The sequence below is a fragment of the Neomonachus schauinslandi genome, chromosome 4 (genome assembly GCF_002201575.2).
Source record: "Neomonachus schauinslandi chromosome 4, ASM220157v2, whole genome shotgun sequence".
NCBI classification, from domain to species: domain Eukaryota; kingdom Metazoa; phylum Chordata; class Mammalia; order Carnivora; family Phocidae; genus Neomonachus; species Neomonachus schauinslandi.
This window is the reverse complement of record NC_058406.1, coordinates 114380592-114452680: the sequence shown is the minus strand read 5'-3', so window position 1 is coordinate 114452680 and position 72089 is coordinate 114380592. Positions and strand designations below refer to the sequence as shown.

At 37.9% G+C, this 72089-nt stretch overlaps 2 protein-coding genes and 1 non-coding gene across 3 annotated transcripts; all 3 read left to right on the top strand.

The window, feature by feature from the left end:
• Window positions 1-6758: 6758 nt before the first annotated feature.
• On the top strand, window positions 6759-7885 carry MOS (MOS proto-oncogene, serine/threonine kinase). Its single transcript, XM_021688342.1, has one exon. It carries the CDS (start codon window positions 6839-6841, stop codon window positions 7883-7885), a length of 1047 nt encoding a protein of 348 aa, XP_021544017.1. The 5' UTR covers window positions 6759-6838.
• A 37460-nt stretch (window positions 7886-45345) lies between these two features.
• RPS20 (ribosomal protein S20) lies at window positions 45346-46728 on the top strand. The gene is made up of 4 exons (XM_021688198.1): window positions 45346-45502; window positions 45712-45811; window positions 46113-46186; window positions 46509-46728. Exons 1-4 carry the CDS (start codon window positions 45500-45502, stop codon window positions 46689-46691), a joined length of 360 nt encoding a protein of 119 aa, XP_021543873.1. The 5' UTR covers window positions 45346-45499; the 3' UTR covers window positions 46692-46728.
• LOC123324793 lies at window positions 45980-46046 on the top strand. The gene has a single exon (XR_006540058.1). It is a non-coding gene; the product is annotated as a small nucleolar RNA U54 (small nucleolar RNA).
• Window positions 46729-72089: the final 25361 nt, after the last annotated feature.

Here is a 72089-nt window from a genome sequence, read left to right as displayed (position 1 = left end):
ACTAACTCAGAGAATCACCTGGATTTGATACATTGTAAATTTGGGTATAATGTGGTATTATTAAATTGGTAGAAAAATGTTACCTATTAGATAAGGGAGCTAAAAAAGAATAATAAATTTTAAAGGTTTTATTATCATCTCATATTTACTAAATTAAATATTAATGGGATGTATGAAAATATGTAGGTTCTAATATTGCCAGAAATTAAACAGAAGACAGAATTAGGCTGCCCAACCAGAACTTGTGCATATGAATCAGATGCATCCATTACATTTGGTCATTTCATAAAGACCAGCCAGTAGCTAAATGAAACTTTCATACAGAATTTGGGAAATTCATTTGCTTGATTCGCCCTTTACTTCTCATCTCTTAAGGTAGGCTGATAATTGGTTTCTACCATCCTCCAGGATTTGAATATCACATAAGAAGAAAATGTCTTGGCTGAAAGCCACCACCTTCTAAGAAAATTGCTGATAACCTCACAGAACTGAAAACAAACTAAATCATACTAATCACATATGATATATGTATGTGATACATGTAATTACAAAGACTCAGAATGAATTATTATGAATGACTCTACCAGAAAATAATTGGGCTACACATCCTTAGTGGCATTAAGTATAAGGATAAAAATAACTGCAAAAAAAATCTTAAACTTTATTTGATAATTTTATAAGACAACATTAGTAATTGTATTAATTTTGTTTGGAATCAGGATTTTAAGCATAAGAGAAAGGGTAAGGAAATTATCAACATGTTTTATTTTTTTAAAGATTATTTATTTATTTATTTATTGGAGAGAGAGAGAGAGTGCACAAGCAGGAGGGAGGGGGAGAAGCAGGCTCCCCGCTGAGCAGGGAGCCCGATGTGGGGCTTGATCCCAGGATATAATGTTAGAACTTAATTAGAAATATCAATATGAACCCATGCTTTAAAAAAAAAAAGTATATGTTTCCCAATTCTGTCAGCTAAAATGAGCTGGGAAGAATGGCCTAAGAGAATGAACCTAATGTGTAAAATTCACTATTATGATTTCTATTCCCATCTTTCCAGGATACCCTGGAGAAATGGCTGATTCCATGTCTGGGGTAGGGTAGGTTATAAGCCTGGGGCAATTTGTTGTACCAGTAGACAAGAAATAATGCAGATTAATGGGATTGTGTCAAAAGAACACAAGTGTTGTAACTCCCAGGGGTGCATCAATTTGAGCAATAAAAGACAATGAATGTTGCAGGTGGTTAGATTACCCTGAATCTCTGAAAAGCCATGAGTCCATAATGATATACAAGAGAAAAATTAGCATAAAGCTGAATAAGGTGGTGAACTGAATAGCCTGTATTACTTTTGAATCCTTTATTCAAATATGATGTTATTTTGATTCATTTACTTTATCAGTGAAAAATATAGAATTTAGTAAATATTAAATACATAATTAAAAAGTGTTTTCTGGCTTAAGGGAGGGTGCCAGTAAAATGATCCCATAAGCTGTGACTGCAAATTGGACAAAGACATTCAAGATCACCAAATTTCAATCAGATACCATTTCAAATATCCATAGCATTTTATGGTCTTTCTTAAGAATATAGAAAAATTGCAAGATACCATTAAACTCAATGATTTTTAAAACCAGTTTGAAAGGCATTTGCAAAGGTCTTAAAATCCTGTTAAGTTAAAAGGTAGAGAAGTTAGAAATTAAACATTACAGAAGTAAAAATATAATTATGTATTTTATAGAGTCAAAATACAAAATCCAAGTAATCGGCCCAGATAAGTGCCACCAACTTCTGCGAATGGACAGAAGCAGCAGGTAGTGTGTGCAGATTTCCACCCAAGGACATGATCCATGTGATCCATAGCATTACTGTCTGGCAAGCAGGAACCTGTGTGTATTTCAGATTTTATACACTTGTAACATATAAGAGAATTTGGCCTATTAGAGTGATGGCCTGTGTCTCTAATTTAAAATGTGTAATTCAATAATTTGTTTAGGTTGGTCATGTTAAATTAAGATATAACCATGTACAGTATTCAAACTACTATAAAAAAAAAAAACTTTGAGGGGCACCTGGGTGGCTCAGACGGTTAAGCGTCTGCCTCTGGCTCAGGTCATGATCCCAGGGTCCTGGGATCAAGCCCCTCATTGGGCTCCCTGCTCAGCAGGAAGTCTGCTTCTCTCTCTGCCCCTCACCCCACTCGTGCTAATAAATAAATAAATAATATTTTTTTAAAACCCTTGAGATTCATCACATTCACTGTTTAATTCACTAAATATGTAAGTATTTAATACAAGGATAGATTAGGGAGAACTTAGTGACAGCTTAGCACATACTAAATAAAGCCCATGAACTTTTACCACTGGCCCAAGTTATGAGAGGCTGTATCATAGTCAAATAACCCCTACGTGTTCCTTTATTTTCATTTGTATTCTTATACTGTTTTAAGAAAGCAATTTTACAAACAAAAAATATATACTACTACTGGCCCAAGTTGTGTATATTAATGGAAATATACATAAATATAAAATTAACTAATTCTCTCCAACATCTGAGTTTGGCCAACACACAGGATGGTACTAACCAAGCAATGAATGATGCCCAGTGCAAATGAAGATCCTTTAATCTTTGTGTTAACGAAAAGCCAAATACTAATAGTAAAAATCTGGAGGTCACACCAAATTTTCATAGAGAAATGAGGTACAGACCCACATATTTCAGCAAAAATAAAATATCCAACCAAAAATATTTTAGAAAAGTGGCAGTTTGTTTTGACTTGCCTTCATCACCAGAACTAAATACCTCATCTTATTCTATGGGGTGTGCTGTTTGACTGACATTGAATAGAATTAAATATAAGCAACCTCTCCCAAGTGCTCTACATCCTTACAAATTTTGGATCGATTTAATTTTCCATAAAATAAATCCGTAATAGTAAAAAAATTGCTTGTGCTGATATTAATCGAAGTTCTACCTCAGATCAAATTTTGACAGAATCCTTGTCATATGAAGAAGTAATAAAAAAAAGTATATCCTTCCCCCCCCCAATGCAAGGGAAAGCAATATATATGCGTGCTGGGTAATGGTACTATTCATTAATAATATTATGTTATTTCTCTGAATTTTGCGATGATTTGTGTTGTCAGCTTTCCAAAATGTGTAATTTGTTGCGATTTCTCATCTTAAAATATTCACTTCCATATCTAATTTTTAAATCTTTTTCTTAAAAGGGGTCCCTCTATTTGTATAAGCTGTAAGCCCCACAAAACCTGGATCCGCCTCTGACCATATTATTTTAGAAAAACCAAAATAGCTCTCGATGCTTCTGTACTGACACGGAAACAAGTCCATGATACACTGCTAAGCATAACATTCAAACTTGAGAATAATATCAATAGATTATCCCACTTAAGTAAAAAAAAAAAAGTTTTTCAAGTTTGACTGTATTTTTAGCAAAGCACATGTCTTCACTTACTAGTTTTTTAGTTGGAAAAAAAAAGCAAAAATGAATTTTCGACCTTAATTCATGCTTGTAAACAGCAATACAACACTGCAACGACTCCAATACGCCTATTCCTTCACATTTTAGCGTTCTGAAATTGGGTTGTAACCTGAGATCGCTGGGAAGCCGTGGTCACTCGGCGCGCATGCGCAGATTTGGACGTGGCCGTTCCGACGTGGTCGTCATCCGCGGGGTTGTGTGCGTTGTCAGTACGACCTTGAGTTTAACGGCCTTTTAAAAATGTCTCCCAGAAGATTACGTGCTGATTCTGAATTGAAATGAAAATGAAATTCTGTGTACGCAAAAGGGCAGGGAAAGCCAGCAGCGGGGCGCACACTTGATCCTGGGCAGCGAGCCGCCTCGGGCGTGACGGCCTGGTCCACGTGCTTCTCGGCACCCCAGAGACCGCCGGGCCCGCGGCCGACGCAGCCGCGCTGCGGTGCCTGAGGGGCTGCGCACTGAGTTCAGGGCCAGGGCGGCCTCGGGACCGTACGTCGTGCAGGGGAGGCGCCGACGTCGTCGTTCCCGCTGCCTGCACGCGAGCCGCGCGGGTAGAGCGCCCTCCCGAGTCCTGGGCCGGGGAGGGGAGGCGCTGCCCGGGAGCTGGAGCGCCCGGCCTGGACACCGGCGCAGACGCCCTTTAGGAAGGGAAACCTTGCGCGAGCGGCGAGATTCTCTATCGCAATCGGTGCTCCTCAGTCTCTCCGATTGAAATCGAATTCAGTGTGCTTTCCATTCCGCTGTCCGCTGTCACAGCTTGTGATAAATATTCTGTTGTTTGTCTGACACCGAAGTAGCTCTTAACAGAAATGCTGCCAATCAGAGCAGAAAATGTAAAGCCTTTAAGAATTTGAGAGCCTTTTGCTCCTTAGCGGGTGCACCCAGTCTCTTTCCTTTGTTTCATTTGCACCGTGTTATCAACAAATGTTATTCTTTGCCTTTATTTGGGATGACAAGGTTATTGCATTTGATCAGATTAGTGTTAACCCTCGGCATTTTTAGTATATAACAATAAGGCAATATGCTCTTACATCTTTAACCTCAAATAAAATTTAAGCTGGAAAAAACAGTCAAACTTTAGATTGGTTTAGCTTGTAATGAACTACCTCAGCCCTGGAAGGGTACATTTTAAACCAATACCAACAAATCTGTTTCTTACTGGTGTGAATCCATATGCACTTTTTAAAATGAGTTTCATAAATAATAATTAGCAATTAGGTATTATTTATCAGGTCCTGATCTAAGTATTTGGAATTCTGTCAATCCTGACAGCAGTCCTGAGGTAGACAGATTTTCCTCATCTTGCAGATGAGGAAACTGGAGGGACAGTAAGAAACCCAGGCCATCTGGCCCTAGAGGTTGTTTTAAAATAGTTATTCAATGAAATATTCTAGAGCAGACTGGAGATGATGGATATAATGAACTTGGGGCCTGTGAATGTAAAGTACCACATTTTCATTAATACCTTATATCTTATATAAGAAATAAAATCAACCTTTGGAAAATGAATTGTCTATGCTCTTATCTTAAAAATAAAGATGATATGATAACAAGTCACATCATTTTGCCAAGAAGTTTATGGCACTCTATTATTTGACTAATACTCATTCACAGCACTCCTAATATAAAACAGTTTCAGAGATCTAAATTATAATGCTAACTATGTGACGACTATTAAATTTTGCAGCATAGACTTATGGTCGAATATAATTTTATTACTTTCTTATTTTACTCTCTTCACTGCCATCCTTTTATATTTTGAGTTTGATTCAACTGCCTTTCTACTAAAATGCTTTATAATGTATATTTTTTAGACTTTTGTTGTTAATTTGTACAGGTCTCCCCAACTTTTATTCCAAAATTTAAAAAGCATAATAATTATTATCCTAATTTCTTAAGTGAAAAAACTGAGGCTCAAACAGGTTAAATATTACACACAATATCACATACTAAGGCAGATAGGTAGTATAGACCAGAAATCCTATCCTAGGGCTCAACAGACTTCAAATGGTTTATGTAAATGGCTTGTGTTTATTCACATATCTTCTTAGAACCAATATATCTCAGAAGCATAGACCTATCATCATAAAAATGTTGTTAAACATCACTTATGTGCTCTAAGTACAATTAAGTCAGAACAGAACTTTACCATTCGATTTTTTAAAGATGTAGATCCTAACACTTTCCTATGTTTTTTTTAATCAACAGGTTAATAGTATTGGTCTTTTCCCCAAAGATATGGGATGAAAATCAGTGGGAGGTCGGGGAGTTCGTTGTTATAAAAACTAGAAAGGAGGAACTCAGGGCTGGAAAGGAAGACCCTGATTTAATTTCAACATCTGGTTTTCCACATTATATATAGGCAGTGGTGATTCTGTGCCATTTTTATGCAGATATTTCCTCTCCTAGGATTCTCTCATCTTTGTTATTATTTGAAACTCTGATCTAGCTCTGAATCCGAATCTGTTCTTTTTTTCTCCCCCAACTCTGTTTCAAAACTTCTGTAATTCCTTTGCTGTGAAGTCTAGAATCTCTCCTGCGAGTGAGCTTACTGGGTGGGCCAAACTGCCATGGAACAGGATTGTTAGGAAGTCGATATGTTGCTAAGAAGTCTTGCTAATTTACTATATAAGCTGAATAGAGTGTCAGAGAATTTTCCTTTCCCCTGATGAACTTAGGAGGTGCATGTTTTGGCCTGTATCAGTGATTGTGTTTGGATCGATTACTTTAAAGTTACAGTTTTTTATCCATATATGAAAGTTACACCTAATTATCCCCGTAATCAGTTAAACAAATGTCAGCTGTTCGTATTTCAACTCTTTCTGCCAATAACTGCTGGAAGTGATTTAATGCAGCTGGAGAATAACACTGACAATCATTATAGCCTGCAAAGTGTGAAATAATTTCATTGCACTATTGTGTCTCTTTAGTCTGAGGACTGATCATGTTCAGCGGATGACACTTGGGAAAAAAAGCCGGTTTTATTATAATGAAGGAAATCATGGAAAAGGGGGGGGTGTGAGTCCACGGGCAGCTCAGTACTGTTTATCTGGCGAACTCTTCTCAGCGGAGAGCTTGTTTTTATAAGAAGTCACTTTAAGTGTTAAAGGGAAATATTTTCATCTAAACAGGAGGGTTGTGCTTCATTCAGATCTTTCCCCCCATCTGATAAAAACCCTTGCTGAGTAACAGCACAGATGTGGCTCATTTGGGGGAAATGAAGGAAGAGGAGAAAAACGCTGGGTGGAGCAAAGGAGTAATGATCGATGCTTCCCCTTTTCACCGGCCCTTTTTCTTTTCACTTACCTGAGCCACTCTGGGGTCCACTTTGAAGGCGCGATGCCCTCGCCTCTTCCCCGGCGCAGTTACCTCCCCAGCGAGTTTTCTCCCTCGTCGGACTCGCGGCCCTGCAGCAGCCCTTCCGAGCTCCTAAGCAAGGCAGGAAAGCTCTCCCTGGGTGGCACTCCTCCCAGGGCACCACGGCTACCACGCCGGCTGGCCTGGTGCTCCATCGACTGGGAACAGGTGTGCTTCCTGCAGAGGCTGGGAGCTGGTGGGTTTGGCTCGGTGTACAAGGCCACTTACCACGGTGTTCCGGTGGCCATAAAGCTAGTGAACAAGTGCACCAAGAATCGACTGGCGTCCCAGCGCAGTTTCTGGGCTGAGCTCAACATCGCCAGGCTTCGCCACGATAACATCGTGCGGGTGGTGGCTGCCAGCGCGCGCACGCCTGCGGGCTTTAACAGCCTAGGCACCATAATCATGGAGTTTGGTGGCAATGTCACCTTACACCAAGCCATATACGGTGCCGCCAGCTGCCCCGAGGAGGATGTGCAGCCTCACTGCTGTCCCGGAGAGCAATTAAGTCTGGAAAAGTGTCTCAAGTATTCCCTAGATATTGTGAATGGCCTGCTTTTCCTTCACTCGCAAAACATTGTACACTTGGACCTGAAGCCGGCTAACATTCTGATCAGTGAGCAGGATGTCTGCAAAATCGGTGACTTCGGTTGCTCGGAGAAGCTGGAAGATCAGCTGTGCTTCCAGACCCCTCCTTACCCCCTAGGGGGCACCTACACCCACCGAGCCCCAGAGCTCCTGAAAGGGGAGACCCTAACGCCCAAAGCTGACATCTACTCCTTTGCCATCACTCTCTGGCAAATGGCTACCAAGGAGGCGCCTTACTCAGGGGAGCGGCAGTATGTGCTCTACGCCGTGGTGGCCTATAATCTCCGGCCGGCTCTGTCAGCAGCTGTCTTCACTGACTCCATCTCTGGGAAGAGACTTGAGAAGATCATCCAATGCTGCTGGAGGGCCAGGGCTTTGCAGCGGCCAAGTGCAGAACTCCTCCTGGTTGACCTTAACTCTTTAAGAGCTGAATTTGACTGACTCTTAACCTGTATCGACATAAGCTTTGTCTTTATTTCTATTCGCTTTTAAATTAGTGACCATGTAGAGAAAAAAACATATTTGCAGGACGGATTTTTAGAAAATAAAGTTACTTAAAACTCCTTTTGGTCTCAAATGCTTCTTCTAAGACAAGTAGCATAGCTACAAATCTAGTAGTCAGCTTAATATTGTTAGTAACTAAACTTAGTCCCTCACAGAGTTGTATATATATATATATATCTTTCGCTGCAAGTGTGCTTACTGCAACAGTACTGCACTTGTTCCAATTTGTTATTGATGAAGCCAGCTTGTCCAAGACAGAACTGAATTGTAAAATGCCAAAATGTTCTATAAATTCAAATAATATGCTCCACACCCACCACCTAAATGTAAACTATTAACAGTTTACTTGCTCCCAAACCACACAAGTGAAAATTTTTTGAAAAATATTAATTTTTTTTTCTGCTCCTCTGCCCAAAACTTCTTGTTTGTAATGACCTTCATATGTAAAATTCACCAACTGAGGCAAATTTATTTTGAAAGGAATAAGATCTTAGATGATTTCTTGTGATATTTTGAACTTGTACATGCCATGAATAGAAAAATTGTGCTAATATGCTTCTAAACTGGGTCTCTTTTTCTTATTATTTGGATTCAGAAGGGGATGACAAAGCAAAGACTTCTGATATGTGAGGGAAAAAAAATGACAACCCTGAGGAAGAGTAAAATTTAACATTTGGATGGAGGAGACCAGAGGAGTAAAACCAGACTGCCCATTCTAGGATTCAAGACAATGGCTGCTGGTACATAAGATTTAAAAGAGTGAGGTGACTGGATTTTGTTATTAGGACCACTGTGACTTCCATTTAGCAACAGTAGTTTCTGTGACTTGTGGAGGGCAAGGCCATTGCCAATGGACCAGACAGTTATGGCGAGGACTTGATGTAGAAGCTGTACTTGGGCTGTTGAGGAAAAAGGGGGGAGCAGAAACTTTCAAAAGGGATAAGATACATATGTTCTTGGGTTTGGGGTTTGGTTTAGTTGTCTTGGGATGAAGGAAGTGAGTTTATGTGTGAGTGAAGCAAGAAGAGACAAAGATAACTGACAAAATTTAAGAAGTTATAAAAGAAATTAAAAGTAGTACCTAGGAAAAGAGACTATAGCTTTGCAGAGAAAGAGCATCTCTTCCCAGATGTGAGCAAAGGAAGGTGGGACAACTGCCATGGAAGATAAGTTTCTACATAAGAAAAAGAGACACTGGGGAGGTTCACATCTGTGGACTTCTATTTTTCCTGTTAAGAGTGATTGAGAGTAGGAGGTCTACAAGGAGATCGTGGTTTGGAACTGTTCTTGAGGGAAGCAAAAGGGAGCTGTCCATGACTACATAAAATATTGGTTCAGTTCTGCTAGCTCTGTCCGTGTAGCTTAGAGAACAAACCACCCATATACCAATGACTAATTTCCTCCTCTGTTCATTGTAGCAACAGGAGTTCATGTTGGAAAGTTTAAGATACAATGGCTCACAAACAAAATTATGACAAATCCGTTTGTTCCACCATGTGTGCTAAAACGAGATTCTAATTATGCTGAATACCTCATTAACAGACTGTCAGTGAGCTACATGAGGATCCTCTATGAAAAGCATTAAGGTCCAGAATTCACTTCCGGAATGAACATGGCCACAGCTTAGATTCAAATATCTTCCCTTCTCCTGGAAACCAAAGTGGGAGGTACCTTGTAAATTCCATAATCAGTGACACCAGGAGACATAGAAAATGTACAGACTCTGAAAGGTATGCAGTGATGCCGGATGACTGGACGGAGCCTGTAGGAAAAGAGTGCACCGAGCAGCGGAGGATAGCTCAGGGGAGGATCTGTCAGTGGCAGATCTCAGAAAGTCTTGGCAAACATAGATGTCCTGAAGAACAGATACACACTGAAGTGCAAATGTTGAGGAAAAAACTCCTGAGGACCAGGATGAGGTCAAACTGAGCTGAGCTTACAGGAGTTGATAGAGAAAGAAGGAACAGAGTGTTGAGGAGGGTCTAGCCACGGCAGAGCTCAGAAAGTAGAAGCAACTGAGCCCTTTCTGGAGGTGCCTGAGTGGCTCAGTTGGTTAAGCATCTGTCTTCAGCTTCGGTCATGATCCCAGGGTCCTGGGATCGAGCCCCGCATGGAACCCCATCCCAGGGTCCTGGGATCGAGCCCTGCATCAGGCTTCCTGCTCAGCGGGGAGTCTGCTTCTCCCTCTCCTCCCCACTGGTTCTCTCTCTCTCACTATCTCTGTCACTCTCACTCAAAGAAAGAAATAAAATCTTTTTAAAAAAAAAAGCCCCTTCTGCACATGAGAGAGTCATTCTGGGGGTGGGGCCAGGCAATGTAAGACAGGCACAGAAGCCTCCTAAGCCTGGTTTGCTTGGAGAGAGAAAAAGGTGTGGTTGCCTGAAGAAACCCATAGAAATGCCATGCTTGAAGGAAACAAATACAGTCTGTGGGGTCAGAGAGAAAGGAAGTCTTTGAGCTGTGGGAAGACTGCTCTGACAGGAGGTAGAGTAAGCATGTGGACTTCTTCATCTGTAATAGTTAACAGTCAAAGGAAGTACAAAGATAAGTATTAAAGATATTCTATTGACTTAAATTGGGGCAGAGGAGGACAGAGGGAAAGGGATATAAGCTGTCAGTGTTATTACTGTTCATAGAAGTAAGCTCATATATATCATCTAGAATTAAGGAAATTATATACAGTTAAATAATTGAACAAAGATACAACAAACATCCTTCCTCAAAATCAGAACTATTGAAACAAAACAAAAAGGCAAAAGAACCAAGCACAGAATGCAAGACAACAACATAAACTACAGAAACAAAATAACATAAAATGTGAGAGTTAAGATCAAACTCATCTGTCATTATCAATAAATGTAAGTGGCTTAATTCACCTATTAAAGAAAATCTTTGTGCTGTAAGATATAGTTCTTTTTTAAAAGCACAGACAAGGGCGCCTGGGTGGCTCAGTTGGTTAAGCGACTGCCTTCGGCTCAGGTCATGATCCTGGAGTCCCGGGATCGAGTCCCGCATCAGGCTCCCTGCTCGGCGGGGAGCCTGCTTCTCCCTCTGGCCCTCCCCCCTCTCATGTGCTCTCTGTCTCTCTCATTCTCTCTGTCTCAAATAAATAAATAAAATCTTTAAAAAAAAAAATAAAAGCACAGACAAAAATATACCAACTAAATGCAAGCCAAAAATAGGAGCCACAATTTTATAAGAGAAAATGGAATTGAAGCCAAAGAAGGATATTGGGCAATGTCAAAGAATACAATTCACACTAAAGAAACAAAAGTTAGAAATAACTGTGAACCAAACATTATAGTAACAGTTTTCATAGACCAGAAATAACAAGCAGTATAAGAACAAATTGAAACATTATCCATAAAAGACTGACAGATTAGATGGGCACAAAAAAAAGATATGATGTAGAAGACATTGAAAATTAATAGAATACATTTGGTTGTAACATAGACATTCAAGACCATAAAAAATAAATATAGCTTCTTTTCAAGTACCTGTGGAAAACTGATTCATACCATGAAGAAAACCTTAAATTCCAAAACCTAAAAATAGTAAAGACAAATAAAATTGAAATTTTAACAAAATTTTCAAAGCACCTTTTTCTAGAAATTTTAATACTCTTAAGTAACTGTGCATTTAAAAGAAAAGCTAGTCAAAATTGCAGGAACTCCAGAGAGCAACAATAATGAAAACACATAAATTAGAGCCAAAGGAAAACAATGAAGTCAAAGAAAATTTGTAGTCTCAAGTAGTTATAACACCTACAAGAATATATAATATTTTAGAAAACTACAATTTACCAAATCTGGCACCAGTGAAGATAGAAAATCTAAACAGGCCAATTTCTACAGAGTAGAGAAGGTTGTCCAATCCTTCCCCTCCCCACCCCATAAGGCATAAGACTCAAAGTCCACTGACTTCTAGCAAACCTTAAGGACCAGGTAATCTTGGTGCAACTTAAATTAGAAGAAAACTTCCAAATTCTTTTTGAGAATAACACACTGAAGCCTCATAAAGATTGCTTTAAAAAGAAACTACAGACCAACCTCATTTATAACTATCAGTGTAAAGGTTCTAAATAAAACATTAGCAAACAGAATCCAACAGTTAAATTTTTTTTTAAGATTTTATTTATTTATTTGACAGAGAGAGAGAGACAGCTAGAGAGGGAACACAAGCAGGGGGAGTGGGAGAGGGAGAAGCAGGCTCCCAGCCAAGCAGGGAACCCGATGCAGGGCTCAATCCCAGGACCCTGAGACCATGACCTGAGCCAAAGACAGACGCTTAACGACTGAGTCACCCAGGCGCCCCATCAACAGTTATAAAAATCATGCACATATACATGATTAACAAACATGCATGATAAATAAACATGGATTTATTCCAAGATGCAAGGATGGTTCAATATTTAAAAATCTATTAATTCAGTGGGGGGAGGAGCAAGATGGCGGAGGCGTAGGAGACCTAAATTTCGTCTGGTCCCAGGAATTCAGCTAGATAGCTATCAAACCATTCTGAACACCTACAAACTCAACAAGAGATTGAAGAAAAGAATAGCAGCAACTCTCTGAACAGAAAAGCGACCACTTTCTGGAAGGCAGGATGTGCGGAGAAGTGAATCTGAGGCGATATTTGGGAAGAGAGAGGGGGGGGGGGGGGCCTCTGTCAGCCGCTACTGGCAAGTGATAGAGCAGCAGAGCACAAAATCGGAACTTTTAGAAGTCGGCTCTGCTGAGGGCCATCACTCCAGTGGCTAAGTGGGGGGTGGAACCCTCACTGGGACAGTATGGTCTCAGGACCCCCGGGGTCACAGAAAGACCAGGGGTGCCTGAGTGCGGCAGAGCTCCCAGGTATCGGAGCAGGGAAGCCGGCTGCAGAGACGGAGCCAAGAAGCAGGCTCTCAGCTCGGGGTTGCCATAAACCGTGATCCGCGGTACAGTCAGGCCACTGCTCTTCCAGCAGGGACCCAACAAGCAGCAGATCAGGGGAGACTCCCCTGCCGACTCTGGGAGGAGCAGCACAAGAGTGCACCACAGGAAATCTGCTGGGTTTGGAGACTCCGCACAGGGTCAGATGCTAGAGATAGAAATGCTCGGTCACAGGCTGGGTGAGCATGGAGTGTGGCTGGAGACCGGGGAGGTGGGCGTGATTGACTGCTTTTCTCTGGGGGCTTGCTGAGGAGTGGGGCCCTGAGTTCTGGGCTCCTCCACCTTATTTTTGGTATATATATATAAGTTGTTCTCTCTTTAAAATTTTGGGATACAGTTTCTTCTAACAGACCAAAATATATCTTAAATCTCTAGTGTATGGCTTTGTTCTAGTCTCCTGCCTGATCACATTCTCTCCTTTTTTTTTTTTTAATTCCTCTTCTTTCTTTTTTCAACCAACTTCTTATCAATTCATTTTATAAAATCTTTTATAATTTTCATCTTTACAGTCATATTCCATCCCTTCATCGTATTTACCCTTACTTTGTACATATATAAGTTTTTCTTTCTTTAAAATTTTGGGAGGCACTTTCTTCTAACAGACCAAAATATGCCCAAAATCTAGTGTGTGGCATTGATATGCACCAGCCTGATCATATTTGATCATATTCTTTTTTTTTTCTTTTCCTTTTCCTTTTTTTTTTTCTTTCCCTTTCTTTTACCCTGGTTTCAGGTCTCTTCTGACTTGTTTAGCGTATATTTTTCTGGGGTCATTGTTACCCTGTTAGCATTTTGTTCTTTCATTCATCTATTCTCCTCTGGACAAAATGACAACCGGAAAAAATCACCTCAAAAAAAAGAAGAAAAGGCAGTACCAACTGCCAGGGACCTAACCAATACGGATATTAGTAAGATGTCAGAACTAGAGTTCAGAATGACGATTATAAAGATACTAGCTGGGCTTGAAAAAAGCATGGAAGATATTAGAGAAACCCTTTCTGGAGAAATAAAAGAATAAAATCTAACCAAGGCAAAATCAAAAAGGCTATTAATGAGGTGCAATCAAAAATGGAGGCTCTAACTGCTAGGATAAATGAGGCAGAAGAGAGAATCAGTGATAGAGAAGACCAAATGATGGAAAATAAAGAAGCTGAGAAAAAGAGAGATAAACAACTACTGGATCACGAGGGCAGAATTCGAGAGATAAGCGATACCATAAGACGAAACAACATTAGAATAATTGGGATCCCAGAAGAAGAAGAAAGAGAGAGAGGGGCAGATGGTATATTGGAGCAAATTATAGCAGAGAACTTCCCTAATTTGGGGAAGGAAACAGGCATCAAAATCCAGGAGGCACAGAGAACCCCTCTCAAAATCAATAAAAATAGGTCAACACCCCAACATCTAATAGTAAAACTTAAGAGTCTCAGAGACAAAGAGAAAATCCTGAAAGCAGTTCAGGACAAGAGATCTGTAACCTACAATGGTAGAAACATTAGATTGGCAACAGACCTATCCACAGAGACCTGGCAGGCCAGAAAGGACTGGCATGAATCTTCAGAGCACTAAATGAGAAAAATATGCAGCCAAGAATACTATATCCAGCTAGGCTGTCATTGAAATTAGAAGGAGAGATAAAAAGCTTCCAGGACAAACAAAAACTAAAGGAATTTGCAAACACGAAACCAGCCCTACAAGAAATATTGAAAGGGGTCCTCTAAGCGAAGAGAGAGCATAAAAGTAACATAGACCAGAAAGAAAAAGAGACAATATACAGTAACAGTCACGTTACAGGCAATACAATGGCACTAAATTCATATCTTTCAATAGTTACCCTGAATGTAAATGGGCTAAATGCCCCAATCAAAAGACAGAGGCTATCAGACTGGATAAAAAAAACAAGACCCATCGATATGTTGTCTGCAAGAGACTCATTTTAGACCCAAAGACACCTCCAGATTGAAAGTGAGAGGGTGGAAAACCATTTACCATGCTAATGGACACCAAAAGAAAGCTGGAGTGACAATCCTTTATCAGACAAATTAGATTTTAAATTAAAGACTAATAAGAGATGAGGAAGGACACTATATGATACTTAAAGGGTCTATCCAACAAGAAGATCTAACAATTGTAAATACCTATGCCCCTAACATGGGAGCAGCCAATTATATAAGCCAATTAATAATAAAAGCAAAGAAACACATCAACAACAATACAATAATAGTGGGGGACTTTAACACTCTCCTCACTGAAATGGACAGATTATCTAAGCAAAAGATCAACAAGGAAATAAAGACTTTAAATGACACACTGGACCAAATGGACTTCACAGACATATTCAGAACATTCCATACCAAAGCAACAGAATACACATTCTTCTTTAGTGCCCATGGAACATTCTCCAGAATAGATCACATCCTAGGTCACAAATCAGGTCTCAACTGGTACCAAAAGATTGGGATCATTCCCTGCATATTTTCAGACCACAATGCTTTGAAACTAGAACTCAATCACAAGAGAAAAGTCGGAAAGAACTCAAATACATGGAGGCTAAAGAGCATCCTACTGAAGAATGAATGGGTCAACCAGGAAATTAAAGAAGAATTAAAAAAACACATGGAAACCAACGAAAATGAAAACTCAACTATTCAAAATCTTTGGGATGCAGCAAAGGCAGTCCTAAGAGGAAAGTATATAGCAATACAAGCCTTTCTCAAGAAACAAGAAAGGTCTCAAATACACAACCTAACCCTACACCTAAAGGAGCTGAAGAAAGAACAGCAAATAAAGCCTACACCCAGCAGGAGAAGAGAAATAATAAAGATCAGAGCAGAAATCAATGAAATAGAAACCAAAAAAACAGTAGAACAGATCAATGAAACTAGGAGCTGGCTCTTTAAAAGCATAATAAGATTGATAAACCCCTGGCCAGACTTATCAAAAAGAAAAGAGAAAGAACCCAAATAAATAAAATCATGAATGAAAGAGGAGAGATCACAACCAACACCAAATAAATACAAACAATTATAAGGACATATTATGAACAACTATATGCCAGCAAATTAGACAATCTGAAAGAAAGGGATGCATTCCTAGAGATGTATAAACTACCAAAACTGAACCAGAAAGAAATAGAAAACCTGAAAAGACCTATAATCACTAAGGAAATTGAAGCAGTAATCAAAAATCTCCCAACAAACAAGAGCCCAGGGCCAGATGGCTTCCCAGGGGAATTCTACCAAACATTTAAAGAAGAATTAATGCCTATTCTTCTAAAACTGTTCCAAAAAATAGAAATGGAAGGAAAACTTCCAAACTCGTTTTATGAGGCCACAATTACCTTGATCCCAAAATCAGACAAAGACCCCATCAAAAAGGAGAATTACAGACCAATATCCCTGATGAACATGGATGCAAATATTGTCACCAAAATACTAGCCAATAGGATCCAACAGTACATTAAAAGAATTATTCACCACGACCAAGTGGGATTTATTCCTGGGCTGCAAGTTTGGTTCAACATCTGCAAATCAATCAACGTGATACAATACATTAATAAAAGAAAGAGCAGGAACCATATGATCCTCTCAATCGATGCAGAAAAAGCATTTGACAAAGTACAGCATCTTTTCTTGATCAAAACTCTTCAGAGTAGGGACGCCTGGGTGGCTCAGTGGATTAAGTGGCTGCCTTCGGCCTGGGTCATGATTCCAGGGTCCTTGGATTGAGTCCCACATCGGGCTCCTTGCTCAGCAGGGAGCCTGCTTCTCCCTCTCTCTACCTCTGCTTGTGCTCTCTCTGTCATATAAATAAAATCTTAAAAAAAAAAAAAAACTCTTCAGAGTATAGGGATAGAGGGTACATACCTCAATATCATAAAAGCCATCTATGAAAAACCTACAGCAAATATCATTCTCCATGGGGAAAAACTGAGAGCTTTCCCCCTAAGGTCAGGAACATGGCAGGGATGTCCACTATCACCACTGCTATTCAACATAGTACTAGAAATCCTAGCCACAGAAATCAGACAAAAAAAGAAATAGAAGGCATCTGAATCGGCAAAGAAGAAGTCAAACTCTCACTCTTTGCAGATGATATGATACTTTATGTGGAAAACCCAAAAGACTCCACCCCAAAATTGCTAGAACTCATACAGGAATTCAGTAAAGTGGCAGGATATAAAATCAATGCACAGAAATCAGTGGCATTCCTATACACCAACACCAAGACAGAAGAGAGAGAAATTAAGGAGTCGATCCCATTTACAATTGCACCCAAAACCATAAGATACCTAGGAATAAATCTAACCAAAGAGACAAAGGATCTGTACTCAGAAAACTATAAAATACTCATGAAAGAAATGGAGGAAGACACAAAGAAATGGAAAAACGTTCCATGTTCATGGATTGGAAGAACAAATATTGTGAAGATGTCAATGCTACCTAGAGCAATCTACACATTCAATGCAAGTCCCATCAAAAGACCATCCACTTTTTTCAAAGAAATGGAACAAATAATCCTAAAATTTGTATGGAACCAGAAAAGACCCCGAACAGCCAGAGGAATGTTGAAAAAGAAAAGCAAAGCTGGTGGCATCACAATTCTGGACTTCAAGCTCTATTACAAAGCTGTCCTCATCAAGACAGTATGGTACTGGCACAAAAACGGACACATAGATCGATGGAACAGGATAGAGAGCCCAGAAATGGACCCTCAACTCTATGGTCAACTCATCTTTGACAAAGCAGGAAAGAATGTCCAATGGAAAAAAAACAGTCTCTTCAACAAATGGTGTTGGGAAAATTGGACAGCCACAGGCAGAAGAATGAAACTGGACCATTTCCTTAGACCACACACAAAAATAGACTCAAGATGGTTGAAAGACCTCAATGTGAGACAGGAGTCCATCAAAATCCTAAAGGAGAACACAGGCAGCAACCTCTTCGACCTCAGCCACAGCAACTTCTTCCTAGAAACCTCGCCAAAGGCAAGGGAAGCAAGGGCAAAAATGAACTATTAGAACTTCATCAAGATAAAAAGCTTTTGCACAGCAAAAGAAACAGTCCACAAAACCAAAAGTCAACCGACAGAATGGGAGAAGATATTTGTAAATGACATATCAGATAAAGGGCTAGTATCCAAAATCTATAAAGAATGTCTTAAGCTCAACACCCAAAGAACAAATGATCCAATCAAGAAATGGGCAGAAGACATGAACAGACATTTTTCCAAAGAAGACATCCAAATGGCCAACAGACACATGAAAAAGTGCTCAACATCGCTCGGCATCAGGGAAATCCAAATCAAATCCTCAATGAGAGACCACCTCACACCAGTCAGAATGGCTAAAATTAACAAGTCAGAAAACAACAGATGTTGGCGGAGATGTGGAGAAAGGGGAACCCTCCTACACTGTTGGTGGGAATGCAAGCTGGTGCAGCCACTCTGGAAAACAGTATGGAGGTTCCTCAAAAAGTTGAAAATAGAGCTACCATACAACCCAGCAATTGCACTACTGGGTATTTACCCCAAAGATACAAATGTAGGGATCCAAAGGGGTACGTGCACCCCAGTGTTTGTAGCAGCAATGTCCCCAATAGCCAAACTGTGGAAAGAGCCAAGATGTCCATCGACAGATGAATGGATAAAGAAGATGTGGTATACATATACAATGGAATATTATGCAGCCATCAAAAGGAATGAAATCTTGAATGACGTGGATGGAACTGGAGGGTATTATGCTAAGTGAAATAAGTCAATCAGAGAAAGACATGTATCATATGACCTCACTGATATGAGGAATTCTTAATCTCAGGAAACAAACTGAGGATTGCTGGAGTGGAGGGGGGTGGGAGGGATGAGGTGGCTGGGTGATAAAGACACTGGGGAGGGTATGTGTTATGGTGAGCGCTGTGAATTGTGTAAGACTGTTGAATCACAGACCTGTACCTCTGAAACAAATACTACATTATATGTTAAAAAGAAGAAGAAGATAGTAGGAAGGGAAAAAGGAAGGGGGGGAATCAGAGGGGGAGACGAACCATGAGAGACTATGGACTCTGAGAAACAAACTGAGGGTTCTAGAGGGGAGGGGGTGGGGGGTTGGGTTAGCCTGGTGATGGGTATTAAAGAGGGCACATATTGAATGGAGCACTGGGTGTTATAGGCAAACAAGAAATCATGGAATACTACATCAAAAACTAATGATGTAATGTATGGTGATTAACATAACATAATAAAAAATAAACAAATAAATAAATAAAAATCTATTAATTCATTATATTACTTGGTCAAGAGAAAAAAAATAAGAATATATACTGAGAAGACATTTGACAAAATTAGACATTCATTCCCAGTTTTTAAAAAGAGACTAAAAAAAGAGGAATCCTTAATATTTTTAAAAACACTCTACATACCAATGTTAATTTCTTAGTTTTTATAAATGTATCATGGTTATATAACATGTTAACATTAAGGGAAGCTGGGTGAAAGATATACAAGAATTGTCTGTACTATCTTTGAAACTTTTCTGTATTTCTAAAATTATTTCTAAATAAAAATTTAAAAATCATAAAACACACACACATTTCAGCCCAACAGCCACCATCTTAATGGGTAGTCACTGGAGGCCTTCCCACTAAAGTCAAGAATAACAAGTATGTCCTCTACTGACCTACTATTTAACACTCTATTTGTCAATGAAATTAGAAAAAAGCAGGAAATTTAGGGTCTAATAATTGTAAAGACAGAGGGAAAACTACCTCTGTTTACAGATTCTATTTTCAGGATGTATAACTGAAAATAAAAAGAATTAATAGAAAAACTAATGAGCAATGAAAATATTGTGTAAGGTAGCACTATATAAAATTAACATGAAATATGTCAACTATATTTCAATAATAAAAAAATTAATGAGTCAATAGATTTCAAATACGTAAACAATTTTTAAAAACCCAGAATATATGGAAGAGAATTCCTTTCACAATAGCAATGAATAAGAGAAAATATCCTTCCTGACACATCCATGGCCTGCTTGGTTGGCGATACTTGGGCTATTTGGCCAGTGTGGGAGGGATATTAGTTGTATACCTAGGGGCTGAAGAAGTGAACATATTGAGGATAACGGGAACCATATTTCACAACTGTTGGAGAAGGGGGCTATAAGTACAGAAAGGAGGAAGTCTATAAGAAATTGTATTCTGTTGGATTGAAATAGGAGGTATCAGTATGAACTCACAGTTTTTAATAGAGATAGGTGGCTAGAGAGATACAGATAGATACAGAAATAGACATAAATGTGTGTGTATATGTATATGCACATACATGTATTTCCTAGCTCTGTCCTTTGAGAGGGTCTAAAATAATGATCTTTTGAAGCAGACTTTAGCACCAGATCTTATTTTGTGAATTCTGAGTTTTTAGTTTCTAAATTCTTAATTATTCACAATAGAAGGAAGCCAGAGCTTCTTGAAAAAAATGACTGATTCAAGAGCAGGAAAACACAAAATGGACCTAGAACATCTTATGCCCCAAATAAGAAAGTGCTCCAGGAATGAGAGGGACATGTCAAAAGGACACAGGACAAGTCTCCACTGGCCAAACCTAACACTATTTGAGCATTAAAATAATAATAGCAAGTAAAGTAGGAACAAATAATCATAGTGAATGAAATAGGAATTCATACTAATATGAATAATTAACTAAATAAGGGAGAAAGTAAAGTCCTACCTTACAACAGAATTGCTAATAAGTTTAAAATACTTATTAATTAATTATTATCCTTATAGTGGAGAAGACCTGCTCACATTATTTTACAAGTGATATAGATAGATATAAGCTATTTTAATCAAGTTAATATCACCAGCAATGGGATAAACTGACATCATGTGCCTCCTGATATGGTGCACTGAAAAAAAACAGCACCATTTCTGTGATATTCCTGAGAAAGATATATAACCTGATTCAAATTGAGGAAACAACATACAAACCCAAATTGGCCCGTGTAGTTCAAAACTATCAAGGAAAGACTGAGAAGGACATGACAATCCAATATAACACACAATCTTGAATTGGATCATGGTCCCATAAAGGACATTATTAGGACAACTGGCAAAATTTGAATGGAGTCTCTAGATTAGATGCCTCTATTATATCAATTTCTTGATTTCCATAGATATACTGCAGTTATGTTGCAGTGTGTTCTTGTTTTTAGGAAATACTCACTGAAATACTAAAAGGTTAATGAAGTGTCCATGTCTGTAACTTACTCTCAATTGGTTCAGAATAAAAAATAATTGGTTCAGAATAAAGAGAAAAGGTAAATGTGGTCAAATTTAACAATTGGGGCAATCTTGGTTGAAGAGAATTTGGGAGACTTTTGTGTCATTCTTGCAACTTTTCTTTAAGTTTAGCATTATTTAAAAACAAAACAATTAAAATAAAGAGAAAAATGTAGGTATAAGTTTAATAAAAATGTGCAAAATCTTTATGTGGAAGACTTTAAAACACTTAACATAAGTGGCATCCAACAAAATTAAGACTTACTATGAAGGTGGCAATTCTTCCTAAATTAACTTATAATTTTAAAATGATTGCAATTTTCAATATATGTGTGTGTGTGTATATCTCCAACTGGAAATCAGACAAGCTGACTCTAAAATTTATTTGAAAAATAAAAAAACAAAAAGAGCCAAAAAATTCAGAAAGAGATAAGCAATAAGGAAGCACTAACCCTATTAAACATTAGTATGTAGTACAAATCTAATTAATAAAAATATGGTATGAGGTATGAATACACAGACCATTCAAACAGAAGGAATGTCCAGAAAAAGACTCATATGCATATGGGAATTTTGTATACAATAAAGATGGTTTCTTAAATCTGTGGAGAAAAGATGGACTTTTTTACTGTATGGTGACTAACATAACATAATAAAAGAAAAAACAAAAAAAAATTAAAGATGGACTTTTCAATGAAATTATGTTGGGACAGCTATGTGGCCAACTGGAACCAAAATTAGGTCTAGATCTCACAACATATGGATATATTCTCAATGAGTCAAAGGTTTAAGAGTAAAAAATGAACTAATGAGAACTACCAGAGGGAGGAAAAAGAGTAAATTCCTTTATAACATTAGAATGGAAAAGTGTTTCCAAAGCCATGAAAGGAATAATTGGTATTCTCAACTACAAAAAGAAGGAACATATCTACATGGGAAAAAATTAACAATATAGATAAGGTCAAAAGAGAAATAACAAACTGAGGGGAAACTATTTGTACTTCAAATCACAGCAAAGAGCTAATCTCCCTAACATAAAAAAGAGCTCTTAGAATTTGATAAGAAAAAAAAAAAAGGATGAACAATCAGTTCACAGAAATAGAAACATGAACAGTCCTTAAATATATGAGACTTCCTAATTAAAGCTACTCTGAGATACCATTTTCTATTATAGAAATTGAAAATAGATCACCAAAATGTAAAAAATTGGCAAATATCATTGTTGAGGCATGGGGAACTAGGTCCTCTAAGACATTGCTAGTTCGTTACATCTATTAAAATTACAAAATCATTTCCCCTGTGATCCAGTAATCCTTTTTTTTTTTTAGGATTTTATTTATTTGACAGAGAGAGACACAGCGAGAGAGAGAACACAAGCAGGGGGAGTGGGAGAGGGAGAGGCAGGCTTCCCGTGGAGCAGGGAGCCCGATGCAGGGCTTGATCCCAGGACCCTGGGATCATGACCTGAGCTGAAGGCAGACGCTTAACAACTGAGCCACCCAGGTGCCCCTGATCCAATAATCCTACTTCTGGAAATGTATCCTGTTGATATACTCATAGATATATGAACAAGCTTATTCATTGTAGCATTTTTGTAATAGCAAAAGATTAGAAGCAAGTCAAGTACCTTTCCATAAGAAATGGTTAGATTATGATACATCCAAATACTAAAACACTGCTTGTGAGCAAAAAGAATAACCCTTTTACTGTTACTGAGAAATCTGCATAATGTATTTTTAAATCCAAAGCAAGGTGTAAGACTAACAAATGCAGTATGCCACGCTATGCTTTTGTGAAAGAAAGAAGGAAAATAAGAATATATATTCATATTTCTTTGTATTTGTATAAAAACCCTAGAAGGAAAAACAAAATAAAGGTTATTATCTGTGGTAGAAAAAGATAGATGGAGCAGGAATGGTAAGGAGAGTTTTTAATGCCATATCCCTCCTATTAATTTGATATTTGAACCATACGGATGCATTGCCTATTCAAAAGTAGAACCATTTAATAATAACAAAATTTAAAAATAAAGTCAAACCTCAATCTGTACAAGTTTGCCTTAAACCACCTTGAATCCTCTCACCTAATTGTTCCCCTCATCCAGCTTTCGTCGAGCCAATGAAATCATGGTAAACATGCTTTTAAGTATGCCAGGAAATTCATTCCTTTCTGGCCTTTCTCAGATTCAAAGCAGAGAGCAGCCGCCAGGGCAATGGCCTCTGAAGGAAAAAGACTAAAGCTCATCCAGGTTAAGTTATATCCTCCGATAAACATTCCCGTCACACTCTACATCTCCACAGCACCCATCACTCTTGTAATTACTATCTTTACTGCTTAGAAGAATCATCAACATCAGAGCTTAACACTATTCAGAGCATTATGTACCAGGAACGGTAAAGTGTTTTACATAGATATCAAATTAAATCCTCACAACTACTCTTAACATATTTGCTATTATTATTTCCTATATTTATTGCTATTTCCTTGTTAAATATTGAGGAGACAGACACAGAGAGATTAAGAACTTACTTGGGTCATACAGCTAAAGGATAGGGCCAGAACCCCTGTCCTTAACCATTTCACTCCAGCACCTAGGATGGTGATAGGGGCAGGAAATACCTTATTCTTAACTTCATTATTTCAAATGTTTAAACAATTTCTTTTATCTAATTCATAAAAATCAACCAAGAAAATTACTATTTAAGGCATTACTTTGTACAAATAGTAGAATAATGCAGTTGAGGATGATTTTTAAAAGGAAACAGAAGGGATGCCTAGGTGGTTCAGTCATTAAGAGCCTGCCTTAGGGCTGGTATCCAAGACCTATAAAGAACTTCTCAAACTCAACACCCAAAAAATAAATAATCAAGTCAAAAAGTGGGCAGAAGATATGAAAAGACACTTCTCTGAAGAAGACATACAAATGGCTAACAGACACATGAAAAAATGTTCATCATCATTAGCCATCAGGGAAATCCAAATCAAAACCACACTGAGATACCACCTTACACCAGTTAGAATGGCCAAAATGGACAGGGAAAGAAACAACAAATGTTGGAGAGGTTGTGGAGAAAGGGGAACCCTCTTACACTGTTGGTGGGAATGCAAGTTGGTACAGCCACTTTGGAAAACAATGTGGAGGTGCCTCAAAAATTTAAAAATAGAGCTACCCTATGACCCAGCAATTGTACTACTGGGTATTTACCCCAAAGACACAGATGTAGTGAAAAGAAGGGCCATATGCACCCCAGTGTTCATAGCAGCAATGTCCGCAATAGCCAAACTGTGGAAAGAGCCGAGATGCCCTTCAACAGATGAATGGATAAAGAAGATGTGGGTCCATGGGCGCCTGGGTGGCTCAGTTGGTTAAGCGACTGCCTTCGGCTCAGGTCATGATCCTGGAGTCCCGGGATCGAGTCCCACATCGGGCTCCCTGCTCAGCGGGGAGTTTGCTTCTCCCTCTGACCCTCCTCCCTCTCATGCTCTCTGTCTCTCATTCTCTCTGTCTCAAATAAATAAATAAAATCTTTAAAAAAAAAAAAAAGATGTGGGTCCATATATACAATGGAATATTACTCAGCCATCAGAAAAGATGAATACCCAACTTTTACATCAACATGGATGGGACTGGAGGAGATTATGCTAAGTGAAATAAGTCAAGCAGAGAAAGGCAATTATCATATGGTTTCACTTATTTGTGGAACATAAGGAATAACATGGAGGACATTAGGAGAAGGAAGGGAAAAATGGGGGGGGGGAATTGGAGGGAGAGATGAACCATGAGAGACAATAGACTCTGAGAAACAAACAGGGTTTTAGAGGGGAGGGGGGATTGGTTAGCCTGGTGATGGGTATTAAGGAGGGCACGTGGCTGTTATATGAAATATGGAGCACTGGCTGTTATATGAAAACAATGGATCATGGATCACGACATCAAAAACCAATGATGTATTGTATGGTGACTAACATAACATAATAAAATTAAAAAAAAAAAAAACAGCCTGCCTTCGGCTCAGGTCATAATCCCAGGGTCCTGGGATCAAGCCCCGCATTGGGGTCCTGCTCAGTGGGAAGCCTGCTTCTCCCTCTCCCACTCCCCCTGCTTGTGTTCCCTCTCTCACTGTCTCTCTCTCTCTGTCAAATAAATCAATAAAATCTTAAAAAAAAAAAAAAAAGGAAACAGAAAAGATATCTGAGAAGTATATGGTGCCCAAGGCTGAAAAAAAGAAAATGGTTATAGTCTGTACTTACTCCTTTCCTTCACATAAATCTAATCATAAAAATCATTCTTATCCATGTACTCACATATTCGGCAAGGCTATATTTCATCACCTAATATATCCTCAGCACCATGGCAGGCACAGCATGAGAAAGCCCAGGGACAAACACAGACCCAGGATTTGATACTGCATTCTAGTTGAAGAGGTCATGCAATACTACATTTAATTTAAAACTTTGTGGATACTGATTTCATTATTGGTATATTAAATACATTTCCAAAATTTAAAATTGCCTGACCATCCTGGAAATTTTGGAACTTCCAATGAATGATAAAGGGCAAAACATACTCATTTATCTCTCTCTTCTGCCTCCTAGAACTCCGTATTGACAGTCGATGAATTTTTTAAAGAATTAATTCATAAGGACAAAGAGAATGAGAGAGCAAATTATAGAAATAAAATCTTGGAAGCTGACAAGTTCAGTATGCCCCAGAATGCTTGATCCTGAGTCAGCAGTAGAGGAAACTGAGATACAACCTGAGTTGTAGCATAGAATGCCCAAAGGTCTTAGCATTGGTTAAGTTCACAGAATCTGGCAACTGAGCTAATACTCCGTAGGCAAAGAAATATGAATAGTCCAAGAAATGTGAATAATCCAACAGTGGAGGTTCCCCAGTAAAACAGCCAGAATAACCTACAGTGAGGCTTTCATTCTTAATGGTCCATCCACATGTACAGAGTTACCAGTCAGGTTTTTGGTACCCTACTATTAAATAGGAGCAGATAGTTCAGCTTTTTTTTTTTTTTTTTTGAAGCTCAGCTTATTTTTAAAGAAAGTCTTGAATATGAAAGAGTAAGATCAAAAACCCTTAACTATCCTCAAAGACATATATATAAAGGGAGCTATTGGCAACATGAAAAAAATAGGGTTTTATTAAAAAAAAAACTGGAAAATATTAAAGAGCTCTTGAAGTTAAAGCAATGATAACATAAATGAAAAATTCATTAGAAAAACTGATACACAAAGATAAGTAAATCTTTCAGAAAATAGAGAAAAACATTAAAAATAGAAAGACAAGACAATGGAGGGTCAGTCTGGAAAGTCTAATATCCAAATAATAGACATTCCAAGAAGAGAAAATGGAAAACAGGAGAAGATTATTGACAATTTAAGAAACAAAAGTTTCCAGACTGAAAAGATGCAGGATTGATTGCCCAGACAATAAATGAAAACAAACTACATGAAGGCATATTACCATAAAATTTTAGAACAGTAGGGACAATGAGAAAGTCCTAAAAGCTTCTCCCCACAAAAAATCACATAGAAAAGATAAGGGTCCTAAAAGGCAATTGAGGCTGCCACCTCCAAACTTCTGAGGGAAAACCATTTCCAACTTAGAATTCTATACCCAGCCAAACTATCGAGTGAATATGCATCTGACTGAAATCCTTTCCAGGCATGGGAAACTACTTGAGGAGGTATTCCACCAAAGCAAAAGTATAAACTAAAAAAAAAAAAAAAAGAAGAAGAAGAAGAAGAAAATATGGGATCCAAGAAATAGTTACAGCTCAATAGAGAGACAAAGGGAATCTCCAAAGATGGTGGTGACTGAAGATCACAAGCTATCAATCATGCAGTAATGCAGATTACAGTAGATCTGAAGACTCAAGAAGATGAAACTAATGAATATCTGTGTTTGAGTACATTGAAAGAACATTTCCATAATCTGAGGAGAGTTTGGGGTTAACTGATGAGTACAGAGAAAACAAAGCAAATGAAACAAAAAATTAACTTCAGGGGACACAAATAATTGGGCAATACAAGAAAAGCAAATATGGCATAACAAATGGTTCAATTCAAAATAGCCTTATGTAGCTATAATAATGCAACATTGTATGTCAATCTAACCAAAGTTATAAATAAGGTTATAACGACAAAGTATGAAACAATATTACAATGAAGGAAAGACCAATGGAGGGGAATTTTGATCATAAGTACTGGAGATAGGAGTGGGGAAAAAACTAAATCCTGATCTTCTGAAGACAGAAGTCAATAGGTAATTCCTAAAACTAAGGGAAAAAAAAATCAAGAAATGTCCACATAAGTACATTACTTCCAGGGACCAGACACACATACCAAAACCAACAGCAAAAGGGAGTTGGAAATGGTTGCAAGACTCCAAGAGTTGGTGTGGCATTCTAGAGGCCTTTTTAAAAATATTTAGCAATAATCCCAGTGCAGCCGTTTGACTCTTTAACTGATGTTCATGTGTAACTGATGAAAAGTAAAACTAAATTTGAGAAAGAAAAAGAAAATAAGTCTGTGGGTGTGTCTCAGGGAAAGGTGGATGATAGGGAAATACTTTAATGTGCTTTTTCTATGAAATGAATTTTAAGAAAAAAAATCAAAGTAACTAAGCTAAATATTCTCTTTGGTACTTTGATACATGTTAATCAACTCACTATGTGAAATCCATACTTTCTTTATAATAGCATGATGAAATAGTACAGCTCCCTCAAAAGGGGAAAAGCTTAAAAGAAGGAACAAGCCACCCATTCAGCTAAGGAAAGCAGAAGTAGCAGACTAAAGTAAAGCAAGACAGCTTCCTGAACACTGGTGAATAGGGCATCAAATTACAAAGAGGGAAAACCTAAAGGTCTATGGAATAATAGAGTAGAGCCAGAAGAAATTTAAAGGGAAAGGAGAGAAAAACTTGACAGAATAATGGCAGCCAATGCCAGAAGCAAGTCCCTTTACAGAGGAGTCAAGTTACAGCATTTCCCTGACTTCAGAACTGGAAGTAGATTTTCCCCCTTTCAGGAACAGTGAATCATATTAAAACACACTGTACAGTCAGTCTGACCAAACATTTGTCAAACATTGAGTAATCTTTACTGAAGTCCTTAAGAAACTGTGATTCTGTCACAATCTGAAGAATAAACCATTAGGAAAAAAAGATAAGAAAATAAGCTGTTTTCTCCCCTATTTCTCAAACGAATGTCATGGCAGGGTCATGCTAGTCTACTATATATAGGTAGATCATATAACTCATTAATTGTCTACTGAAGTGTATCTTTCCATAATTATTTCAGAATTTCCTGCTAGTAACTTGAGCTAGAATTACCCATCACAAGGACAATTCTGTCTCTGTGATAGAGTCTACTGAATTCAGGCTTGAGTATGTAATTCATGGATTGTTCCGGATCTGTCTTCTGGGTTTCCTGCTGTCCATATTTTGGCCATTCTGGCACTCCTTAGCACCTTGACTAGGGTGTAAGAGAGAAAATGATGGAGAGACATTCAACAGTTTATTTTTCTAACAGGTGTGTTATCCAGTATTAGCTTTATTTGGATTTGAGAACTACTTTTAGATTTCATTTATTTGTATCCTCTCCACCTCCTTATTTTACAGATTCCTCCGTAGGCAATAAAAATTCAATTTTAAAGAGGTGTTTTGTTTTTTGTTTTTTTTTTAAACTCTTCAATGAGATCCCAGAGTCAGACCTATAGTTGGAACTCACAACTGCAGGCATCGGTGAGGGCCAGACTAGGATTTTGTTTGTACAAAGCCTCAGAGACTTCATGGAAGAGATCGCTAAGAAGTTGGGACTAATAGCTGGCCCCCACCCACAATCCCTGCACCTCTCCCTATCAAAAAGATAAAAAGACAACCCGGAAATAATGGCATCTCCTTGACTGAGGAGGAGTTTGTTCAAATGGAAAAGAAATTTACTCTGAAAAGAGTATCAGGGCAAGTAGGTTAGGCTACCTTCGGGACTGAGAAAGATCTTTTGAGGTGTCTCCCAGGAAAAATTACCAGTGGGGAGGGTGGATGGTTGTATGAACAATTGAAATCAGAACAATTAAAATAAAAAGAGGCGCCAGGGGGCGCTGCTGGCTAACAGCTGGGGTAGCCTTTTCCCTGCTTCTGAGAAGGTAGACGTCCGCAAGGGACGACAAAGGCAGCAGCCCCTGGGGAACTGTCATGATACCAGCAAGGGGACAAGCACTTGGTGTCTCTGAGCAGAGAGAAGGATGGGGGACCCATCTTTCCCGACTGTAGCTTGGCTGCTGCAGCCAGAGGAAACAGAGGCCGTGTTTAGTGAGTCTTCTGTCTGGGAAAGTGGAGGAAACCAGAGTGAAAAAGTCATGCTTCCTGTTTTCAAGGAGCTTTTAGCCTACCACCGATGGCCTTCCTAAAACTATATATTTTTTTAAATAAATACTTTACATACCACACACTAAAATCATTTCCAGATGGATTAGAGAGCATCTGTAAGACTGGAGGAAGACAGAATTGAATAGTTAATACAAATTCGAAGGAGGAAGCGATTTCTAAACTTTTCTACAAGCAAGTGTAAGAACTATAGAGATTGCATTTAATTACATAAAAATGATAACCTCTGGATATTAAAATAAAATAAGTAAAATGAAGACAATGAGCTGAGAAAAATATCTGGTCAAAATGTGACTGACAACAGGTTAATCCTTTTTCTATAACAAACACATACAAATAAAAATGAAATATCACCATGCTCTAATAGAGAAATGTACAAATCTTGAAAAATCGATTCACAGAAAAGAAAACACACTTAGGAGACAAATACGAAAAATAGGAAAATGTTAATCTCACAAGTCCTTGAAGAAATGCAAATTGAAAATAGGGTGTTTTAAAAATAGACAATGCACAAAATTCTTAATGCTAATGAAGTTGCGGTAAAACAGAATCTTCCATATGTTGCTGGTGACAGTAGAGATTACTGAAATTTTTTGGAAAGCCCTTACAGTTTGGCAACAAACATCGAGAGCCTCAAAAATATTTTTATTCACTGACTCAGTAATTATGCTTCTGGAACTCCATCCTAGGAAATGCTACAAAATAAGTATTTTAATTAACAAAATGTTCACTAAGAGCCATTTATTTTGAGCAAAATTTGAAACAAGATAAATGTCCAAAATGGTTAAATAAATTACAATACAATAGTTAATTTAAAAATGTTATGGTGATTATAGCAACACAGAAATGGTTATACTACATTGTTAAGTGAATGGGGCGAGATACAAAATTATCAGTTTGGTTATAACTTTTTTAAATAAACAAATCATTTTCGAAACATGTAGAAAAAGAAAGAAGTTTTTGTTTGTCTGGGGCTGGTTGTCTGGGGAACTGTGGATGTCTCTTTTTATTTTTTAAAAGCTTTTCTTATTTTCCAGTTTCTAAATATTCTTTATAATGTAAATACTTACTTAAAAATAAATGGCCACCAAAATCACTTGCATTTGTATACATTAACAATGAACAATATGGAAAGGGAATTAAGAAAATATTCCAATTTACAATAGCATCAAAAAGAAGAAAATAGTTAGGAATAAATCTAACCAAGGAGGTGAAAGAGTTATACCCTGAAAATGACAAAATACTGCTGAAAGAAATTAAGGAATAACTTAAGTGGAAAGACATCTTATGTTCATTAATCAGAAGACTTTAACATTTTTTAAGAATGTCCATACTACCCAAAGCAATCTACAAATTCAACACAATCCCTATCAAAATCCCAATGCCAATTTTCAGAAATAGAAAAATTCACCCTAAAATTCATATGGAATTTCAAGGGACCCCAAATAACCCAAACCATTTTGATTAAAGCAGAACAAAGTTGAAGGCCTCACAACTTCCTGATTCAAAATGTATTACAAAGCCACAATAATCCACAGTGTGCTAATGGCGTAGACAGACAAACAGACCAATAGAATAAAATAGAGAGCCCAGAAATAAACCCTCACACATACGGCCAAATGATCTTTGACAAGAGTGCCAAGAACACTCGATGAGAAAAGAACAATCTCTTCAACCAATGGTTCTGAGCAAACTGGATATGCAAAAGAATGAAGTTAGACTCTTATCTTACTCTTATGCAAATATTAAGTCCAAATGGATTAAGGACCTAAACATAAGACCTAGAACTATAAAACAAGGAGGGGGAAAGCTTCATGATATTGGACTTGGCAATGATTTCTTGGATATGACACCAAAGACACAGGCAACAAAAGTAAAAAAGGACAAATGAAACTACATTGAACTTAAAACCATTTGTACATCAAAGGAAACAGTGAAAAGACAACCTACGGAATGGGAGAAAATCCTTACAAATCATATATCTGACAATGGGTCAATATGCTGAATATGTAACAAACTCATACAACTCAATGACTAAAATCAAATAACCTGATTTAAACATGGACAAAGGGCTTAAATAGACATTTCCTCCAAAGAAGACATACAGATAGCATATGAAAAGCTACTCAACACCACTAATCATCAGAGGAATGCAAATCAAAATCAAAATGAGATATTGCCCAACACCAATTAGGATGGCTATTATCAAAAAATTAAATTAACAAAATAACAAAAGTTGAGGATGTGGAGAAATTAGAACCCTTGCGCACTGCTGGTAGGATTGCAAAATGGTGCAGGCTCTATGGAAAACAGTATGGAGGATCTGCAAAATTTTAGAAGTAGAAGTACCCTACAATCCAGCAATCCCACTTCTGGGTATATGTCCAAAAGAATTGAAAGGAGGGTCTCAAACCACAACCATGTTCACTGCAGAATTAGTCACAACAGCCAAGAGGTGGAAACAGCCCCAAAGTCCATAAACAGATGAACGGATAAATATGTAAATAAAATGTGGTATTTATGCAGTGGAATATTATTCATTATCCTTAAAAAGGAAGGAAATCTGGCAATATGCTACGACAATGATGAAGTTTAAGAACATTATGTTAAGTGAAGCAGCCAGTCATAAAAAGATGAATACCGTACAATTCCATGTGCATGAGATATCTCAAATTGTCAAATTCATAGAAACAGAAATTAGAATGTGATTAACAGGGGCTGGGTAAGGAGGAAAAGAGGACTTGTTAATAAGTACAGAGTTTAAAATTTTCAAGATGAAAAAGTTCTGGAGATCCTTTCCTAACAATGTGAATACACGTAACACTACTGAACTGTACACGTAATGCTTTAAGTGGTAAATTTTATGTTTTTTATCACAATAAAAAATTAAGAAGTCAAAAAATATAATAAAATGAAATAAGTGGCTTATGTACCTACATGCTTCCATTTAAAGTAAAAGTTTTTCAAAGAGTAGTTCCCACTTCAAACCACACTAATACTGTCTTGAAACATCTCATATCAAGGTCACTCCATGGCTTCCACTTTGTGAAATCGATGATCCATTCTCTATCTTGTTTTTTTAAAAACAGCCTTATTAAGATATAATTCACATATGCAATTTACCTATTTAAAGTACACAATTAAATGGTTTTGAGTATATTCACTGTTGTACAACCATCATCATAATTGATGCGAGAATATTTTCATCATCCCCAGAAAATCTCTGTACCCATTAGCAGTCACTCCACTTTCCTTCCCCTCCCAGCCCTTAGGTGAACACTAATCTACTTTCTCTCTCTACAAACTTGCTTAGTCTTGACATTTCATGTAAGTAGAATCATATATGATGTGGTCTTTTTGACTGGGTTCTTTCACTTAGCCTCAGGTTTTCAAGATTAATTCCTTAGTAATATGTAGCAGTACTTAATTCCATTTTATTGCCAAATAACATCATATATATTATATATATACTACTCTATGTTATATTAAAATAACATAGTACACACACACACCATTTTATGTATCTGTTCATCAGTTGTTTCCACTCATTGGCTCTTATGAATAATCCTGCTATGGACATTCACATGCAAGTTTTTGCATGGATATGTTTTCATTTATCTAGGATATATATCTAGAAGTGTAATTGCTAAGTCAGATAATAACCTTTTGAGGAACTAACAAACTGTCCTCCAAAGCAGCTGAACCATTTCACATTCCCACCAGCAGTGTAAGAGGGCTCCCAATTTCTCCACATCTTCACCAATGCTTGTTATCAACTGTCTTAATTCTGTCTTCATTTCATTGATGGCTAATTATGTTGAGCATCTTTTTATATTTTTATTGGCCATTTGTATATCTTCAAGAAGATATTCTTGGCTCAACTTTCAATTGGGTTATTTGTCTTGTATTATTGAATTGTAAGAGTTCTTTATATATTCTATACATACATCCCTTATCAGATATATGATTTGCAAATATTTTCTCACATTATATAGGTTATCTTTTCACTTTCTGATAGTGTCCTTTGCTGTACAAGAGTGTTTAATTTTGATGAAGTCTAATTTATCTCTTTTTCTCTTGTTGAATGTGCTTTTGCTGTCATAGTTCTGAAAACATCAAATCCAGGGTCACCAAGATTTATGTTTTCTTCTAAGAGTTTTAAAGTTTTATCTCTTACATTTTGGCCTTAGATACATTTTGAAATAATTTTTGTATATGGGTGAGTAGGGGTCCAATTTCATTCTTTTGCCTGTGAGTACCCAGTTGTCCCCACACCATTTGTCAAAAGACTATTCCTTCTCCCCATTGAATTATCTTGGCACCCTTTTCAAACATCAATTGTCTATAATGTGAAAGCTTATTTCCAGATTCTCAATTCTATTCCATTGGGTTAAATGTCAGTCCTTATGCCAGCCAGTACTACACTGTCTTGATTACTATAGCTTGTAGCAAGTTTTTAAATCAAGAAGTGTGAGTCCCCCAACTTTGTTTTGCTTTTTCAAGATTGTTTTCAAATTTCCATGTGAGTGTCAGGATCAGCTTGACAATTTCTGCAAAGAAGCCAACTGGAATTTTAATAGTGATTGCACTGATTTTGTATATTGATTTGAGAAGTATTGATGTCTTGACAATAGTAAGTACTCCAACTCATGAACATGAGATGTATTTATACTTACTTAGGTCTTCTTTATTTTCCTTCAACAATGTTTTATAATTTTCAGATTATAAATTTTTGACTTCTTTTGTTAAATTTATCCAAAGTAGTTTATCTTTTTTATACTATTAGAAATGGAATCTTTTTTTTAATTTCATTTTGGATTGTTTATTGCTTCAGTTTAGAAATACAGTTAATTTTCATATATTATTCTTGTATCCTGCAATCTTGCTTGTCTTTCACCATTAGGTAGGATGTGGGTTGTGGGTTTTCCACAGAAGTCCTTTATCATGTTGAGTAAGTTACATCCTAGTCCTAGTTTGTTGAGTGTTTTTATCATTAAGATATGTTGAACTTTGTCATATTTTTCTTCCATGTCTGTTGAAATGATCATGTGGTTTTTATCCTTTATTCTAGTGTTATAATGTAATAAATACATTGATTTTTGGATTCTCTCTCCATTCTTCCAAGCAACACTAACACAGTCTGAGCACTGCTTTTTGAAATACTCTACTTTCTTCTCTTGACTTCATTATTCTATTTTTCTCTTACTTCACAGACTCCTTTTCCTCAGTCTTATTCTAAATGCTGAGTGTCCAGGGCTTTGTCCTGAGCCCTCTTCTTTTCTGTTTGCACTCTCCTTGCATGATTTTATCCAGTACCATGATCATCTCCATGCTAATGGCACCCAATTTATATTTCCAGCCTTGATCTCTTTTTTGAGCTCAGAGCAAGATCCTACTGCCTCCTCCATGTCTTCATTTTCTATTAACAGTGCAAACTTAACTTGTTCAAAACAAAGTGATTATTTTCCACTGCTTTCCAAGTCTCCTTTAGCTCAGTTAAGGTTTCCAAAATACACCTATTTGCTAGCCAACAACTAGAAGTTGTCTTTTTCTCCTCCATCTTCCAAACCCAATCTAGTCATGTCTACTTCAAAATACATCCCAAATTCAATGACTTCTCATCATCTATATTGTTAAGGCCCACTCCAAACCACTAATATCTCTTCTCTGGACAACTGTATAAGCTTCCTAATATCTTGCATTCCTATTGTCAATTCTCTATGCAGAGGCTGTTGCATAGAGAATTGATGGTCACATCATACCACATCCTTACTTAAAAATTTACATTGCCTTCCCATTCCTTCATAATGAAACGTAAACCCCTTGTCATAACCTAAGAGATTCAACATGATCTGGGCCTTGCCTACCTCTCAGACTTCACCTTTCACCCTCCTCCCACATTTACCACGCCTAGACACACCATCTTTCATTCTGTCCTGTAATGTGCCAAGCTTCTTCCTGCCTCAAGGAATGACTAGTTCTTTGTCATCACTCAGAATTCAGCTTAAATGTTTTCTACCTTGAATATTCTATCTTAAGGAGAAAGTCACACCTTACTCGCCAGTCACTCCCTATTCTATACAATTTAACTTTTATTTTCTTTAAAAAAATAAATATGGGGCGCCTGGGTGGCTCAGTTGGTTAAGCGAAGGCAGTCATGGCAGGTCATGATCCTGGAGTCCTGGGATCGAGTCCTGCATCGGGCTCCCTGCTCGGCAGGGAGTCTGCTTCTCCCTCTCCCACTCCCCGTTTGTGTTTCCTCTCTCGCTGTGTCTTTCTCTGTCAAATAAATAAATAAAATCTTTAAAAAAAATTTTTAAAAAATAAAAATAAAAAAATAAATATGATATGAAACCATTCTTTTTATTTGCTTACCTTTCCAAAAAATAATCCATCCTCATTCATTATGTAATGTAATGAATGTAAGCTCCAGGAGAGAAAATGTGGCCTCAATAGTATCTGCCCTTAAACAGTATCTGACACATAGTAGGTGATCAATTACTATTTATTAAAGAAGTGAATAGGATATGTGAAAGATACAAAAACTATAAAGACAGAGCATCTTTCTTGAAGTAACTTGTAGTTTAGACAAAGAAATGTATATTTACTCATTAAAAGTAGTTCTGACTTCTAGTACATTCAAAACCAGGTGTTTTGTTAGGAGTTGGGAAGACAAAGCTGCCCCTCTATCTTTATCTTAGTTCAGCCCTCATCATTACTTGTTTTAATTTCTAAAATAATCTCAAAATGTTTTTTTAATGAACATTTTCAAACACATACAAAGTAGAGGAACCAGTATAATCAATTTTCAGACTTAATTACCACGGCTTTGCCGAATATGCTTCATTTAGTTATTTTTCCTACTTTTTTCTTTGCTGAAGTATCTTAAAGCAAACACGAAAGTCATGTCCTTTCATTCCTATGTCCTTCAGTAAGCATCTCTAAAAATATGAATGTTTTCTTACATAACCATATTGCCATTATCACCTTTAATTAATAATTCCTTACTGATATCTAATAATCTGTCAACAAATTTCCCTAATTGCCTCAAAAATATGTTTTATGATTGTTTTGTTTGAATCAGGATTTAAATAAGGTGTACACATTGTGTTTAGGTGTTCTTTAATCTAGAGAGCCCACTCTCCATTGTTTGTGTATTTTCAGAAACTAGATCAGTTCTTCTGTAGAATGTCTCACATGCCAGATTTCCCTGTGGCTCCTTGTGGTGTCTCTTTCTACTATCCTTCATACTGTTTGTAAGTGGAATTTGGTTTTAGAGCCTCGACTAAATTCAGGTTCAACTTCTTGAGGAAGAATACTTCCTATGTGGTGCTGTGTACTTTACCCCAGGAGAAACACATTACTTTTTCCACCTTTAGAGATGCTAAGATGGACCAACGGGTTCAGTCAATCTCTCCATCCTGAGGTTCCCCCGACCTTTCTCTCCTGTAATGGTTCCATCCATTACATGTTGCCTGATTCAATTATTTAATTAGGAATTATAAAATGATGCTATCCTAATTTTATCATTTCTATCCTATTTATTATTTGAAGTTCTGTCCGAAAATAACTATTTGGTGGAAATAAATATGTAAAAGAAAGTCAAAATAAATGTTTAATTTTTGCTCCTAATTTCCGATTTTCACAATAAGGCATTAGCACCTTAGTTACTTACTAGGCATCCAGTGAGTTCTTAGAGTTATTTTTCTCTTTACTGCCTCTATGGTCTTGTTCTTTCTTTCTTTCTCTCTTTCTCTCTCTCTCTCTCACACACACACACACACACACACACACTTGCTTTCTCTTTTTTGGTATCACTGTAAATTTATTATTTTTTATATATTTAATATCTATCAACTCTAGTCATTATTATTTTTATGCTCAAATGGTCACATAACTAACTAATGAAAGCCTTTTCACACTGGCCCTTGTTCTTTTGACATAATCCATTAATCTTCCTTGCTTTGTGACACAAGATGTCCCAAGCACATCTTGTAAATTCCTGCCATATCCAGAATAAGGCATTCCTCCTGGGATGAGCCTGGGATTACTATAGTGGGGAATGGTATTTAGACACCACGACACAGGCATTAGTTGTGTTCATAGTTATTGGATTGTCATTGCCCCTTAGTCTCCTTCATGGATAGTGCCAGGAAATTAGTATTTTTGAAATAAAAAAAAATTAGTAAACATATGCAGTTTACTGTATGTTAATTACACCTCAACAAAGGTGTTAAAAATTAAAAACAAAAATAATGCACATCAGTAGGCTCTATTTCAACCACCATTTTAAGTCTCAACATTGATAAGATAGAAATAAGATAAGATAAAGATAACCATATGGAAAAGTACATAGCACATGGCACACTGCTATACACCATTCACAGTTCAGCAAATGAGTGTTGACAAATTATTTTCCACACAAGATGTCTATAAGAGAGATCAAGAAATCCTAAGTTTGGGGCACCTGGGTGGCTCAGTCGTTAAGCGTCTGCCTTCAGCTCAGGTCATGATCCCTGGGTCCTGGAATTGAGCCCCGCATTGGGCTCCCTGCTCCGCGGGGAGCCTGCTTCTCCCTCTCCCACTCCCCCTCCTACTTGCGTTCCCTCTCTCGCTTTGTCTCTCTCTGTCAAATAAATAATAAAAATTAAAAATCTAAAAAAAAAAATCCTAAGTTTATTTAAGTGAAACAACTAAGTACATCTGGAAAAAATAATTTAAATTCACCTAATATCTTAGATCAGAAAAATCTCAGAAGGATCAAAGAAATAAAATATACAATGAAACCTCAGAAGCATCATTAAAAAGCCATGCGGATTTTTAAAAAAGAAGTTGTGAGAGACAAATCTGACCCCAAATCCAAAGGAATAAAAGTGAATTAATTTGACAACAAAAAATAAAATATCTGCATGGTAAGAACCATCATTAGCAAAATTAGAAGACAACTGACAAACTGAAACATAGTATCTGCAACTCAGATCACAGACGAAGAGCTAATTTGCTTAACAGAGAGCTCCTACCAAATCTCTGAATAAAAACCAATAACCTAACAGAAAACATGGGTATAGGATATGAACAGACTATTCACAGAAAGTAAAATACTCTAAATGGCTCTAAAATATACGAATTAGGCTTAATTCACCCAGAGTAAAAAAACACAATTTTAGATGCATGCTAAAAAAGCAGTAAAACTGATAATTTTTACTAAATATTGATCATTTCCTTTTAATAGTCTGTGTGATCAAATTGGAAGTAGACATAAAGTGGTTTTGGAGGCATGATGTCTGTTTTGAGGAAAAGCACTTGTGAGATTGAATTGCAAGATGAACCAGCCTCTTTTTTCATCAAACATCATTTTTACTAGAAAAAAAACTTGAAAAACAAACTGTGGTTATGCAGACATGTGTATTTGTTAGATATCTCCTGAGAAATGAACAAAGTGAGCCTGTCACTTGAAGGAAAGCAATTAACAGCCAATTGCCAATGATAAAATTTGAGCTTTCAAGCAAAAATTAGGACTTTGGAAAACTTGTATCTGCCACTATGGACTTCACACCTTCCTAATACTTACAGGACTTTTCTGACAACGTAATGATGTCAAGAAATATAATTTTTAAAATATTATATAGTAAAATGTTATACAGTAAAATATGTCAACATTTAGAAGATCTGTGTAAGTCCGTGAATCGATATTTTCCAAGTGACCAATGCATGATGTTTCAAAATCATGCAAGAGTAGGGGTAAAAGAGCTATTCAAAGTACAAGAGAGACAAACAGATTTTATTATAAGAGAGTACAAAAAGGCCACTCATATGGTTTCAGAGTCTTATTGTACCTAATCTTTACGAGACTCCCACTTAGCCAGTGTGAGTGCATCCAAGAAGAATATCCACAAATATCTGAATAGGTTATTAAAACCAACTTCTAATCTGTGCTCACACAGAGTTTCTACACATAATTCAACCATAGCAACATATTGTGACAGACTAAATGCAGAAGCAGATATGAAAATTGAGCTTTCTTCTATTAAGTTAGACATTAAAGAGATTTGCAAAAATATAAAAACAATGAAAATAGCTATTTTTCATAAAATATATTAACAATGAATAAGTTTATTATTTTTAAATAAATTAACAAATGTTTTTAGATGTCCACATTTTTAGCCTCTAATATAGCAAATACCAATAGACATAGGGCCACAATAATTTTTAAGCATATAAAGAGTTACTAAGAATTAAAACTTTGAGAATCACTGTTCTAAAAAATTGCTAAAATTGACCCCAGAACAGAGATATCGAGGCAAATTAATTACCATAGAAGAAATGATAGTTTATAGTTACCTCTCAATAAAACATGCATTCTACCAAGTCTAAGAGACACATAACCATACTACTGTATAAACTTTTCACATCATGAAGGAAAGCTTCCAAATTTGTTTCTTTGATGCCAGCACATTAATACACACACACACATATCTTAAAAACAATCTAATTTGGGGGCACCTGGGTGGCTCAGTTGGTTAAGTATCTGCCTTCGGCTCAGGTCATGATCCCAGGCTCCTAGGATTGAGCCCCATGTAGGGCTCTCTACTCAGCGGGGAGTCTGCTTCTCCCTCTCCCTTTGTCCCTCCCCCTCTGCTTGCTCTTTCTCACACAAATACAATCTTTAAAAAATATATTTAAAAAAAATCTCATTTGTAATATGTTTGTCATGAGATTTTTTCCAGAAATGCAAAAAAGTCTCAATATTAAGAAACTTATTCACCATATTAATAGATTTTAAAAATCATATGAACACCTACTTAGTTACTGCAAAGGCATTTGATAAAATTCCAAATTCATTCCAAAATGAAATAGAAAATTTCTAAAAGGAACCATGGGAAATTAAAAAAAATAATCTCAGAACATGAAGGGTCTTTCTTAGCAATCAATTAACTTCTTGATGAGTCCCATCCAGTGGGATATAAACATGGAAAACTTTTTTCTTCTAATTATTGGTTTCAACGGCATTGTGTCACTCATCTTTTCCCACCCCTTAATTAAAATCTAGGAAAGAGTCAATGACTTTCCGGTAACTGCAGGTTATTAAAACTCAGTCCAACTCAGTTTGAAACCCTAAATGGATCCAGTTCAAAGCTTTGTCCTTGCTATCACTGGTAGACTTGTTCTTGAGTAAAGAAACTATAACATGTATAATCCAAACTGGAGCACTCCTGAGTGAAAGTTAGCACTAGTAATAGTAACATCTTGGTGGTGTACTGAGGTTATCCTGGCTAAATCGGATGAATGGCCACCTGAGATCAAAGGACTTGAAATGGGGAGAGGGGAGTCTCCTCCGCTATTTCAAGCCTCCTCCCCTGTGGATTCTTTTTTTTTTTTTTAAAGATTTTATTTATTTATTTGAGAGAGAGAGAGAATGAGAGAGAGCAAGCACATGAGAGGGGGGAGGGTCAGAGGGAGAAGCAGACTCCCTGCCGAACAGGGAGCCTGATGTGGGACTCGATCCCGGGACTCCAGGATCATGACCTGAGCCGAAGGCAGTCGCTTAACCAACTGAGCCACCCAGGCGCCCTCCCCTGTGGATTCTATACCTAGTTCCCCTGGTGCTGGGGAGCAGGAAGGAGGCACAAAGGAGGCAGAAGCCATCTTCAATGTCTGGCAATATGTTGGTGGTGAAGAGATATTCTTGGATTTGTTTATTTCCATGCGATAGCCTTTCAAGGTGGGAAGATCACATAGTCCAGCACCCTCCTTTTACAATGAGATGACCAAGGCCCATGTAGATGGGATGACTCCTGACAGGTGGCTGTCCTAGCGGTGGACTTAAGCATGTCCTCACAACTCCTGTCAGTGCCCCCTTTGCTGCACTACATCTGCCTCTCCTACACGTGCCCATCAGAGCCAGGACCAGTGCAAGGCCTTGAGAGGTACTCACCTCAGGTGTAATACCTTAAGAGGTGCCAGTGCTGAGGTCTCATCTGAAAGCTCGACCAAGGAGAGATCTGCTTCCAAAGTCACATGGTTGTTGGTAGAATTTCAGTTCTTTGGGGGCTGTTGGACTGGAAGCTTCAGTTCATGCTGGCTGTTGGCCACAGGCTACCCTCATTTCCTTGCCTGTGGTCCTCTCCCTTTAGCAGCTCCCAATATGGCAGCTTGCTTCATCAAAACTAGCAAGGGAGAGAGTCTGCTATAGAACCCTGTTTAATCTATTCATGGAAGTGACATCCCAGAATGTTTGCGAAATTCTAGCATTTAGAGCAAGTCACACATTTCCACATTTAAGAGGAGATTCCACAAGGCCATGAATAACAGGTGGTAGAGATCACTGGGGCCATATTTGAGGCTGTCCACCACACAAGCAATGCAACAGAATTAGTGTGTGGTGAAAGCCATAGGTTCCATAAAGGGAGGCAAATGGTATTTTCTAAAAAGTTGTACCAATTCTAAACAACACGAAAGACACAACCTCGGGGGAAAAAATGATTGGTAGGTAAATCTAACCATGGCTCCTCTGCATGATATCAGGATCACAAAAGTGTGACCATGGGAGTCCTCTGCAGGTTATCTGCTAAAACTAGGAAATGGCACTATGTGACTGAAGTAGACCAATTTTTCAGATGGAATTTCAAGAAATGTTAGAATCTCTAGGCCTGCAGGCCTGGGAATAGGAGAAAGAAATTCTCTATCCCTACAGAGAATTCTGTGAGCTGTTAAATATGCTGTTAAATATGATTGAAAATTACCAACCCAATGCAAGTTCCATAGGAATCATTCTCAATGAAAAGATCTGTGTCCCTAGTTCTGTTCCATAACTCACTTTCGTGAAATTATTTTAATGAGCAAATAGAGTTAACTGGCATTGAGTATCTACAGAACTTCAAACCGAAACAATGAAAGAGTTAAAAAATAAGGATTCAGTCTTACAATGGACACATATTAGTAGCTCAATAAAATTTCTAACTTCAAATTAAAATACAGAGAGCGTTCCTATGCGATGTTATTCCACATAATAGGATTCTATACCTCGTGGGTAAGTACAACTACTAATGATAATGGTAAGAGCTAATATATATTGAGAGACACCACAGTGTAGTGGGTAAGAGTGCAGACTCTGGAGTTAGACTGCAGAGGTTCAAACACCAGCTTTTCCTGTGACCTTGGGCAGGCCACCTAACCTCAGCTTTGCCATGTATAAAATACGAATAACAGCACTTATGTTCCAGGGTTGATGTGAGGATCAAACGAATTGATATTAGTACAGTGCTGGCTACTGTCATGTTCCCAGTACTGTTCTAAGTCCTCACCTGTAATCCTTGTAAACCACAAGGAATTGACTCCACATTTCACTCTCCTACCAATAAGACATGGGTAACCACGAGAGAAAGTTTTAAACTCTTTCTGGTTTTTATCCTTAAATTTCAGACTTTATTCTTAAATTTTAGCACGAAGTTATTTAGATAAAAAAATTCTGCAAATAAAAGTGTCTAAACAGACACTTAACACATTCCTTTGGAAAATTTGCCTTTATTGTTTTACTAAAAACATGTATACCATGTTTTAAGTAAAACATGTATACCATGTTTTAAGTAGTTTTTAACTTCTGTTAATTTCCTTTTCTGAGTAGTATGATGACACTGTCATTGCAGCAAAAGACCAGTAGATGGCTGTCCACAGAAAGGAACAAATACCTACAGTAAAGAACAAATACCTACAGTGAGAATTTTTACGAGATCATTTAAAAAGACCTACAAAAATCAGTAAAGGAAGGCTATGGATAGATATGTTGAAAACACAGAGTTTGCAATGGTCTTAAGAATATTTTTTTAATTTTAAAATGAAACGGATATTTAATTCATCCTTTTCACAGTAAAATATTCATTACACTGCTGAAGGAAGTATCTATTTGGGTGTAACCTTCCCAAAGGCCAACTTACTTAACAGCAAAGTACTTATAATCTTATAGTCTGCATATCCTTTGATTAAGCCACCAAAGGATACGTATATCTAGTAACTGATCTAAGGCATTAAGGATGGCATACTGTCTTTGCTTCTTTTGGATAAATTGTTAATTTTACTTTTTCCCCAATATCTTAATTTATGTTAGAACATTACTTTCTTAATGAAAATGTGGGGCCCACAGGAGCAGTTAACTTTCAAAAGAAAAATACAACAAAATGTCTCAACTAAACATAAATTTGAAAATAGCGATGCTTTCATTACATTTTTCTATTATCTCAACCAGCTGTTTCCTTAGTTCTAGTCACATCAACAATTTTTCCCATACATGCTGGGCCACATTTAGCCTTTTTCTATACTGAAATTCTTTTCTAAGGTCAAGGAAGTTAATTTGTTCACCATTTTCTCAAGTACTTGAAGGGGAAAGGAAACCTAAGAATAGCTGTACCAGATTTGTTCCTAAAAAAAAAATCACAAACACACTTCTCAAGCATTCCTACTGGTAGCCATAGCAATAAGTTAAAGCCCTAAGTTATGAAGTCTCATTTAGGTTACAGCTAGTAAACTAAGAATGCAGGTTTTCAGATTTTTTGCTGCAAATTCTACTAATTACTAATATGTTTTTTACAGCCTGATGACACTATAGAACAACTGAACTAGAAATATACAAACTTTAATATTTAAATTAATTGGTAAATGGCAGAAAAATCTACTATACATATTTTTGTGAGCCAAAGAAAGCCAGCTATTAGCTATGCCCAACTATCACCAAACAAGTTCATGCTATTATTTGATAAAAGTTTTAAGTATAATTTCCCTTCAAAGAACAGAAGAGAAAGGCTCAAGACGGAGCCCTAATGGGAGGGGTCAGAGGTCTGTCCTTCACCAGTTCTGTGTGTCTGAGCAAATTAACTCTTCTGCACTCAGCAGTTCACCTGTAAAATCATGAGGTTATTTACTCTTCCTTCTGCCCTGTACCAAAACCGGTCTTACCTATTTCGTTCTACTTAACCACTCTGTCATCTTTAAGTATATGTGTCCTTATGCTCTCTCTCCTGGCTACCCAAGTCAGTTGACCGCTCTTGGTTTTTCCACTGTACTTTGTCCCATACACTCAGTATTAGGGAGATCTTGAAGGGTCTTATCCGATATTAGGTTATCCGAACAGAGGGGAAATAACATGTTTTAGAGTTAGGGAGACGTCCTGGGTTTCCAGGATGGGCCTCCGGATGCACAGGATAATCCTGGCAGCCAGGCATTTTTGCCCTCACTTTCCCGGAGGGAAAGAACCCAAGTTCAGGTGCTTTCTAGAAACGGATCAGATGCATCCGCCGCTTTGGGAAGCCAGAAGGCGAAATATCACGAAAATGTATTTCAGGCTATGAAAAGGGTTTAAAACAACAAGCCCAGGTTGTCAGTCATTTTTCCTAATATCCACGTGAGTTAAACTCAGAAAAGTTACCCACCTGCTCAGAGAACGAGTGATTCGGTTTGTATAGGAAGCAACATTTGCACTGTAAAAACCATTGGAGTCTTTGCAGAGGCCAGGGGTAGGTGCACCAGGAAGAGGAGTTTCTCAGGTTTTAGGTCATAGTCTCCCTGTCATCTCTTGCAGGTGGCCAGAGGACCGCGGTAACCGCTCTGGCGGGGACGCCACCTCGAGGGGCTCTAACTCCTCCCGGCCGAAAGGGGGCACCCACAGCCACGTCTTTCCCGCCAACTCCACGGGAGCTCCAGCCCCGGCTCGCGCAGCCGCCTCCGGAGCCCTCAGGGCAATTCCTCTTCCGGGGCAGCGCGAAGGCGCGTGCGGGACCCGGATGCAGACGGGAGCGCAGCTATATAAGCGCCACGCAGGCCTCACGCCTTTCTTTTTGAGGAAGACGCGGTCGTAGCTACAGCGGAGGTTTGGACTCCCCGCTCCTGCTCCTGACTCACCGCTGTTCGCTCTCACCGAGGAACAAGTCGGTCAGGAAGCCGCGCCGCAGCCATGGTGAGGCGGGTCCCGGTGCCGCGTGGTTGGGGACGCGGAGGGACACGGTCCCTTCTGGGGACGGATTCCGGGATGGGAGGAAGCGGTGGGAGTACGAGTCTCACTTAGTAAAGAGGGGTCGTGAAATGGTGGAGGAGCCTAGGAAGTCTTTTCGTTAAGGTCGTTTCCAGGCTTCTAAAAGAAAACTGTCTCCATTTGTGTAATAATAGGCTTTTAAAGACACTGGAAAGACACCCGTGGAACCGGAGGTGGCGATTCACCGAATCAGAATTACTCTCACGAGCCGCAACGTAAAATCTTTGGAAAAGGGTCAGTACGATATTTTCAGAGTGAGACCTTTGGGCAAAAAAAAAAAGAATGTATTCGGCTTTGTTGCTGTACAAGATTCACTCAGAAGTCAAGTGACAAGTCGCTTAACTTAAAGGCAAAGGAAGAATGATCTGTGCTTAACTGTTAGTGTGTTTTTTAAGTCGTTGTTGGCGATGAGGAGACCATTACTGTGTTGAATGATGATGATAGTTTTATACGCTATTCTGAGCCAGCATCAGTTAAAATTCTGACGCTGACCTTTGTTTTGAACGAACTGAAAGATGCTTTTATTTTTCTGTAGTATGTGCTGACTTGATCAGAGGCGCAAAGGAAAAGAATCTCAAAGTGAAAGGACCAGTTCGCATGCCTACCAAGGTGAAAAAAATCAGGGGCAGGGGAAAAACACAAAGCGAAAGAAAAATTAATGGTAGAATTTGGTTCATGTTAAGTACCTGATTTTCGTAGATAACTGTTAAAAGTCTTTGCTGCTCTTTTTCTTGGGTGGGGTATGGTGTTTTTATAAGGGCACTGCCCTGGCTGAGAAAAAAATGGACTTGCCATTGTAAATTGATGGTGATTTACGTAAAAGGGAAAGATGCTCTGGGAAGTATTCAAAAATAAGAGTAATGGTTTTGCAGGTGTCCTAGGGATATGCATAAAATCATAAATGCTTGGTTTCCTTTGTCTTTTGTTGCAGACTCTGAGAATCACTACAAGAAAAACTCCTTGTGGTGAAGGTTCTAAGACCTGGGATCGTTTTCAGATGAGGATCCACAAGCGACTCATTGATTTGCACAGTCCTTCTGAGATTGTTAAGCAGATTACTTCCATCAGTATTGAGCCAGGAGTTGAGGTTGAAGTCACCATTGCAGATGCTTAAATCAACCTTTTTAATAAATTGATTATCGGTTGTTAAATCTTGTTGACTTTCATTCCTAATACCCATGTATTTTAGGAATACAGAATTGTGCTACGGAATTTCATCCACCTTTGGAGTAGTCAAAATTAGACTAATATCCTAGGGGTGGGTGGTCTATCCTTTTCTCATTGTATCTCAGAGGCCACTAAAGCAGTTGACACTTGACATCACTTGAAAATGAATTGTATTAACTAAATACATGGAGACCTTAGCATTGAGAATATATACAGTGTGGCGGTTCATAACTGGCTGCATATTAGAGCTTTGGCAAAACACACCTGGGTTTTACCCCCCAAAATTCTGATTTTAAGTGGATACAGGGTGCTGCTTTTGTGGGCAGGTAACTAACATTGGAAATAATAAGTTCTGCCAATTAATACATCCTTCCTCTTGACATTAGGTTAGAGTAAACTTTGCAAATTCTTTATATTAAGCAGTTTTGCAGAGATGTTTTAATTATGTTAACATTTAGGTTATATCTATAGAAATATTTTAAATACAGTCCTTGGTATTTTAATGTGGAGCTATACTAACATGTAGTTTATATATAAATGTTTAATACATTACGTCAACTTAGAGAAAAGCACGTCATGGGGGTAGAGCAAATTTATTTAGGCAAACCCCTATTGGCACAATAATGGATAACATTGTTTAGCTACTAGACTCTGCTTTATTTTTTTTTTTTAATTTGTTATTGTTAATCACCATACATTACATCATTAGTTTTTGATGTAGTGTTGCATGATTCATGGTTGGTGTATAACATCCAGTGCTCCATGCAGAACGTGCCCTCTTTAATACCCATCACCAGGCTAATCCATCCTCCTACCCCCCCTCCCCCCCAGAACCCCCAGTTTGTTTTTCAGAGTCCATCGTCTCATTGTTTGTCTCCCCCTCCGATTTCCCCCCCTTCAAGTTTATTTTATAGAGAGCAAGAGTGCTTGGGGGCGGGGCAGTGGGAGAATCTCAAGCAGACTCCCCACTGAACATGGAGCTCAACAGGGCTTGATCTCAACCCCAAGATCATTGAGGAAGAGTCAGACGTTCAATCACCTGAGCTACCCAGGCATTCCTCTGTTTATGCTTTATTTTCTTAAATGCTATTTCTGTAGTGCAAATCCGGAAATTGGTGGTAATTGGAGCATTAGTAGCATAGATGAGATTTAAATGGGCTCATGGAATGACCATCCTCTTAATGTTCCATTACTGAAGTTTTTGCTTTTTAGGATGTATAATCCTCTGGATATCCTAAATAGGTCTAATTTTCTACTAGAGAAAATTGCCAGAAATATTTAACAAAAGCATTTTTGTAAATTACAAAATTCAGAAAAAGTAATTGTGATAGCTTTGCGATGCTTAATAATAGGATTACAGTCATGAAACTCATATGCCATTTTTCTGGGTTTGGGGTTGGACCTTCAATTCTCAGGACTATCTTGTCCACTGTTCTCAGTTACCATGTGTGTTCAAATTGAACTTCAGCTGAGATTGCTCTGTACATCCATTTGTGTACTATACAACCTGCATCTCACATAGCTCAAACTTGTCTACAAGATGAAAATCCTCTTCCCTCCCCAAAACTTGTTCTTTCTCAATCCATGGTCCCATCACACAGCCACATGGGTCACTCAAACATTGAATCCACATCCCCTATCTCTTCCAATATCCAAGTCCTCTTGATTCCACCTTTTTTCCTCTTAGATTTCAAAAAATAATTCAGACATAGGGATTTGAGTGGAACTGAATCTGGAAAGAACTATGCCACGTTGAAAAACTCAAAATCCTGGGTATTTTTTTAACTAGTTTGGGAAACTAAAAGGTATCACTGTAACTGTTAAACATTGAGCCATAAGCATAGTATTTGAAGAATTCCACAGTATGAGTCTAGTTAAGGCTCCTGAGGTAAGCAGTGATCCATTCTTAGAAGTTTGTGTTCTTGGTTTATAAGTGAAAGAATTCTTAATCAGAAGCCAGGTAGTGAGCTACTAGCCTGTTTTCCAGCCCAATTTTAAGCTTTCTCTACATTGGAGGACTGAAGAGAGCTCTTTAGGTAGCAGTTAAAATCATTTTAAAACTTAAGTAACTGGGGCGCCTGGGCGGCTCAGTTGGTTAAGTGACTGCCTTCGGCTCAGTTCGTGATCCCGGGGTCCTGGGATCGAGCCCCACATAGGGCTCCCTGCTCTCTGTGGGGAGCTTGCTTCTCCCTCTCCCTCTGCCTGCCGCTCCCGCTGCCTGTGTGCACGCACTCTCTCTTAAATAAAATCTTAAAAAAAAAAAAAAGCAACTTAAATACCTGTTAATGTGTGGCCCCCTTATACCCACGTAGAAGTACCTATAAGCTTGTTTTGGTGATCTAAATATACTGTAACACAGAAGTCTTTGGAATACACTCAATAACCAGAGAATTGGTTGAGAAAATACCAGTTCTGTGAAAACATAACCACTTAGGATTAAAGAATAGGGAAAAGGGTGCCTCAGTAAATCAGAAGATGTTGAAAGAACAGCTTTATGGCCTTGTAACAGTTGTGAATTTTAGCTGATCTGTGCCAAAGTAACTAATACATCAGCAATTGTAATTTTTCCCACTCAGATTGTTGGAGTTGTATTTAAACTATAGGTAATATTTAGAGAGCCTGTAATACAGCCAAAATATAGCACTTAAAATTTTGGGTACTGCTGTTGTCCTCAATCCCTCAAACATTTAAAAACTACTTGGAAACAAAACCCCTGCAGGACCTTGGGATATGTAGAAACCAACTAAAGGTTAAATAGTGCAAATAGTGTCAATGATTCTGAGAGTTACAGGGACGTGAAGAAATGTTGGAAGTGGGAGGCCTCTCCAGTCCTTACCTCATTTCCTTTGGATTCACAGAGTACTGCTGCTGTTATACAAATGTGAGCCAAACATAAGGCAACAGAAACCACCATGGCTGTGCATTTGCTGGATCCATTTCCTCACCTGACATCCCTAAGTGCAGTGTGCAAGCTCTGTGGATATAAAGTGAACAGGCAAGAGAAAGAAGTAGAAATGCCTGGCCATGCTGTCAGATCTGCTCGAAACATGGTTATTTGGATATGTGGGCTTGATGAGCTACTTCTTTGGGCCTCAGTTCTCATGTGTAAAATACTTAAGAGTATCTATCTCAAGAGTATATATATGCCTGTTCCTTTATGTCTCTGGGGAACATTTTCCTACCAAACCAAGACTGGCATAGATTTCTCACACCAGGACCTCGATTCCCACAGGGTAGGGTACACTGCTGGCCAGTGTGTTGGGTCAAATGACATTTGCAGAAGTACGCATGAATCCTCAGGGGCATGACCTTTCTGTGTCCTTCACCCAAAAGTGACCACGTAGATCTAACTATACTGGAGAACCTGGCAAAGCCAAAGTTTTATCTTTGGAAAGTAAGATGAATTCTTTCCTTCATCCTAGGAATAGTATATTTCACTTTTATAGCAAGTTAAACTTTGAGAGAAGTGAATCCTTCCATACATTTTGTTCTGTAAACTGCTTTTTTTTCTTTACATAGAACCCAACCTAAGAAATACTGTTAATATTGTATTATCTGAAACTTCATGTACATAAAAGTAATTATAATCTTCTCTTTAGCTCTATAAAATTTTATCTTTAAAAAATAAAAATGAGAATATTCAATGTGTAAATTATTTTTATCATTAGTTATGTATCTGGGAGATATTTCTATATCCGCACATAACTTCATTTCTTTCAGTGAATTTTGCATCATATAGATGTACCTGAATTTAAATAACCAGAATTTATTTAATAATTAAATTATTAATTTTAAGAATTAGTCATTTATTTAAGAACATTTACTATATGCAGGTCTGACTTTTTCTAGGGTAGATAAAAGAGATTTCAGTTATAGAATATCAGAATTTTTTATTTTAAGATATTACCAAATTGATGCCCTTACATGACTCTGCCCATTTATATTCCTACCAGTAGTTGAAGTGCAATAACATCCATCTGATTAAAAAAATACTATTTTGGGGCACCTGGGTGGCTCAGTCGGTTAAGTGTCTGCCTTCTGCTCAGGTCATGATCCCAGGGTCCTGGGATCGAGCCCCATGTCAGGCTCCTTGCTCAGTGGGGAGCCTGCTTCTCCCTCTCCCACTCCCCCTGCTTGTGTTCCCTCTCTCTGTCTCTCTCTGTCAAATAAATAAAATCTTTAAAAAAAAAATACTGGGCGCCTGGGTGGCTCAGTTGGTTAAGCGACTGCCTTCGGCTCAGGTCATGATCCTGGCCGGGATCGAGTCCCGCATCGGGCTCCCTGCTCGGCAGGGAGCCTGCTTCTCCCTCTGACCCTCCCCCCTCTCATGTGCTCTCTGTCTCTCTCATTCTCTCTGTCTCAAATAAATAAATAAAAATCTTTAAAAAAAAAATACTATTTTATCCCTGCCCTCCATTTGTTTATTTTCTCTTTCTGGTACTCCTATTGATTGGGTGACCTTCTGGAGGTCCTGTACGGCTCTTAGCTTTCTTTCACATGCTCTTTTAGTCTTTTTTCATTATACAATGTGGGATATTTCCTTGACTTTCTCATTTAGCACTTTTTTAATTTAATTTTCCATTTTGATAATCTTGTTCTTTTTTAACTCCTCCATTCTGGAAAATTTCAAACATACATAGGAGTAGAGGAAATGGTATCATGAACCCACTCAACTTTAAGAATTGTCAACTGATGCAAGTCTTCAAATATACTTTTACCCTTTCCCCCAAGCAACCTTCAGATTATTTTGAGGTTAATCTCAGACATCATAATATTTCATACACACATTTTTCAGTGTCTAAATAAAAAAGGACTCATTTATTACTTTTTTTCAGTTTAGTAGTGTTAAGTATGTTCACATTGCTGTGCAACAGAGCTCCAGAAATTTTCCATCTTGCAAAATAAACTCTGTACCCATTGAACAACTCCCCATTCTCCCGAACCCCGTGACTTTGACTACTTTAGATACTTCATATAAATGGAGTCATATAGTATTTCTTTTGGGGACTGGCTTATTTCATTTAGCATAATGTCCTCAAGCTTCATCCTTGTGCTTTACAAGATTTCTTTCTTTTTAAAGGCTGAATAATATTTCATTGCATGTATATACCACATTTATTTCTTACTTATTCATTTCTCCCTCCATGAACATTTGGGTGGCTTCTACCTCTTGACTATTGTGAACAATGCTGCAGGAGTACTAATGTCTCTCAAGACCTGACTTTCAAGTTCTTTTAGGTAAATACCCAGAAGTGGGATTGCTGGATCATATGGTATAATTGTATTTTTAATTTTTTGAGAATCCTCCATAACATTTTCCCATAGCGGCTGCACCATTTTACGTTCCCATAAGGATTCCAGTGTTTCCACCTCCTCAACAACACATTTTCTGTTTTGTTTTGTTTTGTTTTGTTGATAGTAACCATCCTAATGGGTGTGAGGCAGTATCACATTGTGTTTTGATTTGCATTTCTCTAATGGTTAGTGAAGTTGAGCATCTTAGACTTGTCAGACATTTCTATATCTTTTTTGGAGAAATATCCATGCAAGTTCTTTGTCCATGTTTCCATCAGGTTATTTTTGCTCTTGTTGGGTTGTGGGAGTTCTTTCTATATTCTGAATATTTAACTCATTATTAGATATGTGATTTGCAAATATTTTCCCCCATTCTATAGATTGCCTTTTCACTGCAGATTGTTTCCTTTGATGGGCAGGCTTTTTTAAATTTGATATAGTCCCATTTGTCTATTTTTGCTTTTGTTTCCTATGCTTTTGATGTCATATCCAAGAAATCATTGCCAGATCCTATGTCATGAAGCTTTTCATTGGTGTTTTCTTCTGGGAGTTTTGTTGTTTAGGCATTAGTTTAAGTCTTTAATCAATTTTGAGTTAATTTTTGTATATGATCTAAGGTAATTTTTGTATATGGCTTCATTCTTTTGCATGTAGATATCCAGTTTTTTCAACACTGTTTGTTAAAGAGACTGTCCTTTCCCCCACTGAATGGTCTTGGCACCCTGATTGAAAACCGTTTGACCCAATACGTGAGGGTCGAGGCATCTTTGCATTCCAGGAAAAAAATCCCACTTGGTCATGGTATATAATTCTTTTAATGTGCTGATGAATTTGTTTGCTAGTATTTTGCTGAGGATTTTTGCATCAATATTCATCAGGGATATTGGTCTCTAGTTTTCTTTTTTTATTGAGGTATAATTGACCTATAACTTATTAAATGTGTTTCAGGTGTATGAGGTAATGATTCAGTATTTGTATAGAGTCTGTAGTTTTCTTGTGGAGTCTTTGGCTTTAGTATTGGATTGATGCTGTCCTCACAGAAGGAGTCTGGGAGTGTTCACTTCTCCAGTTTTTTAGAGGAGTTTGAGGAGGGTTGGTGTTAATTCTTCTTTAAATGTTTGGTAGCATTCCCCAATGAAGCCATCTGATCCTGGGGTTTTCTTTGTTGGCAGATTTTTTATTACAGACTCAATCTCCTTACTAGTCTGTTCAAATTTTTAATTTCTTCATGAGTCAGTCTTAGGCTGTATATTTCTAGGAACTGATCCATTTCCTATGGGTTTTTCAATTTGTTGGCATATAAGTGTTTGTAGTATTCTCTTACAATCCTTTTCGTTTCTGTGGTCTTAGTTGTAATGTCCCACATTTCAATTCTGATTCTAGTTATTTAAGTAATCTCTCTCTTTTTTTTTTTTTCAAGTGATCTAGCTAAGGGTTTTTCAATTTTATTGATCATTTCAACAATCCAACTCTTAGTTTTATTAATACCCCTATCAGGTTGGGTTTTTTTTTCCTGTTCTCTATTTTTTTTATGCTCTAATCTTTAGTATTATCTTCCTCATGCTAACTTTGACTTTCTTCTTTCTCTAGTTGATATAAAGTTAGATTATTGATTTGAGACTTTCTTCTTTCTTAATGTAAGCATTTAGACCTATAATCTTCCCTGTTGGTACTGCGTTCACTTCATCTCATACATTTTGGCTTATTGTTTTTCCATTTTCCTTTGTCTTACAATATTTTCTAATTTCCCCCGTGAATTCCTTGACCAAAGAATTTGGCCAAATTGGCTTTTCTGAATTCCAGAAAATTGTTGAACTCACAAGTCTGTTTCCATTTTCTGTTTTGTTATTTATTTATTGCTTGGTTTTCCTCTATAATAATTTTAGTGAGGTCTCTAGGCCGAGATGAAGCAACATTAGTCTGCAGTCCTGAGCTAAGATTTAACTGATTCTTAAAGTTTCTTGAGCATCTATTTTATATAGATAACCCATCTAGGATACTTCTCATTAAGAAGAAAGGTAGAGTAGCATTGTGCCGAAGGGTAGGGGCTCCTGAACCAGACCGTCTGGGTTCCAAATTTGGCTGTGCTCTTTTGTAGCTGAGACTTTAAGTATGTTACTTATACTCTTCTATCTTAGTTTTCTCATCAGTCAAATGAGAATAATAATAATAATAATAATAATAATAATAATAATAATAATAATAAATGCCTCACAGACTTATTGGAAGGTGAAATGAGTTAATATTTTTAATATGCTTAGGTCAGTGCTTGGCATAAAGTAAGAGCTACTTCAATATTTAGAAATTAATAAATTTGAATTTCAGAAAATGAAATGTATCCGAAAATGTGGCCCCTTGAATTTGTCTCACTCATACCTGGTACAAAGTTCCCTGAATACAACGACATTTAAAAAAAATTTTTTTCTGCTTAGAAATCAACTAAAATTCAGTGGTGACTGCTTTCACAGTTAAGTAGGTAGTTAATAAAAAGCAAATGTGTAAGTTTAAATGACTGTGTGTATGCCTGACAAGATACACGGGCATCATAGTCACAAGTGAAATAAATTCATAGAAAGTCCAGCTAACAGAGGCAAGAGGCACAACCTGGCAAAAGAAACACTCAAGGAAACAGATTCCAAACATTTGTTTCCTTTTGTTTTTATTAATTATTGCATTCTCACAGCCAAAGCTTGAGGAGAGTAAGAGCTCTACCTAGTTAAAGCCCAACCAAAAGACCATGATAAATAGTGAAAAATATCGTTCTACTAAATTGCAGTATTTTTTAGAATGAACTTTTGACATTGTTTTCCTATAAGCAGGTGTTTTTAATCATATAATATTCATTATTTGTTCACTTACGACTTAGCACATTGTACATCATCAAGTCTCAAGAGTTTTCATTTCTAAAGGAGTCAACACTGTGGGCTTAAATCTCTTCCAAAGACAAAGCCCATTAAACTTTGCTTTAAAGAAAATGAGGGAAGGCCCACAAGAGCAAAAAGTATTTCGTTTCTTAAAACGAAGGAAAGAGAAATAAACCAATACCCTACAACCAGTAAGCCTGATTTGTCACAATTCAGTCAATGGCAGCCATAATGCCAGAAAATTAGGTTGACATGTGTTCCTTGAAGATAACCTCCTTTTGTTTCTCTCTTGAAATAAACTTACAGAAAAGCTGCAAGAACAGTACAAAGACCATTTTGTCAACAGGACACTCCATCACCCCAAAACACATCAATGTATTCTTTCCCGCACAAAAATGCATTCTCCATCACAACCATAATACAACCATCAAAAGTAGGATAGTCACACTGATACGTTAGTTCCATCTAATCCTCACACCTCATTCAAATTTTGCCAATTGTCCTAATTTTGCCCTTTAGAACACAAGGGTCCAGATGAGAATCATGCATCCCATTGAGTGAACAGGTCTTTTTAGTCTCATTTAGCCCAGAACAGTCCCTTGGTGTTCCCTTGACCTTCATGACCTTGACATTTCTGAAAGTTATAGGTACTGAAATCTGGATACCTTCCTTACCCAACTCAGGCTGCAGCACCTCACTCAGGACTGACTCCTGCAAGTGGGCCCTCCTCTACTGAGAACCTCCCACTTGGGCTGGATGCCCTAAGTTGGGCTGCTGCTGCCACTGCCACCGCAGTGATGCCACCTTGCCCTGCTCAGGCTCCAACACCCTTACACCCATGCAGGTACCCCTCTCACTCCACTGAGGCACCAGCCCGCTGCACTTGGATGTCCCTCCACAGACACCCACCTCACCCTGCTCAGGCGCTAATACCCTGCAATGGGACCATTGCAGCTCCCCACTCCCTGGGTGGGTGGTCTCACACAAAGGCTGAATTGCTCAGGGAGAGAGGGATAATGGGAAAAAGAAGAGGACAGCTTTTGATAGTGTTAAGAAACATGTTTTAGTATCTGTCTAAACATGAATTGTAGCAGACAAAAGTCTGAACCAGTTGACGAGCTGAAGTCATTTTACTAAGCAGAAATTACAGATTTTAAACAAAAAAATCTTTTAGTTTATATCATGAACCCCAAAGGAATATTTTGAGATGTTAAAATGGGTGGTTACATTTGACTATGATTATTTTAAAAACATGCACAGAGAATTCAGTCTTAAACATTTTATGTCTATACACAAAAAATGATATTCCATCTACTTTGCTCAAACTAAAAAATGAAATAAATAAAAATTATGATATAAAACATTTAAATTAGTATGATATTATTATAAAATTTGGGTTCCTATTTTGTAATGATGTGTTAGTGTTCTCTAGAGAAACAGAACATGTATATATGAAATTTATTGAAATATATGAAATTTACTGTAAGGAATTGGCTCATGTGATTATGAATGCCAAGAAGTCCCAAGATCTGCAGGGTGAGTCAGCAAGCTGAGACCCGGGAGAGCCAATGGTTTAGTTCTAGTCTCAGTCCAAAGGCCTGAGAACCAGGAGAATCAATGGTATACTTCCAGTCTGTAAGCCAACAGGCTCGAAGAGAGGCCAGGAAGAGGCAATGTTTCAGTTCAAGTCTGAAGGCAGGAAAAAGCCAATGTCCCAGCTCAAAAGCAGTCAGGCAAGAGGAGAGCCCTTTTACTCCCAGGAAGGTCAGCATTTTTGTTCTATTTGGGCATTCCACTGTTTGGATGAGGCCCACATATGCTGGGTGAGGGGCAATCTGCTTTACTCAGTGTACAGATTTAAATGTCAATCTCATCCAAAAACAATCTTGCAGAATAATATTAAGCCAAATATCTGGGCCTCTCATGGTCTAGTCAAGTAGACACACATATAAAATTAGCCATCACAGGGGCACCTGGGTGGCTCAGTCTGGCTCTTGATTTCAGCTCGGCCCCGATCTCGGGATTGTGAGATCAAAATTAACCATCATAAATGGCAACCTGAATGTTCCTACCAGAAACCCTCTTTCCTACAGGAAACTGCTAATCCATGCCACCATCACTTCTTTTTTTCTCTTGCACCTACAACATAAAATTTAACATCTTAACTACTTCTAAGTGTGCAGTTCAGTAGTGTCAAATATACACACATTGTGGTGAAGCAGATCTCCAGAACTGTTTCATTTTGCAAAACTGAAATTCTGTACTCATTAAATAACAACTCTCCCACCCTGCCCCAGCCTCTCCATCACCATGCTACTTTCTGTTTCTCAGTGTGACTATGTCGGATACCTCACAGTAGTGGAATCATAATAGTATTTGTCATTTTGTGACTGGCTTATGTCACTTAACAGAATGTCCTCAAGGTCCACCCATGTATTTCACAGGATTTTCTTTTCTTTTAAGACTAATCTTCCACTACATACATACCACATTTTCTTTTCTGTTTATCTATTCATGGACATTTAGGTTGTTTCCACCTCTTGGCTACTGTGAATAGTGCTGCTATGAACATGGATGTTTAAGACCCTACTTTCAATTCTTTGGGGTAAATTTCCAGAAGTGGGATTGCTGGATCATGTGGTCCACCATCATTTCTTACCTGGGCCATTTCAATAGCCTCCCTGCTGGTCTCCCTGCTTTCCCTTGTCCCCAGCCCCAGGCTCATTCTATTTTTTTCCATAGGTGCTAAAATTATCTTTCAAATATTTCAATCAGGTCGTGTCATTTTTTTCTGTTTAAACTTCTCCAACAGAGACATCTAGTTTCTGCTTGGGATGTACAGAACTAGAAGTGCCACTCCCAATCTTACAACAATAACAAAGAAAAAAACCTCAAGTTCATGACTTTTATTGAACTCATCAGGCTGCTGAGATCTTAAGGCAACCAGTTACCTAAGGAGAGACAGGCCTTTCCTGGGAGAGACCAGATGCAAGCATTTGCTTATCTGGGGGCAGATGCAGCTGCTAAGAAGATCAAATATTTTTCATCCTTTGTAATTTATCAGTTTCAGAAAAATCTCAATTAGGGAATATTATCTTCTGAAAAATAATTTTACAGCTAATTAAAGTGTAATGCTTTAATTTCTAAAGCTTTTCTTTTACCCATTTGCAATGAACCCTTTCTAAAATGTGCTCTACTTTACCCTGCTTTATTAAATAGAGTATACATACCATTATTGGGCTTTTTTTAGGCTAGAGGATCACTCTGAACCTCAGGTGTTATATCATGCTAGAAGACCATCATGTCCTCAAGGGCTATCACACCATGAGAGGCCCTTGAGTTCATTTAAAGAGATACTCCTCTAGCTGATCTTCTGTCCTTCAGAAAATCCCTTCAAAGCTGTCCTTTCCAGTGGCATAATGCTTAGTGGAAAACCTTGTTTTTGGAAAGAGCAAGGCAAAGGTCCAACTACCTTAGCTCTCAGATGAAAGGTACCAGTAGACGCAGTAGGAGTGGAGTGGACTGGAACCCATCTAGGTCCGTCGTCAATCTTATACCCATATGATTGTACTCACCTGCACTTCCAAGACTTTGAGACCATATTTGATGAGCGACACACCCACTAAACTCAAGAGTATGCAAGCTTATCCAGATCTAGTTATAATGCTTTCCTAGAATTCTGTGTGGTATTGTACCATGAGTTCTTACTTAACAAAGAGCTCCTTGCTAAAGATCTTTGGGTCACCAGAAATCTGTGAATGGGCTCCAATGAATTCACTTTGAAATTATAGACAAAATTTTGCATGTGCTTATGCTTGACTTTTCTGGGAAGAAGTTCCAATATTTTGTCACATTCTCAGAGGGAATGAAATGGGCTAAGATGTTACCCCTCTAACTCTGAAGAAAAGGAAGTGAGAAAGTGAGTTATATTAGTCTTTTAGGCAGGCTCAATCTGAGCTGAGTATCAGGTATAAATAAATCCAAGTAAAAGGGTTACCTCTATGGGATTAGCTTCTGAGGCATATATAACTGTATGTCACACTTGAGTTATAAGGACAGTGTCCTGCACTTTTCTTTTCTTTGCTAATACATCATGGACATTATTTTAGGCATTTTATTTTTGTGTTTATGGAACTATGCTAATCTTTTTAATGCTTACTTGAGATTCCACTGTATAGCTATACCACAATTTCTTTATCTGGCACCCCTTTGATAGATACCTAGATTTTTTTATTCTAGTTGTTGTTGTTGTTGTTGTGAACAATGCAGCACTGTATATGTGTACTTTTGACTTCGCATAATGTACAGCAGTGCCTTTTGGTTCATTCTCTTCTGATACAGGGCATTATTATTATCTTTGGGGGATTTCCCAGAATGATAGGTGAAAACTATGTCTTGTACTGTTGCTTTTTATTTATTCCTTTAAAGATTCCCATATATTTATGGAGTATTTGTATTTGTTTTTCCATGAAATGTATGTTTCCATTTGCCTCAATAAATGTATCTTTACAGTGTTAAGTGTTATAAAAGTGAGAAGCCCAGAGTGCTATGGGCTACACCCCCATTTACCAATGGGTATGTAATTTGATCCTACTCTAGAACAAATTATTCATGTCCCTATTTTCTCTTTTCAATTATTTTTTTAAAAAGATTTATTTGAGAGAGAGAGCATGCGCATGTGCAAATAAGTGGGGGGAAGAGCAGGGGGGAAGGAGAGAGAGAATCTCAAGAAGACTCCACCAAGCAAGGAGCCTGACGGCAGGGCCCCATCTTACAACCCCAAGATCAAGACCCGAGCTGAAATCAAGAGTTGGACGCTCAACCAACTAAGCCACCCAGGCACCCCTCTTTTCAATTATTTTTTGCAGGATCAGATAAGGGTAGCTAGAAATTTGATAGAAAAGCCAACTGCCAAAAAACTAATTATGCACTGATGCACTGAGTAGATATATTAATGTCCAAGGTGACATTTCAAGAAATACCAGGAACAGAGAAAATCAGGAGATAAAAATTTCTATAACCACGACTTCAACTTGAGTTAAGTATGGGCCTACTTAAGGAAATGTTCATAGTGATTGCCTATTTCTGTGTTTTTTTTTTTTAAGGTAAAAAATGCTTTGCTGTAACTATAGCTTTCATCATTATCTATAGAAAAATAATTTTATGTCCTATAGTGGAAACTTATAAAACTTTGGAAAGGTGGTGATTTTTAAATGTGAACTTTGAGGTTTTATTCCTGAAGTCATCTCCCTGCAGGTTTTTGGCAGTTGTACTATTTCTTTTAATATTTTACCTGATTCTTTGAGATTATATCAAGAATGTGGTTCCATATGAAGAAGACAGCCAAGCTCTGTGATGAAGGCAATGCTCGGTAGATCATATGTTTTTCTATGAATTTCAGTATGGTTTGGATAAAATCACGGTTTCCAAGGAGTATTTGTTTTATTATCTGCACAGCTCTCAGCTAGATGTTTCACCTAACTCACTGGGAGTTTGCCGAGGACCCATTAGCACTGTGAAATATAAGTAGGAATATATTACATTGAGGGCCTGGAGGTGGAGCCAAAGAGGTGCCAAGGAGAAGGAAGTAAACAGGTGAAGGAGTGTTTTAGGCAGAAGGACGAGCTCATAGGGGAGAAAAAACCTGGCATGTGAAAGGGTCTGAGAGAAGTTGAGAGTGGATAAAATATCTAGCCAGGGAGACAGAGGGGCTGGAGAGGTAAGACAGGTCAGGTCATGCAGGGGCTTTATTCTATGCTAAGGAATATAGACTATCTTCAGAGAAAAAAGAGAATATAAGAGGGTTCTTGTCAGAGGAGTAAGATGATGAAATACAGTATAAAAATGGACTGGAGGGGTGGGAGAAACCTAAAGACTGGAAGACCATTTCAAAAGCCCAGATGAGACATGACTGCAACTTTAACTAAGATAGTGGAAATTGGAATAGAGAGAATTCTATCACTGTAAAAAGTTTTCAGGAAGTAGAATCTATCATATTTGTAAATAGGTTGAATAGGAGGAAAAAGGTAAGTGAAGAGTGATGTCTCCAGCATTGGAGAGCTGGTAGAGCATTTACAAAGAACACTAGAAAAGGCTTGGAGGGCTGAATTGATGTGTTTGAAGTGGCCATGTGACATCCACGTGCAGATACTTGGTAGATAGCTAGATAAAGTGGATCAGAAGATTAGGAGAGTAATTTGGAATGGAGATCAGATGTGGGAGCATCAGCACAAAGATAATTGCAGTCATAGAGACAGATGAGATGGCCCAAGGGGCACATGTCAAGTGAGATAAGATGGGCTGGAGGAACCCTGGAAATGACAAATCCTGATCAAGAAAACCAAGGGAGTGTGGAATAAGGGAAGCCAAGGAAACATTGTAAGAATGAGGGAAGTATCAACTGGGTCAAATAAGATACAAGTCAAATAAGATGAGTCCATTAGATTTAGCAGAAACTTACACAACAGTAGCTTCAAAAAGCTAGTGGAAATGGGAGGGAGATTGGGGGTGGGGGCTGAGGAGTGGGAGGAGGGTGAGACAATGGAGGCAGTTAGCACAAACACTCTGGAAAATTTGGCTGTAATGGAGGTAAGAGATAAAGGGCTAGAGGCCAGCAGCATGTGGTTGAGCTGATTTTGTGTTCTTCAGATGAACTTAAGGTGTGTTTAAAGGCTGATGGGAAGAGAGGCAAGAGTTGAACACAGGGGAGAAAGGGGTGGCAAGTGAAGGAGAAAACGGGAAGGATGACATCATCGTGGGAGAAGGAGATGGTGGGGTTCATGAGAAGGAGGGATGGATGGAATCCAGAGACAGAAGGATTAGCTTGAAGAAGAGGAGGGACACCTTACCCTTTTCTATTGTAGGTAGGAGGAAAGAGGTAAGGACAAGGCCTATTGGCAAGTAAGTGCATTTGTTTAGTACCTGAAGTTCAGTAATTGCTCATATGTTAATTCCTAGTGTCTCTGTGAATAAGGAAAGAGTCATGAGCTCGAAAGGAGGGAACTGTGGAATCCAAGACTTGAAGAGAATGAGGAAAGTATGAGAAAGCTTAAAGGAGACCAGGAGAGAAATAGAGCCAACCAGAAAACAGAAGGATTTGGGGATGGTAAGGCTGATTTTATAATGGCACCAATCCAAGCCATTTTATTACTTTTTCTGTAGTTGCAGCCTCAAGATTTAGAAATAGGGAAAGCAAATGGTTGTGTTGATCCAGGATTGGGGTTTTCCAGAACACAACAATGGTGGGAGATAAGACAAGAGAGTGGAGAATATTATCAAGAATATTACCAATAGTGGGGCACCTGGGTGACTCAGACAGCGTCTGCCTTCGGCTCAGGTCATGATCTCTGGGTCCTGGGATCGAGCCCCACATGGGGCTCCCTGCTCAGCGGGAAGCCTACTTCTCCCTCTCCCACTTCCCCTGCTTGTGTTCCCTCTCTTGCTGTGTCTCTCTCTGTCAGATAAATAAATAAAATCTTTAAAAAAAAAAAAGAATATTATCAATAGTAAAAACACCCCCAATAATTCCATTAAAAAATAAGCCAAGAACTTGAACAGACATTTTCCCAAAGAATACATATAAATGGTCATCAGGTATATGAAAAGATGTTCAACATCACTAATCATCTAGGAAATGTAAACTAAAACCACAAGATATCATCTCACATCTGTTAGGATGGCTATGATCAAAAATATCAAAGACAACAGTGTTGGTGAGAATGTGGAGAATTGAAACCTTCATGTACTATTGGTGGGAATGTAAACAGGTACAGCCACTGTGAAAAACAGTATGGAAGTACCTCAAAAAATTAAAAATAGAATTACCATATGATCCAGCAATCCCACTTCTGGATATTTATCCAAAAGAATTGAAATCAGGATCTCAAAGAGATATTGGTACTTACATGTTCATTGTAGCCCTACTTGTAATAGCCAAGATGTGGAAACATCCTAAATTTTCTTGATGATGGATGAATGGATTTTTAAAAATGCAGTATATACACACAATGGAATGTTATTCAGCCTTAAAAGAGAAGGAAATCCTGGGATATGTGACAACATAGCTGAATCTTGAGGATGTTGTGCTAAGTGAAATAAGTAAGTTGTGTCAGTCACAAAAGGATAAAAACTGTATGATTTCACTTATCCTACACAGTCAAACTTGCTAACAGATACATGAAAAAAGTGTTCAACATCATTAATCATCAGGGAAATGTAAATGAAAACTACAATGAAATATCACCTCACACCAGTCAGAATGGCAAAAATCAAAAACACAAGGAACAACAGGTGTTTGTGAGGATGTGGAGAAAAAGGAGCCCTCCTGCACTGTTAGTGGGAATGCAACTGTGCAGCCCCTGTGGAAAACAGTATGGAGGTTCCTAAAAAGTTAAAAATAGAACTCCCTTATGATCCAGCACTCGCACTACTGGGTATTTACCTAAAAAAATACAAGAACACTAATTCAAAGGATATATGCACCCTTTTGTTTAAAGCAGCATTATTTATAATAGGCAAGATATGGAAGCAGCCCATTAACAAATGGATAAGGAAGATGCAGTATATAAACAATGGAATATTATTTAGCTGTAAAAAAGAATGAAATCTTGCCATTTGCAAGGACATGGATGGAGTTAGAGAGTATAATGCTAAGTGAAATAACTTAGAAAAAAAACAAATAACATATGATTTCACACATATGTGGAATTTAAGAAACAAAACAAATAAACAAAGAAAAAAAAGAGAGAAAGACAAAACAAGAAACAGACTCTTAACTATTAGAGAACAAACTGATGGTTACCAGAGGGGAGGGGGTGGAGGGATGGGTGAGATAGGTGATGGGGATGAAGAAGGGCACTTGTGATGAGCACGGGTGATGTATGGAAGTGTTGAATCACTATAGTGTACACCTGAAGCTAATATAACACTGTATGTTAACTACACTGGAATTAAAAACTTTAAAAAATTTTAAAAAGGGAAACGCAAATCAAAACCACATAAGCTATCACCTAACACCTGTTAGAATGGCTGTTATCAAAAAGACAAGAAATAACAAGTGTTGACAAGGTTGTAGAGCAAAGGAACCCTCATATACTGTTGATGAGAATGTAAATTGGTGTAGCTATTATTCAAAAAATTAAAAATAGAACTACCATATCACTCAGCAATGCCACTTCTGGGTATTTATCCAAAGAAAGCAAAAACACTGACATGAAAAGATATGCACACCCCCATGTTCACTGCAGCATTATCTACAATAGCCAAGACATGGGAACAGCCTAAGTGTCCACTGATGGATGAATGGATAAAGAAAATGTGATATATATATATAATATATATATATAATATATATATATTAATTCCACAATGGAATATTATTCAGCAATTAAAAAGAATGAAATCTTGGCATTTGGGATAAGATGGACAGAACTTGAGGGCATTATGCTAAGTGAAATAAGTCAGACAGAGAAAGATAAATACCATATGATCTTATTTATATGTGAACATAAACAAACAAGCAAACAAAAACAAAAACCAAACCTGTAGATACAGAGGATAGATTGATGGTTGCCAGAGGCAGGGGGTGGGGGGTGGATCCAAAATGGATGAATTGGTCAAAAGGTACAAACTTCCAGTTATAAAAAAACAAGTCCTGTGGATGTCATGTACAGCATGTGACTATAGTTAACAATATTGTATTGTATATTCAAAAGTTGCTAAGAAAGTAGAACTTATAAGTTCTCATCACAAGAAAAAAAAATCGTAACTATGTATGATGATGGATGTTAACAAGACTTGCTGTGATCTGCTTGCGATATTTACATATATTGTATAATTATGTCATACACCTGAAACTAATATAATGTTATATGTTAATTATATGTCAGTAAAAAAAGAAAATACTTTTGGAATAAGATCAACAAATTCAATTAAACCTTACACTTCATCTGTAGAAAGACTTTTAAAACCTTGCCTTCATAAGTCACATGCTTCTTTTTTACATATGAAGATACATATCAGGCCACAAACATCCCATGTGAGGAAATAATTAGTGAAAAATTCTGTTAGAAGAATAAATGGACTTTCATATTTATAGAGTTGACAAAAGAAATAACATCTGAAGAATACAGTGGTTTATTTTTATTTATTTATTTTTATTATGTTATGTTAGTCACCATACAGTACATCTTTAGTTTTTGATGTAGTGATCCATGATTCATTGTTTGTGTAGAACACCCAGTGCTCCATGCAGTACATGCCCTCCTTAATACCCATCACTGGGTTAACCCATCCCCCCACCCCCGTCCCTTCTAAAACCCTCAGTTTGTTTCTCAGAGTCCATAGTCTCTCATGGTTCGTCTCCCCCTCCAATTTCCCCCCTTCATTTTTCCCTTCCTTCTCCTAATGTCCTCCATGCTATTCCTTATGTTCCACAAATAAGTGAAACCATATGATAATTGACTTTCTCTGCTTGACTTATTTCACTTAGCATAATCTCCTCCAATCTCATCCATGCTGATGCAAAAGTTGGGTATTCATCCTTTCTGATGGCTGGCTAACATTTCATTGTATATATGGACCACATCTTCTTTTTTCTTTTTTTAAAGATTTTATTTATTTATTTGACAGAAAGAGACACAGCCAGAGAGGGAACAAGCAGGGAGAGTGGGAGAGGGAGAAGCAGTCTTCCCTCTGAGCAGGGAGCCCGATGCAGGGGCTCAATCCCAGGACCCCAGGATCATGACCTGAGCCAAAGGCAGACGCTTAACGACTGAGCCACCCAGGCGCCCATGGACCACATCGTCTTTATCCATTCTTCTATTGAAGGGCATCTCAGCTCTTTCCACAGTTGGGCTATTGTGGACATTGCTATGAACATTGGGGTGCATGTGGCCCTTCTTTTCACTACATCTGTACCTTTGGGGTAAATACCCAGTAGTGCAATTCCTGGGTCATAGGGTAGCTCTATTTTTAATTTTTTGAGGCACCTCCACACTGTTTTCCAAAGTGGCTGTACCAACTTGCATTCCCACCAACAGTGTAAGAGAGTTCCCCTTTCTCCACAACCTCTCCAACATTTGTTGTCTCTTGCCTTGTCAATTTTTGCCATTCTAACTGGTGTAAGGAGGTATCTCAATGTGCTTTTGATTTGAATTTCCCGATGGCTAATGACGATGAACATTTTTTCATGTGTCTGTTAGCCATTTGTATGTCTTCTTTGGAGAAGTGTCTGTGCATGTCTTCTGCCCATTTTGTGACTTGATTATTTGTTTTTTGGGTGTTGAGTTTGAGAAGTTCTTTATAGATCTTGGATATCAGCCCTTTGTCTGTGATGGCATTTGCAAATATCTTCTCCCATTCTGTGGGTTGCCTCTTTGTTTTGTTGACTGTTTCCTTTGCTGTGCAGAAGATTTTTATCTTGATGAAGTCCCAAAAGTTCATTTTTGCTTTTGTTTCCCTTGCCTTTAGAGACGTGTCTTGAAAGAAGTTGCTGTGGCCAATGTCAAAGAGGTTATTGCCTATGTTCTCCTCTAGGATTTTGATGGATTCCTGTCTCACATTGAGGTCTTTCATCCATTTTGAGTTTATCTTTGTGTATGGTGTAAGAGAATGATCGAGTTTCATTCTGCTGTCCAATTTTCCCAGCACCATTTATGGAAGAGACTGTCTTTTTTCCATTGCATATTTTTTTCTCTTTTGTCGAAGATTATTTGACCATAGAATTGAGGGAATACAGAGGTTTAAAATGGAGAAGCTAGGGGCGCCTGGGTGGCTCAGTCAGTTAAGCGTCTGCCTTCAGCTCAGGTCATGATCCCAGGGTCCTGGAATCAAACCCCAGTTGGGCTCCCTGCTGAGCAGGGATTCTGCTTCTCCCTCTCCCTCTGCAGCACTCCCCAATTGTGCTCTCTCTCAAATAAATTTTAAAAATCTTTAAAAATAATAAATAAATAAATAGATGAATAAATAAAATGGAAAAGCTATTCACCCCATTGAGAAAAGAAAGTCGCTCTCTGACCCTTCTTCCCCCCCCCAACCCCAAGACCCTAGTCAGTTCTTCTCCCCAAACACCAGTCCATTACCACCACCCACCTCATAGGTTTCAGTAGCCAGACATACAAACATACACACTTCTCCTTCATGGGAAGCAAGGTCTTAACTAGGATTCAACTAGGATAGAGAGGGGTGGTCCCTCTAGTTTATTTGCATCCACTGCTAAGATGTACCACTAAAGGGAAAGGAGAACTCCAACCAAAGCTGGGGAGAAAGCCAGAGAAAAATGATTTTTAAGTACAGCACAGAATTTGTTGCTAAGTCTGTCAACTGCCCAGCTTCCTCAAACACCTGAATTGTAGTGAAAAGGGAGATTGTGATAAAATGCAGAAGAGAAATCCCTTCCCAACTCCCAACATTGCTCTGTTATCACCCGCCTGAGTCCCCACAGCGCATTGCTCACACCTCTCCTCTAGCAATGAGAATTTATAAAGCATCTCCTCTGTGCCAGTATATGCCAGTTTCTAGTATATGTCTAGAAAAGGAGACATATACTACAACAGATAAAATGTATAATGAGCTGGTAAGTGATGCATCAGAACTGAAACACACTTTTATCGACACTTGATAACACTCTTAGGTAAATGGCAACTTCAGTCTGGTCCTGAGTTATCTGTGTATCTCCCACACCTCCCATCACCAATTGATTGCACTTTGCCTGAGAAGATGTCTTACTCTGTCTAGATCCAGAGCAGTAATTCATACACTGCCTGGCACACAGACATTTTTTTTTTCATTCAAATGAATTCCAATTTGAATAGAAGAGACAGAAAGTCCTCTTCATCTCTAATCCACATCCTTCTGTCATCTCCAATGGCCTGGGACACCTACCTTACTCTTCCAGCAGGAGAAACAATAGAGCTTGACCATTTACAGAGGTACTGGGTAGCCTCAACCCCCAACTACATCCCTGTCTAAATTTGAAAAGCCAATATCAAAATCTTTCCTGGAAACTATTTTCCCCAGGTCCCAATATCTTCAAGTTCCTTGAAATAGGAACAAGAAGCAAAACATAAAACATTAACAAATAAGAAACAAAACTAAATAACTACATCAGAGAAAGAACATAACTTATTTAAATTCCACAGTGTCGGCATTAAGTAAAATAAGAGGATTATAAAAAAGAGCTAAAATAGTCAAAGTCATGGGAGCAAAGAATTGTGGTTGCTAGGGACTGGGAGGATGGGGAAATAGGGAATTGCTAATCATTGGGTATAAAATTTCTGTTACACAAGATAAATAAGTTCTACATATCTGCTGTACAACATTCTGCTTATCAATAACAATACTGTGTTGTGCACTTTAAAATCTGTTAAGAGGGTTGATCTCATGTTAAGTGCTTTCACTATAACTAAAAAAAAATTACTCAGTGCTAAACCATGAAATCCATGAATGAAAGAGAAGGTGTGCAACAAAGGCAGATTCTGATAATTACATTCTGGCAGAATGAAAGAAAATCAAATCAAATAATCTCACATCAACATTCAAGTTACACACACACACACACACACACACAGTGTACAGATGTAAAGAGCCTAAGACTCGGTATTAGAAGATGTGGATTCCAATTCCTATTTTTGTCCCTCTTGTTTGACCTTGAGCAAATAATCTGACCTCTCTGGGACTCAGATGCCTTCTGTATAGAGGTTTAGGCTAAAATGATCTCAGAAGTCCCCTTCAGCTTTGAAATTCTAGAATTCTGGGATTATATTGAAAAGAAATTATTTTCCCATGATTCTACATGGATGTGATGCTAACTTCCAGCTATGGCTATAAACCCTAACTAGTAAGAATGATATTACACTCCATAATCACAAGAAGACTTTCGGTTGTTTTAATTTGGACTAGAGATCTGAGAATATTGACATAACAATTTGGAGAAGTATTAGGATTTTTATTTTAAAGTGGTTACAGCAAAGAGTCTAATAACATTCAGTAACATAAAGTTTTTTGTTAGAAAGGAGTTCTAGGAAATAAAAGATGCTAACTCGTTTTTCATTTTAAAATAAATGCACCCAGCACTGCAAATCCAAGGAGATATGCAAAATTAGGGACATAGTAAAGAGTCAGTGTGATGAGAAAAAGGAATTACTTTAAACTGATCTCCTGGCCTTTATTGTCTTTTATGATATGACTATGGCTGTTAGTAAGGTTGCCCATATATCATAGTTTGTCTGGGACAGTCCTGGTTTATGTCTTTGTTCTTATGTAATTAAGGGTATTTCTCCCTTTTACTCTCGAAAATGTCCTAGTTTGGATGCGAAGTTATAAGGTCACCCTATTGTTAGTAGATTCGTTTCTGCATTGCTTAATTCCTAAACCCACTTCAAAGATATTCTTCATCTGGTTCTCGAATGTTTCTTCAGATGGGCCTTATGAAAACCAATTGCAGCCAGAAGAGTTGGTTTTCCTCTTTCTTTTTCATTTCCTTGCTGCAGCATTATGAAGAGCCACATTTGTCACAGTGATTTAAATTGCTGATGTTAGTGTGATTTCTTTCCGACATATAAAGAGCTCGAAGTCATTACTCCTTGCCTTATGACAAGAAAAAGCTGGGCAAACTGAAAAATCAAAGAATTTTCTTGTACCCATCAGAGAACTGCAGTCACAGGGCAAACCACCTCCCCTGAATCTGGAGAGTCAATCACAACCCAAAGATACCTGGAACAGGAGCTGCCAGAATATTTAAACAGTAATTTTGACAAATTTATTGGAGGCTGAGATCAGACTAGCAAGGCAGTGAAAAACTCCTGGGGCTACAGTCATGGAGTGGGACCCACATGTTCACAGGCCTCTCCTCCAAGGACCCCACCAGGTTCTTACAAGCAGGATTCCAAAAAGCTCCCCAAGTGAATTATCAGGAGTAGAGAAAGGGTTGCCAAAACGAAACCGTCCCAGGTTCTTCTCCCTGACAAAGGGCTGACCTCCAACGGAAGGACTGAAGAGACAATTCTGAAACCTTATCCTCACTGAGGAAGGAAACGAGGCACTCCCGCTTCTGCAGCCTTCCTGTCTCACCTAAGGAAAAACAAGTACATAAACCTACAGTCAACAGGGCAGAGGATTTTGTGGAAAGTATCTGGAGATACTGAAGTCAAGAAAAGAACTGGGGGCAAAGAAGGGGGAAAGCTCTGTTTGGGAGAAGGGACAGAAACACTTCTGAGCCACTCCTGAGATGAGACAACTAAAAGATGGAGACTTAATTATAAAATCAGAGAATGCCCTTTCCCCCACAGCCTCTCATGATGCTAACAGCAATAATAACTGTAGTCAAAATGGAAAGGAGCTGAGAGAGCTGTGAGACACAGCAGGTCAAAGGAAAACCCCAAAAGCAAGAAGGGAGGAAAAGACAAACCCACTAGCAGAATGTGAAGCCTCTAGTGTTTATAGCTGAAACAAACACTAAACACAGCCCAATTCCAAGCCAGAATAACATAGATCCTTACACAAATAGCCTTTTACCTCAGTTCTTATTACCAGATAAAACATACCTAACTTTCAAAAAAATTTTTTGGAAAGTATGCCAAAAGACAAGAAAAACACAGACATAGAGAAAAAGCAAGAATCAGAACCAGACTCAGATAGGACCAATTATCAGAAAGGTAATTAAAAGTAATTACAATGACTGTGTTAAATGCTCTAATGGAAAAAGTAGATAACATGCATGAATGGATGGATAATGTAAACAGAGAGATGGAAACTCTAAAGAAAAATCAAAAGGAGGTGACAAAAGTCAAAAGCGTAGTAACATAAATAAAGAATGTCTTTAATGGGCTCATCAGTAGACTAGATAGAGCTGAGGGAAGAATCAGTGACTTTGCAGGTGGGTCAATGGATAGTTCTCAAACTGAAATTCAAAGAGAAAAAAAAGAATAAAAAAATAGAGCAGAACATCCAAGAACCATGGGGAAATTATAAAGGTGTAACATGCATAATTGGAATATCAGAGATAAAATAAAAAAGAGAGTGGAGTTGAAGAAATGTCTGATAATTTTCCAAAATTATTGACAGACACCAAACCACAAATCCAAGAATTTCAGGAGACATCATGTCAGTTAAATGCCAAGAAATCTACACGTAGATGTTATCATATTCAAACTTCAGAAAAACAAAAACAAAAACTGGAAGACATCACAGTGAGGATAAACGTTTTGCCTCTAGAGGAATAAAGATAAGAATGACAGCTGAGGGGTGCCTGGGTGGCTCAGTCTGTTAAGCATCTGCCTTTGGATCAGGTCATGATCCTAGGGTCCTGGGATTGAGCCCCACTTCGGGCTCCCTTCTCAGTGGGGAATCTGCTTCTCCCTCTCCCTCTGCAGCTCCCCCTGCTTGTTCTCTCTCTGTCAAATAAATAAATAAAATCTTTAAAAAAAAAATTAAAAAAAGAATGACAGCTGACTTCTCCTCAGAAACCATGCAAGCAAGAAGAGAGTGGAGCGAAATCTTCAAAGTGTTGAAGATTGAATTCTACATCTAGAATATGCCAGATGTCTATATATAGCAAAATGAGCCTTCAAAAATGAAGGAGAAATAAAGACTTTCAAAGACAAACAAAAACTGAGGGAACTCATTGCCAATAGACCTACCCTGGAAGGTTTAAGGAAAGTCTTCAGGCAGAAGGAAAATGATCTAAGTCAGAAACTCAGATCTACAAAAGAAAGGAAGAATATTAGAAAAGGTATAAATAAAGGTAAATAAGTTCTTTACTTTTTCTTATTTTTAACTGGTCTATAAGGGAACTGTTTAAAGGAGTTACAACAACAATGTGTTTGTTGTTTACAGCATATGGATAAGTAAGATGATATCGGCAGTGTCACAGGGATGCAGGAAGGACTTGGAATATTCTAGTATAAGGTACCTGCATTACATGAGGCGATATAGTATTATTTGAGGGTAGACTTAGAGTAGTTGTAGGGTATATTGCAAAGTCTAGGACAACGACTAAAATGTGTTTCAAAGAGGTATAAATGATATGAGAGGAGAGATAAAAGGGGATCAAATAAAATTCTCAATTAAAACCAGAGAAGGTAAAAAGTGGAAGGGAGAAATAAGGTATAAATGCAGCAAATAGAAAACATTTACAAAGATGGGAGATTTTCACCCAGCTATATTGATAATCAATTTAAATGGGACTG

Excerpts from the sequence above, each read along its gene's own strand:
- MOS (XM_021688342.1), top strand. The coding sequence starts at position 6,839 with ATGCCCTCGCCTCTTCCCCGGCGCAGTTACCTCCCCAGCGAGTTTTCT.
- RPS20 (XM_021688198.1), top strand. Across the intron at positions 45,812-46,112 it reads CGTAAAATCTTTGGAAAAGG|TATGTGCTGACTTGATCAGA; the intron begins GTCAGTACGATA and ends ATTTTTCTGTAG. Across the intron at positions 46,187-46,508 it reads CAGTTCGCATGCCTACCAAG|ACTCTGAGAATCACTACAAG; the intron begins GTGAAAAAAATC and ends CTTTTGTTGCAG.